General features: G+C 41.4%; 1 protein-coding gene across 1 annotated transcript; it reads right to left on the bottom strand.

Moving 5' to 3' along the window:
• Positions 1–40,930: 40,930 nt before the first annotated feature.
• Positions 40,931–71,536, bottom strand: PXDC1 (PX domain containing 1). Its single transcript, XM_058177091.1, has 5 exons — positions 70,560–71,536; positions 52,466–52,557; positions 50,042–50,159; positions 45,756–45,867; positions 40,931–41,787 (listed from the first exon to the last, which is right to left on the bottom strand). The coding sequence occupies exons 1-5, from the start codon at positions 70,813–70,815 to the stop codon at positions 41,670–41,672; spliced, it is 696 nt and encodes a 231-aa protein (XP_058033074.1). The 5' UTR covers positions 70,816–71,536; the 3' UTR covers positions 40,931–41,669.
• Between the last annotated feature and the right edge of the window lie 553 nt (positions 71,537–72,089).

The raw sequence follows: 72,089 nt of genomic DNA, 5'->3' as shown, positions 1-72,089 counted from the left end.
TTCCCAGCTCGTTTCTTTCACTTTTGAGAAGTAGGATCTGGACCTCTGTTGATGGTTACTTATTCTTAAAAAAACAAAACATATATTGTGGTCTTTGGGGATCAAAATGGGATGATCCCAGTACTGAGATGGAATACAGCTTTATTTTCTTCTTGTAATTAACCAAGGGGAACATACAGATTTCCCCTTGTCCAATCTCTGTTTCTTTGAGAAAATGTTATTTTATTTTGTTGTTCCTAATGGAATGAGTAAAATGGTATCCATGTCAAGGTATTAGTGGAAGCACGGCTATCTTTTTTTCCCTGGCCCAGAATGAATCAATGACTGGAAAGGCAAATATTGCTATACGTATACAAATGGAGTTGAATCAATTTCTCTGTATTTATAATAATGGCACGAGTCCTTTTATGCCTACGTGCTTTTACAAATCTACTTCCATAAGTCTATACCCAAGAGTAGAAAGTGTTCCAAACCTGAGATCTGGAAGGACATCAATTTCTGATTACCAGCAACAAACATAATGCTCTGGTTCAAGGGTCTCCAACCTTGGTCCCTTTAAGACTTGTGGACTTCAACTGGGAATTGAAGTCCACAAGTCTTAAAGGGACCAAGGTTGGAGACCCCTACTCTGGTTGATTAATGGTACTAAGACAGGAATTTGTTTTTTTAAAACCATGGTCATTTGAATAAACTGGCAGCTTTTTGGTGATTGTCAGCTGTTGTTAACATTTGTGGAGAAGGCAACAGCTTAATAGGGGAAGGTCCTAATACAAATAAGGGAGGTTGTGTAACACCAGGGCTCTCCAAACTTGGCAACTTTAAGACTGGTGGAATTCAACTCTCAGAATTCCCAAGCCAGCATGGAATTCCTGGCTGGCTGAGGAATTCTGGGAGTTGAAGTCCACAAGTCGTAAAGTTGGCAAGTTTGGAGATCTCTCTGTTACACATATGCAAGCTAGGGCTTTTGGGAAACTCGGAAATTGCTCTTCACAGGGGCTGAATCTGGGATTTTTTGTGTGTTTTCTCAAATCACGTGAAACCTTTTTTTAGGGATTATATTGCAATTTTTGCATGCTTTGCATTACGTTGTAACTTTTGCATGCCCTGCAAGGAATGGTTTTCACACCTTCACTGCTACATCAAAGTGGCTCTTTGCTGTTTAGCGTTACAGATCCAGGGCTACAAAACCTGGAAGATGCTTGGAAGTATTTGGTCTATAAAAATCAGGGTTTCCCTGGTTTATGTTAATTTCAAATTAGAGCATAGCAGCCATGTCAAGATTGTTGTCCCCAGTCAGATGGTAGAGGATGAGGTTAACCCAGTGGTGAAATCCAAATTTTTTTACTACCGGTTCTGTGGGTGTGGCTTGGTGGGTGTGGTGTGATGTGGATTGGTGGGCATGGCTTGGTGGGTGTGGCAGGGGAAGGATACTGCAAAAACTCCATTCCCACCCCACTCCAGGGGAAGGATACTGCAAAATCTCAATTCCCACCCCACTCTGGGGCCAGCCAGAGGTGATATTTGCTGGTTCTCCGAACTACTCAAAATTTCCGCTACCGGTTCTCCAGAACCTGTCAGAAACCTGCTGGATTTCACCCCTGGGTTAACCATTTCGGATACAGGATGATGATCTTCCAGTTCAGGCCTTCGTGCAGGACACTGGGCGACCTGTTTAAAGAGGGCTTTGCCCGGCTGTTTGCTTTGTTTTTTTCAGTTCTTCCTGGGTGTCATCCTCATGCTGAGTCCTGGCCCACAGCCCAGACTCCTGCTTCAGGCAACTTAAGCACTGCACTTCCTGTTTCTCTTCTAATTGCAGTGGGAAGCCAGAAAACTCTGCAGCTTGGAGTAACTGTTCTTTTATTAGTATTTTTTTTTTTAAAAAAATCAATACTCCTATACATGGGAGAGAAGAAGGGAGTAAGTCCTGTAATCAGTCTTCTGTGCTGTGCAGGAGGAATTGGGGGGAGAGTGAGAATAGGAACAGACTGACAAATATGGCTGGAACTGGTTGTTGTCTCATTCAGATAATAACGCTGGCTCTCTGTTGCACATAAAAGCTGAGCAGGATCTTACAAAAACACCAAATTCTCTGTCTCAAGGACTCTTCAGATAACCACTTTTTGGGAGGCTAGGAAAAGAGTTACATTCTCAAAAACAACAACAACAAAACCCCGCAGAAAACTACAGGTCTGTATTTATTTTACATTTCTTAAATGAAGCAATACAGGGATCCTAGTGAGCCAATGTCATATCTCACGCAAGGAAACAAAGGGAGTGGTTTTTCTTCCTACACGTAGAGCATCTGCTGTCTCTCCAGGCATGTCCTTGCCCCATCCTTCAGCTGTTTCCACCAGCTGTCTGAAAAGAAACAATCCTTGTTTCTCTGTGCCAATATGAAATCCTTTTAGTGTCACCGGCAAGATAGCCAGGATCAGTGAAAAATCTTCCAAAGTCTGGAAAGGGTCAAAATAACCAAATTGTAATCCTGACTGGGTTCTCATCCTCATTAAAACAGGGAAATTCGTTAAATTAGAACCTGGCTTTCAATGAGAAGTTTCTGCATTACTGATTGAATATGGCTGTCTGTGATGACCGCCTTCCCCCAATTGAAGCAAGACATTTAAAGTTGTTTTGGCCACATAGCGTTCTTCTTAGCTCTTTGCTGTGCTTACATTCTAGGTACCTTTGACACTGAATTAATAAAAGCAGGCATGGAATAGTGGTTAGCGTTATACTAAGCAATATATATGTATATATACATACATATATATACATACATACATACATACATACATATATATATATATTTATATATTTGTTTTCTGAGGTTTTCACGGGTGTTTGTATATAGGTCTTTGGTTGTTCGGGTTTTCTCCCGTGTAAAATTGGAAGTGTCTTGGCGACGTTTCGATGAAGTCTCATTCGTCATCTTCAGGCTTCAGCTTCGTGCTTCTGGGAGCAATGTGTGATCGCAGCTGTTTCTTCCTTTTAACTGCTAGTGGGGGTTTGAACTGATTGGGTGGGAGCTTGGCTGTGCTCTGATTGGATGGGGTTTTTTCTGTGCTCTGATTGGCTGGGGGTGTGTCCTGTGTTGGTGGGGGCTTGGTTGTGCTCAGTCTAGTTTGTGCTGCAGGGGGATTTGAGCTGGTGAGCTGCATAGCGTTGTTTGGCTTTGTGGTCGTGCTACATCTTCATAGTGGGTGTCAGTCTGCTGCATGAATGGATTGGAGGGGTTTGAAATGGCTAATGTTGCAGCTGCGGTCTGGCTTCTGGTCCTTGGTCGTGCTTCATGATCAGTGTGGGTTTGGGTCTGCTTTCTGGGTGGATGTGCGGTGGTGACATCCTGTGTGGACCTTGTGAGTGTGGGTCTGGTGTCATTCCTTGTGTTAGGGATGACACTGCTGTTATGCAGCTCACCAGCTCAAATCCCCCTGCAGCACAAACTAGACTGAGCACAACCAAGCCCCCACCAACACAGGACACACCCCCAGCCAATCAGAGCACAGAAAAAACCCCATCCAATCAGAGCACAGCCAAGCTCCCACCCAATCAGTTCAAACCCACTAGCAGTTAAAAGGAAGAAACAGCTGCGATCACACATTGCTCCCAGAAGCACGAAGCTGAAGCCTGAAGATGACGAATGAGACTTCGTCGAAACGTCGCCAAGACACTTCCAATTTTACACGGGAGAAAACCCGAACAACCAAAGACCTATATATATATATATATATATATATATATATGTTTTCTGAGGTTTTCACGGGTGTTTGTATATAGGTCTTTGGTTGTTCGGGTTTTCTCCCGTGTAAGATTGGAAGTGTCTTGGCGACGTTTCGACGAAGTTTCGACAAACACAACATCAAGACAGCATTCTGCACAAACAGAAAAATATCCACCATCCTAAGAAACCCCAAAGACAAAATTGAGTTAGAAAATCAAGGAGTATATGAAATCCCATGCACCGCCTGCCCCACCACATACATTGGACAAACCAACAGAAGAATAAGTGCACGCATTGAAGAACACAAGAACTCATTCAAAAAAGAGGAACCAACTTCTTCCCTGGTCCAACATTTTAAAGTCACAGGACATGATATTGAATTTAAAAAGACCAGAACTATCGCCAAAACTGAACACTTTAACAACAGAATAATCAGAGAAGCCATTGAGATAGAAAAACACCCACACAGCATGAACAAACGACACCTCCCGCCTACCAGCCATTTGGAAACCCGCCCTTATTGACAAACGAGTCCCTAACACGAGGAATGACACCAGACCCACACTCACAAGGTCCACACAGGATGTCACCACCGCACATCCACCCAGAAAGCAGACCCAAACCCACACTGATCATGAAGCACGACCAAGGACCAGAAGCCAGACCGCAGCTGCAACATTAGCCATTTCAAACCCCTCCAATCCATTCATGCAGCAGACTGACACCCACTATGAAGATGTAGCACGACCACAAAGCCAAACAACAGCTATGCAGCTCACCAGCTCAAATCCCCCTGCAGCACAGACTAGACTGAGCACAACCAAGCCCCCACCAACACAGGACACACCCCCAGCCAATCAGAGCACAGAAAACCCCATCCAATCAGAGCACAGCCAAGCTCCCACCCAATCAGTTCAAACCCCACTAGCAGTTAAAAGGAAGAAACAGCTGCGATCACACATTGCTCCCAGAAGCACGGCTGAAGCCTGAAGATGACGAATGAGACTTCGTGAAATGTCGCCAAGACACTTCCAATCTTACACGGAGAAAACCCGAACAACTAAAGACCTATATATATATATATATATATATATATATATATATATATATATATATATATATACATATATACATATATACATACATACATATATATACATACATACATATATACATATATATATATATATATACATACATACATATATACATATATATATATACATATATATATATATATATATATATGAGAGCATATGCACCAAGACAAATTCCTTGTGTGTCCAATCACACTTGGCCAATAAAATCCTATTCTATAAAATCCTATAAGGCCACACTTGGAATATTGGATTCAGTTTTGGTCACCACGATGTAAAAAAGATGTTGAGACTCTAGAAAGAGTGCAGAGAAGAGCAACAAAGATGATTAGGGGACTAATCTTCGTATGTTTTATGTTCTTCATAAAACATATGGAGAACGGTTGCAGGGTATGTCTAGTTTAATGAAAAGAAGGACTAGGGAGACATGATAGCAGTGTTCCAATATCTCAGGGGTTGCCACAAAGAAGACGGAGTCAAACTATTCTCCAAAGCACCTGAGGGTAGAACAAGAAGCAATGGGTGGAAACTAATCAAGGACAGAAGCAACTTAGAACTAAGGAGAAATTTCCTGACAGAACAATTAGTCACTTGCCTCCAGAAATTGTGAATGCTCCAACACTGGAAAATTTTTAAGATGTTGAATAACCATTTTTTTTTTAATTTTGTCATAACAGTATACACAAGCATCAACATAAAACAACAACACATCACACAAGCATGTATATGAGCAAAAGTATGCAACAACTATATCAATCTGATACAATGAAAGGAAACAATAGGACAGGAACGGTAGGCATGCTGGTGCTCTTATGCACGCCCCTTACAGACCTCTTAGGAATGGGGTGAGGTCAATAGTAGACAGTTTTTGGTTAAAGCTTTTGGGATTTTGAGAAGAAACCACAGAGTCAGGTAGTGTGTTCCAAGAGTTAACAACTCTGTTACAAAAGTCATATTTTCTGCAATCAAGATTGAAGTGGTTAACATTAAGTTTAAATCTATTGTTTGTTCTTGTATTATTGTGACTGAAGCTGAAGTAGTCTTTAACAGGAAGGATATTGCAATAGATGATTCTATGTGTTAAACACAGGTCTTGTCGGAGTTGGCTGAGTTCTAAGTTTTCTAATCCCAGGATTTCAAGTCTGGTGGTATAAGGTATTTTGTTTGAATTAATAAAAGCAGGCATGGAAAACAATTGCAGACATTGATCATCGAATGTAAAAAGTATCTGGATGTTACCATTATTTAACAGTCTCTTCATCAAAAAGGCTTGAAGCCGCTGTTCCTCAGTGCCACACACAGGCCACTCAGTTGCTAAACATTTTACATTTACATGGTATCTCCACATTAATACATTTAATACTTATTAGGAAAAAGGATCTTCAGTTGGGGGCCAAATGGCATTTGTTATTACCCAGTTGCTGGTCAAAACCGACATTTTTCATATTACCTCCAAGATCCCTTCCAACTTATTTATTCTTCTCTATTCTATTATTATTATTATTATTATTACTATTATATTTATATTTCATATTTCATATTTTTTCATATTTCATATTTCATATTTTTCATATTATTATTATTATTATCATCATCATCATCATTATCATTATTATTATTCTAAGACCTAGTAAAACTAGATTACAATCTCCATTTAGCTATAATAAAGCACTCTGAGTAGCTTTTGGTCAGTTATACTGTACTGAACCAAAGTTAACTGACCAAAAGCTTTAAAAGCCATGCATGGTTTGGAGAATATATTACATTTATATATCACTATGGCTAGCTTCATTTAGCACTCTAACCAAAATAAAGCATATCACACTATAACTTAATGAAGTAAGTAAGCCTATTCGGTTTACTTCATTGGATAGAACACTATGTGGATAGTCTTGAACTCAGAAGAATAGAAAAACAGTGTTGGAAGGGACCTTAGAGGTCTTTACTACTTCTGAATTTTAGTGATGTGAATGGTCAAGGTGAAAGTAAGGTTGCAGAAGCTAATATAGATGGCTGACCAAGATTGCATATGTTGCATATCCTTGGTCTGCAGCTGTGATGGCAAACCTATGGCATGCCCTCTCTGTAGGCATGCATGCCGTTGCCAGCTGCTCTTCTGGTTTCCGTTGCGTGCGCTTGCCAGCTGATCTTTGCTCGTGCCGGAACCCCGGAAACCTGAAGACCAGCTGGCATGCGCACTGGCCAGCTGATCTTTGGATTTCCGGGATTCCGGCACATGCGAAGACCAACTGGGTGGTGCACATGCACGCACTGGAAACCAGAAGAACAGCTGCTCTCTGTGGGCACCCGCGCTGTTGCCAGTTGGTCTTCTGGTTTCCAGCAGCTGCCTGTGCGCCTGCCAGCTGATCTTCATGTGTGCCGGAGTCCTGGAAACCCGAAGACCAGCTGGCATGTGTGCTGGCCAGCTGGTCTTTGAGTTTCCAGCGCTGCGGTACGCGCACACGGGCGCACGAATGTTTTGGTTTGGGCACTCGGTGCCGAATAGGTTCACCATCACTGGTCTACAGGGAGATTATCTTTCCATAGATGCCTAAGTTTGGGCTAGTCAAGAGAATTGACTCTTGGTGGTCATCAGAAGTGGTAGAATGCAGTCTGGATTCAAAGGACGGAGGGGCTGAATTCCAGAGGATAAGAGGCACTCCCCTGGAGTGGGGTGGAAATGGAGATTTTATAGTATCCTTCCCCTGCCACGCCCACCAAGCCATGCCCACCAAGCCATGCCACGTCCACCAAGCCACACCCACAGAACTGGTGGTAAAAAAATTTGAAACCTACCACTGCTCCATATACTGTAATTCATAATGTTTGCTGCACAGTTAATGGGTCACAATGTTTTGAAGTCTTATGAACTTTTGCTGTGTGTGGAGAAAGTCTTACTCTTCTGCACAAAACTAACATGTTATGCTATATTAAAAAAAATACAATTCACTGCCATTAAGATACATTTGGAACCAACCCTGGCTTGAATTATAGAGAAGACAAATACTTCAAAAACCTTAGTAAAAAAAAATATGTCTGCATTCCAGCCGGCAGTGAATGTTGAATAGCACGGCAATATTTCTTTTTTTACTAGTTTAAAATAAAGTCCTACAGAACTGGATTTCAATATTTAGTTTTAACTACAAAATTCTTTTCTGAAGAAAATCCGTACCTGTCAGATTCCATCTCATATTATGAATTTCTTCTTTGCATTATGTTTAGGTCTATTGAAAAAGGAATATATAAATAGCAAAAAAAAAAGAAAAAAGAAAAAAACCTGATGCAAAGTTTTTAAATGCTGGCACTAGGATTGCCAATACAATGTCAGCAGGAGCAGGCTTTTTCTGAGGCCTGTCATGCCACTGCCTCGCTTTATTTCTTTTATTTAAAACAATCTTTTTTATTTTAAACTAAATTAAAATTAAAAAGGGAATTGGTGAATGTGAGAGATTGGGAGCCAGAAAAGCATAACATAAATTATTTCTATTGAATAGATTTATGCCTTAATTCCTAGCATAACAAAAACAGAGGTTGCAATTGCCTTAACATAATCAAAATTTTAAAAAATATATGTTTTATTTCTATGGTTGCTTTTATTAAAAAGAATATTTTAACATTTGAATATATACTCAAAACTCGATCATGCCTGTAGATATTTTTAAAATATTCTTATTTTGAGCAGAATTATTTTAACCAAATTAAACTTACATAGAGAAATACAATACTAATTCTCTATATGATCTAATATGCTCCCAGGTTTTTTAAGTTTTATATTAATAATAAAAATTAGTCACTATTTTTTATCAAATCTTCTATTCATATGTACAAGATCATGCTGTTTTGCCTAATTTAAATAGCAAAAGGAACTAATGAAGATACAAACATTTCCCATTTCTATGTAAATTTCCAGTAGAGTTATGAGAGGAAAAAACCCTTAAGCACAAGAGAGAGAAAGATGAGAGATAATTTATATAAAGACCAATAAATTGTATCCTTTTTTAGCATTGAAATAAAGTTATGTGTAGAAATAAAAGGTGCTTTACATACATCACTGAAAGATGGCAAGGAAAGTAGGAAAAGGAGAAGAATTAAAATATAGAATCATAGGCCTGGAAGCAGGGGTGAAATCTGAACGGGTTTGCTACCTGTTCACTGGCCGTGCATGCGTGTTGCGTGCCAAGTCCACGCTATACGTGTGCATACACACCAAAGGTGCACTGCACGTTTAAAAAAAGCTAACCGGTAGTTTTAAAAAGTACTGCATGCGCAGTACACACCAGAAGGAGGCTTGGAATAGAATAGAATAGAATAGAATAGAATAGAATAGAATAGAATAGAATAGAATAGAATAGAATAGAATTTTATTGGCCAAGTGTGATTGGACACACAAGGAATTTGTCTTGGTGCATATGCTCTCAGTGTACATAAAAGAAAAGATACGTTCATCAAGGTACAACATTTATAACACAAATGATGGTCAATATATCAATATAAATCATAACGATTGCCAGCAACAAGTTATAGTCATACAGTCATAAGTGGAAAGAGATTGGTGATGGGAACTATGAGAAGATTAATAGTAGTGCAGATTCAGTAAATAGTCTGACAGTGTTGATGGAATTATTTGTTTAGCAGAGTGATGGCCTTCGGGAAAAAACTGTTCTTGTGTCTAGTTGTTCTAGTTGTTGGGAAGGTAAGTAAAACAGTGAGGGGGGATCAGCTGTAGCGGGCAGTTTAGCTTTGCTAGAAAGCCGGAAATCCTGCTTTCTAGCAAAGCTAAACCGCACGGCACAGGTGATCATCGAATCGTAGCTTTTTTTTTTACTACCGGTTCGCCTGAACCGGTAGTTTTTATCGCTACCAGTTCCCCCGAACCAGAGCGAACTGGTAGCATTTCACCCCTGCCTGGAAGGGATCTTGGAGGTCTTCTAGTCCAATCTCCTTGCTCAAGGCAGGAGCCTTATACCATCCCATTCAAACAGATGTCCTGTCTATTCTTGAAAACTCCAGTGATAGAACACTCACAATCCCAGGAAGCAAGCTATTCCATTGATTAATTGCTCTTGCTGTCAGAAAATCTCTTCTTTATTCTAGGTTGGTTTTCTCTTTAACAAGCTTCCACCCATTAGTTCTTATCCTGACCTCTAGAAATGAGAAAGTCTTACAGTTATTGGGGGAGGGGGGCACCAGAACATCAAAAGGTGTCATCAATGGTTAGAGTTTGAGTAGGGAAGCACAGGTTTTGGTCGCCACGATGTAAAAAAAGATGTTGAGACTCTGGAAAGAGTGCAGAGAAGAGCAACAAAGATACTGTAATTAGGGGACTGGAGGCTAAAACATAGGAAGAATGGTTGCAGGAACTCGGTATGTCTAGTTTAATGAAAAGAAGGACTAGGGGAGACATGATAGCAGTATTCCAATATCTCAGGGGTTGCCACAAAGAAGAGGGAGTCAAACTATTCTCCAAAGCACTTGAGGATAGAACAAGAAGCAATGGGTGGAAACTAATCCAGGAGAGAAGCAACTTAGAACTGAGGAGAAATTCCTGACAGTTAGAACAATCAATAAGTGGAACAACTTGCCTGTAGAAGTTGTGAATGCTCCAACACTGGAAATTTTAAAGAAAATGTTGGATAGCCATTTGTCTGAAATGGTATAGAGTTTCCTGCCTGGGCAGGGGGTTGGACTAGAAGACTTCCAAGGTCCCTTCCAACTCTGTTATTGTGTATGTATTAAGTCTCTAGTTCAGAAACACCACTCCTCACCACCATGACATGGAATGTTCCACTGAATATTTGGGTCGTTTCCCATCAATCAAAAAGGAATAACTTCTATGCACACTGGAGTTTTAGGAACTATAGCATCGTATGCAGAAGCAATTATAGTGTGGACACAATCACAGAAAAAATTGTAGTGCCAATTGAAACACACTACCAAATTTCTTAGAGAACATACATTCCTTCCTCACAATACCGCAACATGAGTTTACAGATCTGATACAATTTTGATCCTCCTTTCCATATCGAGAGGTGAGTGCTATCCCTTGTGCCAGAGGTCGGTTTCACTTATCTTTGCTACCGGTTCGCCTGAACCGGTAGTTTTTATCGCTACCAGTTCCCCCGAACCAGAGCGAACTGGTAGCATTTCACCCCTGCCTGGAAGGGATCTTGGAGGTCTTCTAGTCCAATCTCCTTGCTCAAGGCAGGAGCCTTATACCATCCCATTCAAACAGATGTCCTGTCTATTCTTGAAAACTCCAGTGATAGAACACTCACAATCCCAGGAAGCAAGCTATTCCATTGATTAATTGCTCTTGCTGTCAGAAAATCTCTTCTTTATTCTAGGTTGGTTTTCTCTTTAACAAGCTTCCACCCATTAGTTCTTATCCTGACCTCTAGAAATGAGAAAGTCTTACAGTTATTGGGGGAGGGGGGCACCAGAACATCAAAAGGTGTCATCAATGGTTAGAGTTTGAGTAGGGAAGCACAGGTTTTGGTCGCCACGATGTAAAAAAAGATGTTGAGACTCTGGAAAGAGTGCAGAAGAGCAACAAAGATACTGTAATTAGGGACTGGAGGCTAAAACATAGGAAGAATGGTTGCAGGAACTCGGTATGTCTAGTTTAATGAAAAGAAGGACTAGGGGAGACATGATAGCAGTATTCCAATATCTCAGGGGTTGCCACAAAGAAGAGAGTCAAACTATTCTCCAAAGCACTTGAGGATAGAACAAGAAGCAATGGGTGAAACTAATCCAGGAGAGAAGCAACTTAGAACTGAGGAGAAATTCCTGACAGTTAGAACAATCAATAAGTGGAACAACTTGCCTGTAGAAGTTGTGAATGCTCCAACACTGGAAATTTTAAAGAAAATGTTGGATAGCCATTTGTCTGAAATGGTATAGAGTTTCCTGCCTGGGCAGGGGGTTGGACTAGAAGACTTCCAAGGTCCCTTCCAACTCTGTTATTGTGTATGTATTAAGTCTCTAGTTCAGAAACACCACTCCTCACCACCATGACATGGAATGTTCCACTGAATATTTGGGTCGTTTCCCATCAATCAAAAAGGAATAACTTCTATGCACACTGGAGTTTTAGGAACTATAGCATCGTATGCAGAAGCAATTATAGTGTGGACACAATCACAGAAAAAATTGTAGTGCCAATTGAAACACACTACCAAATTTCTTAGAGAACATACATTCCTTCCTCACAATACCGCAACATGAGTTTACAGATCTGATACAATTTTGATCCTCCTTTCCATATCGAGAGGTGAGTGCTATCCCTTGTGCCAGAGGTCGGTTTCACTTATCTTTGCTACCGGTTCACCAGAACCGGGGTGAACCGGTAGCAACCCACCACTGCCTTGTGCAGTCAAAATGGTATTACAGAGAGGGATGATAAAAAATGGGGGAACGTCATGATGTGCACAAGCAGAAAAAGCTGTAGAAACAAAGTCAAAACATGATTCAATACTGCCCTCCCCACTCAATAGCCCACTGAAGCTGATGTTCAATTGTTATGGAATGTGCACATCACGCAGAAATAGAATAATTCATGAAGATTTCTGGCTGATTAGAACAAAAACTGGACATAGTTCACATCCCTATATTTTCTTGAAGATCTATTTGTTTTCCTATAATTGCTTTAGTCTGTGACCAAATAGCAATAGGAAGAGTTTTGTAACATATATTTATTCATAAATATTGATGATGAGTTTGGACAGTAAATGGAAATATATACATTATTTTTTCTTACATTTCCCTAATAGAAAATTGACCCTTCTGCACATTTTAAAAAGCTCATTTATCACACCATTTGCTGTAAAGTACCTGTAACTGGTTTACTTAAGATAGAAAATAACTATTTTATTATCTTAAGTACAGACTCAATCGGATTTGAGATCCTTTTGCTTGGGATACCAGATATGTGCTGCAAAAATCTGGATGACCACTAGATACCTCCAGCAGGCTTTCTGTATTTTCTTTTACTCTTCTAGATTTTTGCTGTCCTGGCCCAATAGCTTTACTTTGAACCAGTATATTTACAATGTATTTCTTGTTGCTTCCATCGCTCTTGGAGTGATTCACTCATTTTGGCATTGCAAAGGCTAATTTCCAAAAAATAAGTGGACCAAGACAAATTCCTTGTGTGTCCAATCACACTTGGCCAATAAAAAATTCTATTCTATTTTATTCTATGTGCAGAGCATATTTGATGATGTCTGGGCGGGTGGGCAGAGCCTACTGTCACTGCTGCTACCGGTTCACCAGAACCGGGGTGAACCGGTAGCAACCCACCACTGCCTTGTGCAGTCAAAATGGTATTACAGAGAGGGATGATAAAAAATGGGGGAACGTCATGATGTGCACAAGCAGAAAAAGCTGTAGAAACAAAGTCAAAACATGATTCAATACTGCCCTCCCCACTCAATAGCCCACTGAAGCTGATGTTCAATTGTTATGGAATGTGCACATCACGCAGAAATAGAATAATTCATGAAGATTTCTGGCTGATTAGAACAAAAACTGGACATAGTTCACATCCCTATATTTTCTTGAAGATCTATTTGTTTTCCTATAATTGCTTTAGTCTGTGACCAAATAGCAATAGGAAGAGTTTTGTAACATATATTTATTCATAAATATTGATGATGAGTTTGGACAGTAAATGGAAATATATACATTATTTTTTCTTACATTTCCCTAATAGAAAATTGACCCTTCTGCACATTTTAAAAAGCTCATTTATCACACCATTTGCTGTAAAGTACCTGTAACTGGTTTACTTAAGATAGAAAATAACTATTTTATTATCTTAAGTACAGACTCAATCGGATTTGAGATCCTTTTGCTTGGGATACCAGATATGTGCTGCAAAAATCTGGATGACCACTAGATACCTCCAGCAGGCTTTCTGTATTTTCTTTTACTCTTCTAGATTTTTGCTGTCCTGGCCCAATAGCTTTACTTTGAACCAGTATATTTACAATGTATTTCTTGTTGCTTCCATCGCTCTTGGAGTGATTCACTCATTTTGGCATTGCAAAGGCTAATTTCCAAAAAATAAGTGGACCAAGACAAAGTTATAGGGACCTTATAGCTAACAATTGTTGGAAGAAATGTCCCTCTGGGTTCAATTCCAAGTGGAAAGAAAGACACTGGAAACATGGAGACTGCTTGGAAGAATGATTTAATGGAGCAGAACCATTAAGCACATGGTCCTGATGCAGTTGAACACATGGCGTAGAGAGTGAGATATATTTATACTCTCTCTTGGGTCTTGCAAGTAATGCATCCTATTGGTTGTCAGACTCCCAGAGGACTATGCAAGGGTAACTTTGTAGGCTGTCTAGAGTCCCAGGCTTGGTTGAACCTTGCTGGGTGATGCAATCTCCCCAGGCACCATGTGGTGAGTTCTGTTGCTAAATGGGTAAAGGCAGTTATGGGATTCAAATAATTTAACAACCGGTTCTCTGCCCTAATGATTTCTTCCAACAACCAGTTTACCAAACTGCTCAGAAAGTTAACAACTGGTTCTCTCGAAGTGGTGCGAACTGGCTGAATCCCACCACAGGGTAAAGGGCTAATCCTATTATGTCCTGAAGGTGAAGGTCTTTTGTTTTGTAGATAAGCTGGCCCAGCCTTTTGTCTTTTGTCTTGTAGATAGGTTGGCACCAAAATATATGCTGGGGGCAGAGAGTTTCTGTTTCCTTTAAGATTTTTATTTGTATTTTAGGGGAAACATTCTGCCTTTTTAATATTTCCTAGAACATTTCATTCTTTTAGGAGAGGGGTGGGTGCTAACTTTCTACGCAATTAATTTTGATTTCATTTATGAATGGCACCAACATTAATATTTGATTTTCTCCTTATATTGCATTAATCTTTACATTTTGGCAGAGCTCTGAAAATTGTATCTATGGGCCTCCGTGTACCTCTGGCACCTCTTGTAATGTAGAATAGGCTTCCTGTACACACTGGACTTCTGACAGGTTTAAGTTGGTTACTTCTTGCATGCTAGTGAATACGGTAGGAAATGGTTAGAATTAGAACAGCTTTTACGTATATTTTGAAATCAAGGAAGCTCAGAGAATCTATTTGATGTTCTTTTTATTAGAGTTTACCAACTGGTTGCTCAGTTGATGCAGAGCCCAAGTACGCACTCAGTGCATAGATAGAAGGCAGAAAAACTGCCACTGGTTTATTTATTTACTCTCTAGGGACTCTTCATTATTAGAACAGCCATGTCCTGGTTCCTATGGCAACGGCTACACAGCGGCAGATTCCATCAAAATACAAGAGCAGGCTAAGAAAAGGGAAACAAAAGAATGTTAAGACTTTGAATAAATAAAAAAGAGGCTCTCTTTTTTTCTTTCATTCTCTTTCTTCCTCATTCCCCCTCTCCCACTTTCATTAAAAAAAAAAGATGGTTTTTTTTTACAAATTTTAAGAGGGAAATAATGCAGAACCCTGACAATAATTTAATTAGCCCAAAGTTCTGTTGGCTTCGAGCTCAAATAAGTAATTTTGCTCATCTTATTGGTTGATGCTGGTACTTTAGTCTTTCTGAGCCTGGCTCAGAGTGCAAATATACAATTTGGGGGAGTAATGTGGCCATGCTGATGATAAGACACGATCATTTGTGTATTTAGTGACTCTGAAATCATCGGATATTTTTCCTTGTTTCCTTGTTATGAGAACTACCATATCTCTCCAACTGGTAAGAAGTATGAGAAAAAGAATCAGAACCTTCTGATCTTAAGATGGATGGATGGAAGACAACTGTGTGTGTGTTTGTATGTGTGTTTAAGGTAGAGCACTTGCCAGAATTCTTAAGTGGTTCATTTACCTTCTACATCAGAAATCTTTCTTAACAAGGCTTTGAGAATCTGGTTCTTGAGATTAACAACATGCAAGTCCAGGTTTGTAATAGAGAAGTCTATTTTCCAAATAGACTTCTGGTTTCCAAATAGCCTTTCTTTTAATAGATCAGAGGTGGGTTTCAGCAGGTTTTGACCAGTTCTGGAGAACCGGTAGCAGAAATTTTGAGTAGTTCGGAGAACCGATAGTAGAAATTCTGACTGGCCCTGCCCCCATCTATTCTTTGCCTCCCAATTCCCACTGATTGGGAAGAAATGGGGATTTTTACAGTAACCTTCCCCTGGAGTGGGGTGGCAATGGAGTATCCTTCCCCTGCCACGCCCACCAAGCCACACCCACAGAACCGGTAGTAAAAAAATTTGAAACCCACCACTGTAATAGATGAGTGACATATGGAACTGAATGGACTTTTTTGTTATGATGGAAATGGAAAGAGACAGTTTGGTCTAATGGTTACAGTACCAACCTAGAAACATGGGTGACCATGAGTTAAAATCCCACCTTAGCCTAGAAAGCAAGCTGAGTTATCTTGGGCCAGTCACTTTCTCTTGACCCAACCCAGCTCACAGGATTTTTGTGAGGAAAATATAATCAAATAGGATCGAATTCTTTATTGGCCAAGTGTGATTGGAAACAGAAGGAATTTGTCTTTGGTGCATATGCTCTCAGTGTACATAAAAAGACAAGATACATTAATCAAGAATCATAAGGTAAAGCGCTTAATGATAGTCATAGAGTACAAATAAGCAATCAGGAAACAATATCAATATAAATTGTAAGGATACAAGCAACAAAGTTACAGTCATACAGTCATAAGTGGGAGGAGATGGGTGATTGGAATGGTGAGAAGACTAATAGTAATGCAGCCTTAGTGAATAGTTTGACAGTGTTGAGGGAATTATTTGTTTAGCAGAGTGGTGGCGTTTGGGAAGAAACTGTTCTTGTGTCTAGTTAAATAGGAGGAGGAAGAAAAGTATTATTACCTTGAGCTATTTGTAAAAATAATAAAAGTGGGATGTAAGTAAATACCGTATTTTTCAGAGTATAAGATGCACCTTCCCCCCCCCTTAAAGGGGGTGAAAATTTGGGTGCTTCTTATACACCGAATGTAGCCCCACCCACCCACTGCCCCCCACCCTTTGGCCTCTGCCTCCCAGCAATTTACCTCCTTGCAGCAAGCAGCAAGAAGAAACAGCCTATTTCAGCTTCAGCACAGCCTAATTAGCACAAGTTGATTGTTGGATCAGCCTCCCAACTCTCAGCTGTTTTGTGTGGGCCTCTGCTGCTTGCTGCAAGGAGGTAAATTGCTGGGAGCAGATTTTTTTTTCTTGTGCTAATCAAGCTATGCTGAAAACGAAAATGAAAGTAATGCAGGCTATTTGTTGTTTGCCCGCAACAAGGCAAAATTTCTGGGAGGCAAGATGCAGATTTCTTTTTCTTGTTTTCCTCTCCAAAAAAGGTAGGTGCGTCTTATAGTCCAGAGCATCTTATACGCTGAAAAATATGGTATATTTTATTTTGAACCCTGAAATAAGCGCTTGGCCTTATTGCCATGCGCTCAAAAGCCCAATTGGGTTTATTATCAGGGGATGTCTTATTTTTGGGGGAATAGGGTAACAGCACTTTGATCCCAGCATTGCAGCTGTCATCTTAATTTTTTTTTTAAGTAGCCCCCTTCTTATTAGTTTCTATCAAAAAGAGATCAAGGCAGACTTTTCTATCAAGAGAAACGAGGATAATTCTTCAGCTCTCCTTCGTGTTGCCCATATTTAACAGAAACTGTTTCTGTTTTCAGGCAATATATTACTTACATACTGTAATAAGTAGCAGCTTCTTAAGCATTCCCTGATGCACAATTAAAATCCAGCCAGAAGTCTTAGAAAGAGAGATGTGTATTTAAAAAACAAACAAAAAACCATTGCATCACACTGCTCTTCAAAATAATGGTGTTCTATTCATTTTCCTAGCCCTTCTCCAGCAAGCTTTACATTATGGTAAATAATTTTGAAGTTCAGAGAATTGGATGTTTAATATCTTTGAGACAAAATGTGTACAGCTTCCTTTTGTCCCCACCACTCAAAAGTTATGCATCAAAAGCGATGTTGTGCTTTCCTGATGCTCTGTGTAGAACTGCATAGGTCGACGTGACCTTGTGTGTTATCCAGAGTTGTCTCCCTCGATTGTCATGGACACAACATTACTTGGCTGGCTGAGCAATAGATTTTTTTTTCCAGCTTAGTTCACCAAAACAGAGCACAAGCAAATCTTCCTTGCTCAGTTTCAAGCAAGTGAATCCATCACATTCAGCAAGTTCTTTACATATTTCTGGAACATCTGCCATCAGCCTAGAGGTTGCTCTTTTTCCACAAACATTTTTTTAACAATAAGAATCAGCTGGCCTGCTGTGCCTTTAGTTGTATAACCAACTCCTTGAATTTTTGTAGTAAATACAACCCTTATTTCATAGATAGATTGGCAGATGACTACGATGGCAGGGATCAAACCCATTTTATTTTCTATGTAAAAGCAAGCTAGACAAAAGTCAGGATTGGGTAGATCAGTTCCATCCAACTTGAGGTGGTGGTGATATAAGTAAATCCATTTTCAGACTTTGTAAACTGGTAACTTAAGTTAATCTTTCAAATATTTGAGGACTGTGATGCAAGTTTTCCTTTATGGGAAAGCCACTCTACATAACATATTTTTCGGAGCATAAGACACACTTTCTCCCCCCCCCAAAAGAGGGTAAAAATTTGGGTGCGTCTTATACACTGAATGTAGCCACCCCCACCAGCCGCCGCCCCCACTCTTTGGCCTCTGCCTCCCAGCAATTTGCCTCCTTGCAGCAAACAGCCCATTTCAGTTTCAGCACAGCCTGATTAGCACAAGCAGCTGATTGTCGGTTGGATCAGCCTCCCGACCATCAGCTGTTTCAGGATGCAGGGATTGCCATTGCCTCTTGCCGCCTCTGCGTGCCCCATTTTCTGCCTCTACTGTTTGCTGCAAGGAGGCAAATTGCTGGGAGGCAGAGGCAGATTTTTTTTTTTCTTGTGCTAATCAGGCTGTACTGAAAATGAAAATGAAACAGGCTGTTTGCTGCTTGCTGCAAGGAGGCAAATTGCTGGGAGGCAGAGGCAGATTTTTTTTTTCTTGTGCTAATCAGGATATGCTGAAACTGAAACAAGCTGTCTGATGTTTGCTACAAGGAGGCAAATTGCTGGGAGGCAGAGGCAGGGTTTTTTTTTCTTCTTATTTTCCTCCCCCAAAAAGGTAGGTGCGTCTTATAGTCTGGAGCGTTTTATACTCCGAAAAATATGGTAAATCACATAAAGCGCCCAGAAACTACTTGTGTACATCAACATGAGTTCCAAGTTTTGTGACATCCCATTACTGAGTAGCTGTCCAACATCTGACCAGCATGCTGCAAGACCAGCTTTTTGCTAAGATGAAGGGGACAGTAGAAAGGCGAGCTTACAAGACCATGACATCATTGAGAGCGAATGGTTGAGTGTCCTAGCTGTGCAGTGTCTTTTGCTGTTGTCATGAAAAATCCATGCAAAATTCATCATTCTATTGTTTCCACTGGCTTCTCATTAGTTTCCGAAATCTTAATATACAACTGAAAAGGACATAAGTATCAACTAAAGCCAATTCATCTTCTGAAACAAAACTGATACATGAAACCCCAAAAGGAGTTATTATACCAATAGAGGAGAATATTTGCAGCTCAGAGTTGAAATGAGGGGCCCTTGGTGCTCCGAGCTTGCTTGTTTTCTTGAGACGTTTCGTTACCCCAATCTAGGTACCATCATCAGGACTAGTACTGATGATGTTACCTAGTTAGGGTAATGAAACTTCTGCAAGAAAACAAGCAAGCTTAGAGAGCACCAAGGAGCTATTATAGCACCTCATATGAAACATCTTGACATTATGTTTCCCATTACTGCCATGATCTCATTTTTGCATCATTGTCCAATAGATGTAAAACAACAAAAATAATAAGTAGCTGCAAAAGGCAGCTTTACTTGGAACAGCTTACATCTTGTGACAGTGCCTTTAACACTATCAAACAACAATATTTGCCTATTCCAGATCCTTGGAAAGGACTCAATAGATGGATGAAAGTGCCAAATCCAGGCGAAATGTCTGGCCAACCATCATAATTTGAAATCATCAAAATAGGATACAAGTATCCATTGTGAAACTGGGCATCCATTACTAGTTCTATGCTAGATACTCCAATTCCTTAGTTTATGCTTCCCAACATTTGGAATACATTTACTCTGGATTTTAAACTGTTGTGTTTTCCTTGGTCATTGTTGTGACCCAGGCCCAAGTAGTAGTAATAAACTTAGTCCGTGGAAAAACAAGCAAACTTTATTCGAACAGCTGAGAATTACTTCATTCCCAGCCTCGTTCAACTCAAAGTAAAACAAATGCCTCAGTTATCTTGCAAACCTTGGTCCAATTAGGCAAACTGCCACAGGCCCTTCCTGGCAAACATCCAGAAGCCACAAAGATGTAGACGAAGCAGAAGACGAAGCAGAAGACACAGCTACAGCGTTGTTTTTTTGGCAAAGCTCAAATGCTGGTGCTGGTCTGTTTAAAGCCTGATGGGAGGGGCCAATCATCTCTTGGCCCTACTCCCAAGTTGTCCTCTCTGCTTGAGCTGCTCTTGCCTTCTGGCAGCTCTTCTCAGGCGTGCATTAGGAACAGGCTCTTCCTGTTCCTCTGCCTCACTATTATTAGTCTCTGGAAGCTCTGGAGTCTGCACCTCACTTCCCGATGGCCCTGGCCTCACCTCAGCCTCATCGCTGTCTGACTCCGTTGCCCGCTCTGTAGGCTGCTGACGGACTCATCTAAGGATTCTTCTATGTCAGGGATGTCAAACTCAAGGCCCGGGGGCCGGATGCGGCCCACGGGGTGCTAAGATTTGGCCCACAGGGCTGCCTGGAAACAGCAAAGGACTGGTCCACAGTGCCTCTGCCAGCGAAAACAGAGCTTGGGAGCCCATTTTTGCTTGCAGAGCACTTGGGCCGCCACAGGCACCCCCAACATGAGTGACATTGAGCTAGCTATGCCTACCCTGGACACGCCCCCTGGCCCCCCCACAGTCAAGCACAACCCTGATGCAGTCCTCAATGAAATCAAGTTTGACACCCCTGTTCTATGTGATTCATTGTTTTCTTCCAAGGCCATGTGACAATTCAATATAGTACCCATTTCTTAAACCCAAACTGCAACAAGTGGTTTATCCCTACATTTCTTATCTTCTGAATAATTATATGAAAACCAAGTTTGAGCTTAACTTTCAAGCTTTTATTCAGACCTACTTAGTGGCTATAAGAGTGGCAAAACGTAATTGTTTTTCCGCTCTTATTGCATCGGCAGATAATCACCCAGCCGCCTTGTTTAGGGTGACCCGCTCCCTACTTGAACAGGGAGCTCAGGAGGACCCCTTGCAGGGTGGCGCTGAGGACTTTGGTCAGTATCTGTCCATTAAAATCGCTCGGATCCGGGATGGTCTGGATGCTGATTGGGTGGATCCGGGTGGGATGACAGAGGCTGTTCTTGAGAATGCTATCTGGGGAGAGTTTGATGCTGTGACTCCCGACGACATGGACAGGATACTAAGGAGGCTGAATGCGACCACATGTTTATTGGACCCGTGTCCCTCCTGGTTGGTACTGGCCACACAGGAGGTTACGCAAGGCTGGCTCCTGGGAATTATCAACACCTCCTTAATGGAGGGCGTCTTTCCTACTGCCTTGAAAGAGGCGGTGGTGAGGCCCCTCCTTAAGAAGCCCTCCCTGGACCTGGCTATTATGGCAAATTATCGTCCTGTCTCCAACCTTCGCTTTGTGGCGAAGGTTGTTGAGAGTGTGGTGGCATGTCAGCTTCCTCGGTACCTGGATGAAACCGTCTATCTGAACCCGTTCCAGTCTGGCTTCAGGCCTGGGTACGGCACGGAGATGACTTTGGTCACGTTGGTGGATGATCTCTGGAGGTCTCGGGACAGGGGTTGTTCCTCTGTCCTGGTCCTGTTAGATCTCTCAGCGGCTTTTGATACCATCAACCATGGTATCCTGCTGCGGCAGTTGGGGGGTTTGGGAGTGAGGGGCACCGTTTTTCGGTGGTTCTCCTCCTATCTCTCCGACCGATCACAGATGGTGTTGGCAGGGGGGCAGAGATCGACCTCTAGGCACCTCTAGAACCGACGTTCTCTCGCCTCTCCTGTTCAACATCTATATGAAGCTGCTGGGTGAGATTATCCGTGGTTTTGGGGTAGAATACCATCTGTACGCTGATGACACTCAGCTGTACATTTCCACCCCTAACCACCCCAATGAAGCCGTCGACATGATGTCCCAGTGTCTGGAAGCCGTGCGGGTCTGGATGGGGAAGAACAACCTTCAGCTCAACCCATCCAAGACAGAGTGGCTGTGGATGCCGGCATCCCGGTACAGCCAGCTTACACCATTGCTGACTGTTGGGGGCGAATCATTGGCCCCCTGGGGGAGGGTTTGTAACTTAGGCGTTCTCCTGGACGATCGGCTGTCCTTAGAAGAACATTTGACGGCCGTCGCCAGGGGAGCTTTTTATCAGGTCCGCCTGATTCACCAGCTGCATCCCTTTCTCGACCGGGATTCCTTTAGCACGGTCACTCATGCCCTTGTCACTTCCCGCCTGGACTACTGCAATGCTCTCTACATGGGGCTCCCCTTGAAGAGCACCAGGAGGCTCCAACTGGTCCAGAATGCGGCTGCACGGGTAATAGAAGGGGCACCGTGATGCTCCCATATAACACGCTCCTGCACAGCCTGCACTGGTTACCGGTGGTCTTCCGGGTGCAATTCAAACTACTGGTTATCACCTTTAAAGCGCTCCATGGCATAGGACCGGGTTACCTTCGGGACCGCCTACTGCCACCTATAGCCTCCCATCGTCCTGTGCACTCCCATAGGGAGGGCCTCCTCAGGGTGCCGTCAGTCAAACAATGTCGCCTGGCGGCCCCCAGGGGGAGGACCTTTTCTGTGGGGACTCCAGCCCTATGGAATGAGTTGCCTCCGGGGCTGCGTCAACTCCCCGACCTCCAGTCTTTTAAACGTGAGCGTTTCTATTCCACCGTGCGGGGCTAGCTTGAGGGAATTTTAAGATGGGTTTTAGGACTGTTTATTTTAGTGCTAATTTTAAATTTGGCCTGTTTATAATTAGTTTTTAATATGTTTTTAAGCTTATTTATGTACTAGTTGTTTTTATTTGGCTGTTTACCGCCCTGAGTCCTTCGGGAGAAGGGCGGTATAAAAATCTAATTAAATAAATAAATAAATAAATAAAATAAATATGCAAAAATTGAGGACATGGTGCAGTTCAACATTGGTACCATCTAGGATATTTCACACTGGAAATGCTGGTAAGGCGGGGTGAAATGCTCCCAGTTCAGACTGATTCGGACAACCGGTAGCGATAGTGGCGGGTAGTTCGGAGAACCAGTAACGATGGCGGTGCAAGGCTCCGCCCACTTGGTCATCATTACTTACTGGTTTTAACCAGGAAGTAACCTGTTTTTTTACCCTCTGCCCATGCGTAGAAGGGTTTGCACATGCGCAGAGGGTCCAAGCGTGCACGTGATGAAGCCTGGCACCCCAAAAGCAATTCCATCAACAAACACATTGATGTACAACCAGCCTACAAAGCCCTCAGAATCCAAATCAACCACATAGCCAACCAGAGACAGTACCAACCTGTCGTGTCCCACTCCTCCGCTGACGGCCGGGTCAGGGACATCCGAATCAGGCGTGCCTCTGCAGCTCTGCCAAAGTCCTAGCAAAGTCCTCAGGGCAGGCAGGAGACCAGAAAGTGACTTCAGCAAGATTGTCGTGTCCCACTCCTCCGCTGACGGCCGGGTCAGGGAAATCCGAATCAGGCTTGCCTCTGCAGCTCTGCCCAAAGTCCTAGCAAAGTCCTCAGAGAAGGCAGGAGACCAGTAAGTGACTTCAGCAAGATAAGTTCGACTTTTGCCTGACTCAGAGACTGCCAGAAAGTAGATCCTTTATATAGGCCATGGGGTGTGGCTCCATGACTCAGCACTCATTAAGGCCTGCCCCTCCCTTCCCTCTGTTGCCTCCGCCTATCCAATCTTCTGATGCGAGGATTACTCCAATCAGCTGTTGGGAATAAACCCTCCTCAGGCTCACATGCTGTGGAGGAGGGGGAGGGGTCTAGCTGCTCCGTTTGCCTGGGCATGGAGTCAGGGCTGGGGCCGGGAGATTCTCCTTCTTCTGCAGTTTGTGTGGGCATGGAGCCAGGACTTGGGCCGGGAGGCATACATTCCTCAGTGTTCGGGAGCAGGTAAGAAGGCCCCGGCTGCTCTGAGGGCGGGCAAGACACAACAAAGATATGTTTAGACTTTGCCTGACTCAGAGAATGCCAGAAAGCAGGTCCTTTATATAGGCCATGGGGTGTGGCTCTATGACTCAGCACTTATCCACGCCTGCCCCTCCCTTCCTTCTGTTGCCTCCGTCTATCAAGTCTTCTGACGCGAGGGTCACTCCAGTCTGCAGCTGTTGGCAATTGACCTCCCTCAGGCTCACATGCTGTGAAGGAGGGGGAGGGGTCTAGTTGCTCCGTTTGCCTGTGCATGGAGCCAGAGCTGGGGGCTGGAGATACTTCCTCCTCTTCAGCCTGTCTGGGCATGGAGCCAGGGCTGGGGCCGGGAGGCATACTAGGACATTCCTCCGTGTTCGGAAGCAGATAAGAAGGCCCCGGCTGTGGTGAGATCGGACGAGACACAACACAACCTTCAACCAATCTATGCACACATCACCAGCTTTCATCTCCCAATGACCATGTAATCATGTAATCGCCTTATAACGAGACCCATCACAAGACACACTGATGACTCACACCTGAGCCATCACAAGAACCTCACTTGACACGCCCACACCTGAAGGCCTTATAAACAGAAGAACACTGACACTGGCATCCCTTAAACTCTGCCGAAGATATTACCTAGCCTGGTAACGAAAATGTTCCGAAATCAGCCAACAAGCTTGGAGAACAAACCTTCACCCTCATGCATCATTTTTCCTTGTTATCCCATTTCTTCCCTTGCTCAATTCTCCAGCCTTCTGCTATGACCTGCTGTCCTCCTAGCAAATGTTAATCAAGTTTAGAATGGAAGCTCATAAACAGAAGCACATAAGAAACTTTATCTTCTCTTCATGAAGACGTATCATTTTGCCCCAGAGAATACAAGTTCTAATCACTCTCAATTATTCTTCTTTCCTTGACTTGTGTTACATTAAAGATTCAGAAGATGATAAAATGCCGACTAAGGAACCATTTCTTAATCTTTGAGCCTCAGTAGATGAGAGAGAGAGAGAGAGAGAGAGAAGAGAGATCCAAAATCTGATTCCCCACCCCCGAAAATAATTTCTTTCAGCTGCAACAAAAAGTGAGAACCAAAGATATTTCACAAGAAGAGTCACCCACTTCTCTGCTCGCAATGAAATATCTTATGCCATCAGACTCCAAATTTTGGGCTTAGACAACTTAGAACTACGCAGACTTCAATCTGACCTAAGTATAGTACATAAATTATCTACCACAATGTCCTACCTGTCAATGACTACTTCAGCTTCAACCGCAACAATACACAAGCAAATAATAGATACAAACTCAAGGTAAACTGCTCCAAACTCGATTGCAGAAAATATGACTTCAGTAACAGAGTGGTCAAAGCCTGGAATGCACTACCTGACTCTGTGGTTTCTTCCCCAAGTCCCCAAAACTTTAAGCTTAAACTGTCTACTGTTGTTGACCTCATCCCATTCCTAAGAGGTCTATAAGGGGCGTGCATAAGTGTACCCGCATGCCTACAGTCCCTGTCCTAATATTCCTTTTTTACTTACTCTTTTCATGTATCCAAATTATGTTTACACTTTTACCTGTTATCTTATATATGACTGACAAATAAATGTTTAATACCACCTATTAACCTCCCATTTCCAAAGCTAACACCTGCCATATGTATAGGACTACAATACTTGTACATGTAGGTTATGGAAACCTTATCCTGGCCATGGAGGATGGCAGGATAGGAAACATCAGCTTAGAATGAAATGTTTACTCCCAAATAGGAAACATTGGAAGATCTGGTTTGTCTCCTCTCCTCATCTCTGCTTTGAATGAATGAATGAATTTGTTTGAACCTCCTGAAATTGAAACAATGTTATTTTATTATTATTATTATTATTATTATTATTTATTATATTTGTATACCGCCCATCTCCCGAAGGACTCAGGGCGGTTCACAGCCAATAAAACAACAGAAAAACATATAATACATATAAAACAGCAAAAAAAGAATAGAAAATTAAATTCAATTGATGCCCTAAAACTTTTAAATACAAATTTAAAACCCCATTTAAAACCCCTGATTTAAAAACCCCAATTTAAAACTACGTTTAAGCTAGTCCTGCTCTTCGAAACAGCAACATTTTCAGCTCGCGGCGGAAGGACCTGAGATCGGGGAGTTGACGAAGCCCCAGAGGGAGCTCGTTCCAGAGGGTAGGGGCCCCCACAGAGAAGGCCATCCCCCTGGAGGTCGCCAGCCGACATTGTTTAGCTGACAGTATCCGGAGGAGGCCCTCTCTGTGAGAGCACACTGGTCGGTGAGAGGCTAATGGTGGCAGTAGGCGGTCCCGTAAATATCCCGGCCCTAAGCCATGGAGCGTTTTAAAGGTGATAACAAGTACCTTGAAGTGAACCCGGAAGACCACCGGGAGCCAGTGCAGATTACGCAGGAGGGGTGTTACACGGGAGCCACAAGGTGCTCCCTCTATCACCCATTTGGTAGTACCAGTGGCCAAGAATAGCTTGATTCTAACCTGTTATATTTTCAAACTGATACAGGCAGTCTTTGACTTACAACCGTTTTTAATGAACATTCAAAATGACAATGGTAGTGGAAAAAGTGCCTCATGACCATCAAAATTCAGATGCTTGGCAGCTGGCTTATATGATCATGTATATAACCTTTTATGACCTTTTGATGAGAAAAGTCAATGGGGAAGCCAGATCCACTTAACAACTGTGCTACTAATTAAACGACTGCAATGATGGCAGTTAACAGCTGTGGCAAGAAAGGTTGTAAAATGGGGCAAAACCAGGGGTGAAATGCTACTGGTTCGGGCCGGTTCACCCGAACCGGTAGTAAAAAATACTACTGGTTCACTGAACCGGTAGTAAAAAAAATGTAAAAAAAAGTTCCAACAATCTGCTGAGCGACATGCGATCATCAGATTTTTTTTTTTTAATTCAAAAAGTTTTACAGAAAATTTTTTTCCCCCTTTCCCCACCTCCCTCCCCTCCTTCACAACCCCTCCCCCGACTTCCCGGAACGGGCACAAGGTATAGTTAAAAATAAAACAAACATATGCTAAAAAAATTTCATCCCAACTTAATTATACCCCTACAATCATCAATTCCTAACTTCCCCCGAAAACAATCAAAAATAATACATCATAATCATTCAAAAACAGTCTGATAACTCTTAGTCTGATATCTACTTTGAATATAGTCAATCCATTTTTCCCATTCCTTTAAGTATCTTTCTTGCGTATTGTCTTTCAAAAAGGCTGATATCTTCGCCATCTCAGCCAAATTGGCAACTTTCAATATCCATTCTTCTATTGTAGGTACTTCTTTTTTCTTCCAGTATTGTCCTATTAGTAATCTTGCTGCTGTTATTAGATTTAAAATCAATTTAGTCTCAATTACTGTACAGTCCGTAATAATATCAGATATTTTTTTTTTACTTTTTAAGCATTTTTTTTACTACTGGTTCTCTGGAACCGGTAGTTAAAAATGCTTTAAAAGGTAAAAAAAAAAAAGTTCCAACAATTGCGCGTCGTTCAGCTGATTGTTGGAACTTTTTTTTTTTAACCTTTTTCAAGCATTTTTAAACTACCTGTTCGGATACTGGTAGTCAAAAATGCTTTTAAAAGGTTTAAAAAAAAGTTTCCCAAGATCACAGCTGTGCTGCGCGATCGTCAGAACCTTTTTTTTTTTTTACTTTTTTAAAGCATTGTTTTTTGCTTGTGCGGCCAGCAAACTGGTAGCAAACCAATTCAGATTTCACTACTGGGCAAAACAAGACAATTTTAGGCTCAATTGTGGTTGCAGTTGCAGACTACCCATACCTGAACATAAAAAAGAAGGTTGCACTTGACTTCATAATTTGTACTTAGTACAGATTAGATGAAACCTGGCTCAATAGTAGTAATTGCGAGAGGGATCTTGGAGTCCTAGTGGACAAGTCACTTAAATATAAGTCAGCAGTGTGCTGCAGCTGCCAAAAAAGCCAATGCAACCCTAGGTTGCATTAACAGAGGGATAGAATCAAAATCATATGAAGTGTTAGTACCACTTTATAACGCCTTGGTAAGACCACATTTGAATACTGCATCTATTTTTGGTTACCATACAGTGACGGGATTCAAAAAAAATTACTACCAATTCTGTGGGCATGGCTTGGTGGGCGTGGCAGGGAAAGGATACTGTAAAATCTCCATTCCCTCCCCACTCCAGGGGAAGGCCTCTGGTGGCTCAGCAGACTAAGTCTGTCTATTATTAACACAGCTGCTTGCAATTACTGCAAATTCAAGTCCCACCAGGCCCAAGGTTGACTCAGCCTTCCATCCTTTATAAAGGTAGGTAAAATGAGGACCCAGATTGTTGGGGGCAATAAAAGTTGACTTTGTATATAATATACAAATGGATGAAGACTATTGCTTAACACAGTGTAAGCCGCCCTGAGTCTTCGGAGAAGGGCGGGATATAAATTTTTTTAAAAAAAAAGGTTACTACAAAATCCCATTTTTCCTCCTCATCACCTGGGACTCAGGAGGCAGAGAATAGATGGGGGCGGGGCCAGTCAAAGATGGTATTTGCTGGTTCTCTGAACTGCTCAAAATTTCCACAACCAGTTCTCCAGAACTGGTCAAAACCTGCTGAATACCACCATATTATAATAAAGATGTAGAGACTCTGGAAAGCATGCAGAAATTAGGGGGCTGGAGGCTAAAACATATAAAAAACAGTTGCAGGAGTTGAGTTGCCAACTTCTGGTGGGACCAGAAGTGCTGTTTTTCGCCCTCCAGAGCCTTTCTAGGAGGCTGGTGAAGGCAAAAATGATCTTCCTCACCCTGCCCCAGGAGGCCCTCCAGAGGTTGTAAAAGGCCCATTTGCTGACTTCCGGGCAAATGGGCCTTTTCCGGCCCCCTGAGGGTCTTTGGGGGGTGGGGAAGGCCGTTTTTGGCCTCACCAACCTCCTAGAAAGGCTCTGAAGCCTGGAGAGAGCGAAAAATGGGCCTACTGGGTCCAATCTGCCATCGCGTGCCAAAAGTGGGGGGAGCGGGGGGGGGGGTCACGTGTGCATGCGTGGGTCTCATAGAGTTACAGGCGTGGGACCTCCCCCACTTTTGGCACGCGATGGCAAAAGGGTTAGCTATCACTGGTATAGGGTCTCCTGCTTGAGCAGTTGGTTGGATTAGAAGACTTCCACAGCCCCTTCCGCTAGGGTTCTGTTATACTTTTCTGCACTGAATAAAACATAAAGGAATAATGTGTGTATTGGGTGTAGCTGTGCATTTCTTCAGTTTCAAAATGAAAATGGTGCTTTGGATTCCATGCGGGTATTGATGTAGCTGTCAGAAACTCTTTAGAGCAGCTGGGATCATACAGCTGTCCTCTGCAGCTGCCGTACATTTTCCAATCCAGGAAAAAAGACAGAATTGAAGGATGGCCTTACATGCCCATCCCCATGTGTTTCAATGCAACTGTTTGCCTTGGAACCCAAAATACTGCACAGCGCTAATGCATAGCTAAAAGGCACAGTTTGTGTATCCATGATCAGGGCAGGGTCTCCTTACTGCAGAAATTTCAAATATATTGGAAGACAATGTGTCTCTCTTTAAGCATAGAATTATAGATCTCCCTTTACACAACTTCTACAGAATGAAGGGAAATGGAGTCGCCATTTTAGCTGCTATGCCATTTCATCTGTGAAATATTCTGTTTGCCTGTTGCTTTTAATGAATGAAAACCTCAGAGAATTCTCCACTTAACTAGGCAATAAGGACTGGCTTCAATAAGAAAGGACAGTACAAGCAAATTAATTGGGACTGGAATTTCAGTTGTGAGTGCAGCAGTTGTTAAGCGAGGCACCTACATGACTGCTTTGCTCAATGATCGAAATCCCAGCTCTCCTAGTTGTAGGTCATTAAGCATTTGCGTGGATCATGAACACCAGAAGCTGAGGGAAGTCCTGGGAGGTGTGTATCTTCATCTACTCCTCCTCTGGATCCTTCCAGGGGTGCTATTCAGCAGGTTCTGACAGGTTCTGGAGAACTAGTGGTGGAAATTTTGAGTAGTTCGGAAAACCGGCAAATACCACCTCTGGCTGGCCGCAGAGTGGGGTTGGAATGGAGATTTTGCAATATCCTTCCCCCAGGAGTGGGGAGGGAATGGGGATTTTGTAATATTCTTCCCCCAGGAGTGGGGAGGGAATGGGGATTTTGCAATATCCTTCCCCCAGGAGTGGGGAGGGAATGGGGATTTTACAGTATCCTTCCCCTGCCACTCCCACCAAGCCATACCACACCACGCCCACCAAGCCACGCCCACAGAACTGGTAGTAAAAAAAATTGAATTCCACCACTGGATCCTTCCCTTTTACTCCAACAGCAATGTCAGATCATATTTATTTTCCCAACTCCTTCTCCCTTTTATTATGTATTTATTTATTGCCACCCATCTCAGTAATAAAGCAATTCTGGGCAGCTTACAATATAATGAAAGTTAAAATGGAACAAAAAGTTAAAAATTAAAATTAAAAACCAAGATGATGGGTAGCCTGGGGGTAAGAATCTTCTCTGTCCTGTCAGCCAACCCTAATGTCGGAGGTCTCTGTGTGGGCCCTAGGCCGAGGGGCAGAGACAAATTTTTGGACTCTTCTGGAAGGAGAGGAGTGTGCAGGTGGATTTCACCTCTGGTGGGAGAATATTCCAGAAGGTGGAGGCCACAGCAGAAAAGATTCATCTCGTAGATCCCACCCGCCTAAATTCTTTGGCCAATGGGATTTGTAGAATGTCCCTTTCTGCTGGAAGGGGTGAGGCGGGTTAGTCTCATTAATGTAAGGCAGTTTCTTAAAAACCTTCCTTTTATTTAAGGAGTAAGCGTATTACAAAACTAAAGAGCAGATATGTTGATGTTGTATTGATGTTGTATACATGTTGTATACAGCCAAAAGAAATATTCTAACATTTGGCAAAAATACAATTTCCACTTGAGACGTGAACATGCATCACCCAAAAAGAGAACAATGCATCACCCAAAAAGTGGGGTGGGGGGGGAGAACCTATAGTTGCAGCTAACAATAGGAAGCAATAGTTCCTTGAAGAATAAAAAAAATGTATGAGATATATAGATAGATAGAGACAGACAGACAGACAGAGAGAGATAGAGACATAGAGATAGAGATAGGTGATATAGATAGATAGATGATAGAGATGGTAGATAGAGATGATAGATGATAGATAGATTATATATACACACACAAAGAGAGAGATAGAGATAGAGACATAGAGATAGGTGATAGATGATAGATAGATAGATAGATAGATAGATAGATAGATAGATAGATAGATAGATAGATAGATAGATAGATAGATAGAGCACCAAAGTGCCTACCGTTCCTGTCCTATTGTTCCCTTCATTATATCAAATTAATATAGCTGATGCATATTCTTTACTTATATATATATATATTTTCTTCATGATATGTTTTTTTTATGACAATGTTTGTGTATACTGTTGTGACAAAATGAAATAAAAAAAAGATATAGACAGATAGATATAGACAGATAGACAGAGATAGAGACATAGAGATAGAGATAGGTGATAGATTATAGACAGATGATCGAGATGATAGATGAGATAGAGATAGAGATAGATAGATAGATAGATAGATAGATAGATAGATAGATAGATAGATAGATAGATAGATAGATGGAAAGATTGATAGATAGATAGATAGACAGACAGACAGACAGACGGATAGATGTAAATATAGAAATGTAATTGCCAATTGAGAACTGCCCTCTGTAAAGCAGAAGACATGGTTACCCAATGTTTTCTAACTACTCAGAACCATTAATCTCCATTTGTTCCTTTGCTGGTCGGACGGAATTCCGTAACCGAGTATAAAGGAAAAGCAGGAAAAGGAAGTCGACATCCTCCTGGTGTTTTTCTTTACGGACAGGAACATGCAAGTGTGCACATTGTAGGAATTATTTGGCAACCCTAGATGGAAAATACGTTCATTACAGGCAGCTGTGCGTGTAACTCAGTTCCTGTAGGGAGCCAATGATTCATACTCCAGAAAGGGCTTTTGCTGATACAGTTTTGTTTTCAGAGGAAACATACGCTGTGAGATGGTGAAGATGGCAATGTCTCTGCTTCCATACTAGGGCCATTTCAATGAAGCAAAAGCAGATTGTTTGTATCCAGGAAACTATGGCTTCACACTGTCATCCAGTACCAAATTAACTGAATAACAGAACAGAATAGCAGAACTGAAAGGAACCTTGAAGGTCTTCTAGTCCAGCCCCCTGCTCAAGCAGGAAACCCTGTAATGACAAATGGTAATCCAATCTTTTCTTTAAAACTCCAGTGTTGGAGAACCCACAACTTCTGGAGGCAAGTAGTTCCGCTGATTAATTGTTCTGTCAGGAAATTTCTCCTTAGTTCTAGGTTGCTTCTCTCCTTGATTTGTTTCCATCCATTGCTTCTTGTCCTGCCTTCAGGGGATTTTGGAGAATAGCTTGACCTCCCTCTTCTTTATGGAAGTCCCTTAGATATTGGAAGACTGCTATCATATCACCCCACGTCCTTCTTTTCATACAATTAGACATTCCCAATTCCTGCCACCGTTCTTCGTAGGTTTTAACCTCCAGTCCCCTAGTCATCTTTGTTGTTCTTCTCTGCAGTATCTCTAGAATCTCAGTCAAATGCAATCATATTGTGCACTGTAGCTTGCTTCATCTTTTAAGAAGTTTCTTGGAAACAGAAGGCAAAGGCATCAATTTAAAAATATGACGTCAAGGAGTTATGTGCATCCACCTGCAAGTTATGTCAAGCTGCCAAGTGCAAGGAAGTCTTATATTGATTTATGTACACTGTAAAGGAAATGCATTCGGCTTTTCAGAATGGAAAATGACCAGGGAGGTGGGGATAGCGGTGGTCCTCAAAGGTCTTTCATGAAATGACAACATAGGAGAGATTAAAAAAATATAGAATTTTAAGATGAGCAAGAAAAGAGTTTTTGTGATAATACATATTAGAAACTCAAGTATAGTGGCCAATTTTATAGGGTGATTTGAGTATTACTTTGCTGGCTTCGTCTACAGAAAACCTTTTAAAATAAGCTCGGCAGTCAATGTACTTGGCTGATCTTGAGCACAAAGGTAGGGTAGAGAAAGATTATTATTTTTTGCTGAAACAAAAAAAAGACACACATATGCCAAATGTTGTATTTCTAATAGAAGATCAGCCACAAAGGAAATTGAAAGGATTACCCCTCCCCCAATTTTTTATTACCAAGATTAATACTCTAGGATCTGAAAAGTTATTTAATAACGCAATAGACTCAGTTCGGAGTTTTGAATTGAAGGTGATTCAATTGAATCTCGGAATTGAATGTCTAAATCAGATTGTCGGTTCACATCAAATTATTCAATTGTTTCCAAATCAGTCTGTCAATTTGATGGCCTTTTTCCTATGTACCATAATAAGTCTTTCTTTTAAACTGGAGTTACTTTCTGATCGAGTTCCAGTCAAATGGCAATCTGAATCAAATTAATATGGAGATCCAAACTTAATTAGCAATATGAATCGGATCACTCTGCCAATTCAAATCAATCCATACAATCCTATTCTTTAGATGATAAATAGATGTTAAATATCCTTCTAACTTCAATTTTAGTTTCAAAAGGCTATTAAGTCTTATTAAGCTTTCCATTTCTTGTTTATTTGCTGTGTGAAGAACATTTCCTTTCATTTCAAAAATATTATTCGGATATTCTAAAGGAATATACCATTTTAATAAATATGAGAAGAAAATTCATTCTCCACCAAGTCTTCCCCAACTGCATTTTGATTAATTATATCCAAATTGCTGTCCAAAAGAAATAAGCAAAGTAAATCTGGAATTCTGTATAAAATTAATAAATTAAATGATTTACTTAAAGGGATATCACTTAAATTTATCATTAAGTGATAAAATGACTGAAGTAGATTAACGAGACATTTTTCTTCTAAAAATGGCAAATCTTGGGAACTTTTGGTACCTAATTCCAGAATCCAGTAAATCACAAAATATTCAGCTAGCACGTATAGCTAAAACATAGCTGAAAGAAATATGCTAGTTATCCATATATTTAAGCTTTAATGGCAGAAGACTGGAATACTGGAAAAAGCAAGAGGCACTGAATGCAGGGATGCGCAAAAAGAGAACCATTTTTTAAAAGAAATAAAAATAAGATATTGGTATCAAATTTATTTCTGTCATTTGCATTCAGAAATAGCTTTCATGTAGTCCTCGACTTACAACAGTTCATTTAGTGACCATTTGAAGTTACAACAGCACTGAAAAAAGTGGTTTATGACCAGTTTTCACACTTATGCCTGTTGCAGCATCCCCATGGTCATGTTGTGTCTCGTCCGATCTCACCACAGCCGGGGCCTTCTTATCTGCTTCCGAACACGGAGGAATCTCCTAGTATGCCTCCCGGCCCCAGCCCTGGCTCCATGCCCAGACAGGCTGAAGAGGAGGAAGTATCTCCAGCCCCCAGCTCTGGCTCCATGCCCAGGCAAACGGAGCAACTAGACCCCTCCCCCTCCTCCACAGCATGTGAGCCTGAGGGAGGTCAATTGCCAACAGCTGCAGACTGGAGTGAGCCTCGCGTCAGAAGACTTGATAGACGGAGGCAACAGAAGGAAGGGAGGGGCAGGCCTGGATAAGTGCTGAGTCATGGAGCCACACCCCATGGCCTATATAAAGGACCTGCTTTCTGGCATTCTCTGAGTCAGGCAAAGTCTAACCATATCTTGCTGAAGTCACTTTCTGGTCTCCTGCCTGCCCTGAGGACTTTGCTAGGACTTTGACAGAGTTGCAGATTCGGATTTCCCTGACCCGGCCGTCAGCGGAGGAGTGGGACACGACAGGTCACATGATTTACATTCGGATGCTTGACAGCTGGTTCATATTTATGACAGTTGCAGTGTCCCATGGTCATGTGACCTTGCTACTAATTTAACAACTGCAGTGGTTCGCTTCACTAATGTGGCAAGAAAAGTCGTAAAATGGGGCAAAACGCACTTAACAAATTTCTCACTTAGCAACATAAATTCTGGGCTTGAGGACTACTTGTACTTTTTCAGAGGCAGTTGTTATTTATTTGTCTTATTTATTAATCAACTGTATACAGCTGCCCATCTCACCAAAAGCGACTCCTAGCAATGCACGACGAGATAAAATAACTATTTGCTACTATTCTCATGAAAAGCACACTTTAGCATTCTTCTTTGCTGAAATTCATTGAACCATTTGCCTGTTTGATCGTTTGCTCAAGAAGAACTGAGCTACAAAATGCGTTGGGGCAGCAATAAATTGTAATGTATATAAATGACTGGTTAACAGAAGGTTCTTATCAGCTATTTCTCTGTAGAAAGAGATTTCTTTAATCTAACAAGAACTCTGCAATTCCCAAGCTGTTTCACTGAATGTAGAATTATTCAGCATTAGGACCAGGCATTACTATTTTCTTCTGGGAATTAATTTACTTTTACTGTACCATTGACTAAGCAAATTAAGTGGGACTAGTGGTGGGTTTCAAAGTTTTTTACTACTGGTTCTGTGGGCATGGCTTGGTGGGCGAGGCTTGGTGGACGTGGCAGGGGGAGGGCAATTAAAATCTTCATTCCCTCCTAAATCCAGGGGAAGGTTACTGCAAAATCCCCATTTCCTCCCCATCAGCTGGAACTCGAGAGGCAGAGAATAGATGGGGGCGGGCAGTGGTGGGATTCAAGTAATTTAACAACCGGTTGTCTGCCCTAATAATTTCTTCCCACAACCAGTTTGCCAAACTGATCAGAAAGTTAACAACCGGTTCTCCCGAAGTGGTGCGAAATGGCTGAATCCCACCACTGGGGGCGGGGCCAGTCAGAATTTTTACTACCGATTCTCCGAACGACTCAAAATTTCTGCTACCAGTTCTCCAGAACTGGTTAGAACCTGCTGAAACCCACCTCTGAGTGGACCATGGGGTGGAGGGAAGCACACATGCAAGACAACTGTAGTATGTACTGAGTATTATAGTACTCAGGCAAGGTGTCTTTGTGGATCTCAGCACAAGAAGCACTTTATAAAGAAGAATCAACCAAGAGAAACGGTTGACTTATTGGAAGTTGTCCAAGCAAGAACATGGAGAATATAAGACGGAAGTCTAAATATCAATTGATTGCAGAGGGATTTAGTTTCCAATGGTTTTCCTATATACAGCTAAGAAAAAGATTTTAACTAGGCAAAAGAACTGAACAAGACAAGATGAAATTTGAAATGGAATTATGTACAAATGGTGAACACATAACTGTTTAAATACATAAACTTTTACTGAAATTTGATACAGAAGAACCATTAAAAGAGTGCATGACAAAATGGGCTAAGAACTTTGGTTACAATATACAGATGGATCAATAGGAAAATAGAGCAATAGCACTTAGATTAATATACCATTTCATAGTGCTTTACAGAACTCTCTAAGCGGTTTAGAGAGTCAGCATAGTGACCCCAACAATCTGGGTCCTCACTTTACTGACCTCAGAAAGATGTAAGGCTGAGTCAACCTTGAGCCGGTGAGAATCGAACTGCTGGCAGTTGGCAGAATTAGCCTGCAATACTGCATTCTAACCACTGCGCCATCATGGCTCCTATGGGGCTAAAAGGACTGAAATTTACATTATGTTATAATTTTAAAGAGAATTTTTATAAAATGATATACCTTTGCTGTATATGATACCAGAAAAACTTCGTAGAATCTATAAAGGTATTTCAAATTTATTTTGGAAATGTGGATAACATAAAGGGTCATTTTATCATGCTTGTTAAAAACAGTGAAAATTTTTAGATTCAAATACACACAGTGATGAAAATAATTTTATAGATTAATGTCTATGGAGATTCTCAGTCATCCAGGTCATGGTTATCCCAAAAGTGCTTTTTCAAGAGGCAACTGGACTTTCTGGTTTTTCTTTGAAGATGTTTCACTTCTCATCCAAGGAGCTTCTTCTCCTAAAGAAGCTTCTTGGATGATAAGCAAAATGTCTTCAAAGAAAAACCAGAAAGTCCAGTTGCCTCTTTAAAGATTAATGCTCAACTGAAACCAAAACTTTTCTTGCTGGGATTAATGGACAGCAACTAGGAAAGACTTAAGGACAATTGGTCTTTTTACATGGTAAGTGGGGTGAAATTATTATATGCACAAAAGTGGAAAATTCTATAATACCCATAGTGTAAAAATGATTAGAAAGTATAGACCAATTTTCTTTCTTCATCTTCTCTGGTTCTTTCTTTATATTGTTCTCTCTCTTTTCTTTCATTCCTGTTATTACTTTTCTTTTTTGTTTGCTCTTTACATTTGTGTTGTTTTTACTTGCAAATAGCTTCTTTAATCTAAATTAATTTAAAATAAAAAGAAAAGTGTTGGATTCTGAAGAATAATATTTTACACTTTTTCTCCCAAATCACATTTTAAAAAAAAGTCTCCTTCCAGTCAATCCCATCTTCAGGACATTCTTATCAGTGGTGGGTTTCTACCGGTTTGCCCCGGTTCAGACAAACTGGTTGCGGCAGTGGCGGGAGGCTTCGTCCACTCACCAGAGGTCATCATGGATGCTCTGCGCATGCGCAAAAGGTCCTGCACACATGCACACTCCCAATTCTGAACCAGTAGCAAAGCTAAGTGGAACACACTACTGATCCTTATGCTGTTTTCTTGATAGTAAAACAGAGGTGACTGGTCATTAAATTATTCTAATTTAGAGCACAAATATTCCCTGGAGGCATTCTGTTAAAGTAGTAACCAGGGCTAGGCTCTTCTTAGCTTCTGGACAAGGCCTCTTATGCAAGTTCCATCATAGGTAGAGTAGAAAGAAATAGGCAATTGTTCTTAATCAACTAAAAGGGTTTATGACATGATTTTAAGTTCTTAGCTGCATATGTATGAGATGCATTCATCCTGACTTTTGAAAGGAAGGCTAATATAAATATGCCCTGAATTCATTTTAGGATTCATAACGCAGTTCCATTTTCTGCATTTCTACTGAAATGCATAAGTTGAAAGGGCTGAGAAAAATACACCATCCTGTGACAATCACAATAGAAGAATGCTAGAATACCTGTGTTGACTTTGTGCTCCCAGGTGGAATTGGATTACAATCCCAACAATCGCAGACCTCTAGAGATGATGAGATTTACAGACAATAGTCTCCGAAACTGAAACTGTATAAAAAAAAGGGCCAACCGGCGAGCTCCTTTTGTGCAATTTAAAAAAAAAATGATATTCAATTGCAAATGTGACATTGAAGATGAGTAATACTTTTATTTCATTAAAATATAATGGAACCATATTTTGTAAAAGAGTTAGGGTTTTCAATAACTTATTAATATTTACAATTGCAAATGTTGCTTTACAGTTATTATACAAAAGATTCGGAAAAGCTTTAGCGATGGGGAAGATGTACCATATCCTTCCCAGCCAAGAGGGGGAAAACAGAATTAATTCATAAAATGTACTGATTTCCATTACATTATGGACATTAATCTACATTACAAGCATGTGTTGGTTTAATACTGCCTTCACTGTCATTTCCCAATCCTTGTAAACTACAGTTTGGCATCAATAATTCACTCTGCCGTAACTCTAAAATACAGAACAACGGTTCCAGAACATCTTGACAAAGGAAGCAACGACTGAAACACCTGCAGATGGGCCTCTTGTAAATAATTCAATCAGTACGTGGTTGACTGCTACCCCGTGAGCTCTATCTCAAATCAATGTTAAGGCAACAATACTCAGCAGTTGAAGCCCTGTTTTGGCTGTTGTGTTTTCATGGGTGAATCAAGTCTCTTCCTCCACCCATGTCTCATTCGTGGCCTTAGCTCTGTGCCATTTACTCTTTCACGGAAAGCAAGAATATATTGTGTATTTTTGTCTTCTGGCTTATGGCCATCTGAAAGGAAGGTCGAAGAACTACAAGGATCACTCTTTGGGGGAATGATTGTAGTCTTAACAAATGAGTACAGAAGTTAATAAAGGCTGCATGTCAATGTGTTGGTACTCTAGGCCCTCAATCTCCTTTGCTATTATTACAGGAAAAGGTGTTTCGGTTCAGTTATCACACAAGATGCTGTTACTTTCCCACTGAAGTGATACCTATTTATCTACTCACATTTGCATGCTTTCGAACTGCTAGGCTGGCAAGAACTGGGGGAGGAACAGGAGCTCACCCCGTCATACACCGCTTGGGTCTTTTTCAGTCGACAAGCCCAGTGTCTTGACTGCTCAGAGATACATGATGTCATGCTGGCCACATGACCACCGATACATCTTTGGACAGTGCTGACTCAATGGCCTCGAAACAGAGATGAGCACCACTCCCTATAGTCGGCAACAACTAGCAAAGTAAACAGGGGCTCCTTTACTTTTACCGTATCACACAAGATAAGCTGGGAAGGAAGGTTGGTGCTTAAACAGAGCAGTGAGGTAACTTTCAAATAATGATAGCTGTAATAAGCTTATTGCTGAATGAGTGGTATGGTAACAGGTAACAGTAACAGAGTTGGAAGGGACCTTGGAGGTCATTTAATCCAACCCCCTGCTCATGCTGGAGACCTATACTAGGGATTTGAACGCCCGAACTGCCAACCTTTCTGATTGACAAGCTCAGTGTCTTAGCCACTGAGTCACCTAGCCAGGCCAGTGGTGGGTTTCAAATTGTTTTTATTACCAGTTCTGTGGGCATGGGTTGGTGCGTGTGGCATGGGTTGGTGAGCATGGCTTGGTGGGCGTGGCAGGGGAAGGATACTGCAAAATCCCCATTTCCTCCTAATCAGCTGGGACTCGGGAGGCAGAAAATAGATGGGGGTGGGACCAGTCAGAATTTTTACTACCGGTTCTCTGAACTACTCAAAATTTCTGCTACCAATTCTCCAGAACTGGTCAGAACCTGCTGAAACCCATCTCTGAGGCAGGCGTATGAACTATAATTTGCATTCCTATTATTAATTGAAGAAGATATTCTCTCCTTTCACAAATATTCAAGTTTTGCCACTGTAAAATCACCTAATGCAAGATCAGATTTTTCTCGGGGCTGAAGCTCATATAGCACATGCTAGTGATGTGCCATAGAAAGCAGGGGTTTTTTTTGTGGCACATAATTCATAACATTAAAACGATTTGATAACATGAATCCGCCCCACCAAACTTCACTCCATATTCCTTTGTTGTCATTTATATTAAAGGGAGCAGTGCTGAAGATTACTCACCACGGAAATCATACTTTTGGCAAGTTATTTGTACTAGTCCATGGAAAGTTAAGTGACAGGAAGAAATGTACCCCACCTGTGTAAACATTAATACTGAGAATTGCAAAGTGTTCCTATTGTGGAAGAAAAAAATCATGGAGAATTCCTGGAAAAAACCCCAAAAGTTTAGGATGGACCATTTAAAATTCATCATCATTTCCCTTTCTCTTAGAGCTACCACTTGCTTATTTACTCTTTCATTTCACTATTATTATTTATTTCAGGAGAAAATTATAGTTGCTCAAAAGATTAAAATCCTTAGTTTCAAATTACCGTATATACTCGAGTATAAGCCGAGTTTTTCAGCACGTTTTTTGTGCTGAAAAACGTCCCCTCGGCTTATACTCGAGTATATACGGCTTATACTCGAGTTTTTTTTTTTTTCGTTTTTTTCACATTATACCGGCCGGCGCGAACTTGGCGGGCTTTTGCTTTAGCGCGGGGAAGCCCTGCCGGTGCAGTGAGAGGCGGGCGGGGAGCCGCCAGCCTTCTCGGCCGAGGAGGAGGGTTTCACGACCGGTAGGTGCCTCATTTCCCACCCTCGGCTTATACTCGAGTCCCCAGTTTACCCCAGTTTTTGGGGTAAAATTGGGGACCTCGGCTTATACTCGGATCGGCTTATATTCGAGTATATACGGTAAGTTAAACTAAGCAGTCAATTCATGAGCTTATTTCTTGTAGGCACACATTACATAAGGCATCACTTACTCTGGAATACTTCCCTGTAAACGAACTACTGGACATTTCTTGCAAGCCGTCATGAGAAATAATAATCATCATAATAAAAATCCTCTAGTGTCTGATCATAATGAATCTTTCAATTAAAAAGAGGTTCAAAATGTTGGGTGTGATTAGAGACCACTTGAAAGAGAAGGAATGTAAAAGTTTATTTTCAAATGTCACTGTAGCTATTGGTACCACTGATGCCTTTTTTCTCATTTTGGTAACATCAAAGTTTCATCACTACATCGCTTATTCTTTGAATCAACGTAGCTTTTGATGTCCTTGTTTCCTTCTTTTTGGCCATATAAAAACTTCTTTGTCCATTAGAGGAGAAAAACATCCTTGCAAGTTGACCCAGGCTCAGTGAAGAATCAAACAATGATATCAGCTTCAAGGTCTACCTTTGGTAGGAATCCTTTTTCTGTCTTGCATCAAATACTTGTAGCAGGCTTGATCAGTGCAAAGCTAGGGTGGCACTGAATGCCCCAAGAAAAGACGATTGCCTGATGTCAGCCGTAAAGTCTGTTTGACAGTCTTAGTCCAAAATATCCGTTTCAAATGGAACCAGATGATAGTATGACAAGTTGGTGACATAAGCTGTTGGGTCATCAGTGTCCTGCAACTCAGAGGTAAATTCACTAACATTTTCAAACCTAAAAATGGACAAAGCAAAGAACTGTCATTAATACTAGGACATATAATAAAGGAGATTCTGACACAAAAGGAGATACTAGTTTATGTTTTCTATGTTGTAATACCACCAAGATAATACCGTGTTTCCCTGAAAATAAGACCGGGTCTTATATTAATTTTTCCTCCAAAAGACGCATTAGGGCTCATTTTCTGGTTAGGTCTTATTTTGGGGGAAATACGGTACTAAATGCATCCATATGGCTGACAATCTTAACTGGGGCTTATTTTGGAGGAAATATGATACTAAATGCATCAATTGGGCTGACAATCTTAACTGAGGCTTATTTTGGGGTGGGTGGGTGTAGGGCTTATATTACAAGGATCCTGAAAAATCATGCTAGGACTTATTTTTTACTACCGGTTTTGTGGGCGTGGCTGGGTGGGCATGGCATGGCTTGGTGGGCATGGCAGGGAAAGGATATTGCAAAATCTCCATTCCCACCCCACTCTGGGGCCAGCCAGAGGTGATATTTGCTGGTTCTACGAACTACTCAAAATTTCTACTACCGGTTCTTCAGAACCTGTCAGAACCTGCTGGATTTCACCCCTGATTTGGCACCTGTAATTACCATGCCAGAAAAAAACATAAAACCCTGATTCCCCTTCCCATGACACAAACACCAAAGCCCTATGTCAACTGGCAAAATCCTAGAATAAATAATTGAAAAGCAATAAGCGTGATAACGTTTGAAACCAAAAGTTTTCATCTTTAAAACTCCATTCTTCAAGGAAGAGATGCAACCCAATAAAGGGCTCTCATCAAAGGCTTTGGTCTACTCTTACCATTCATCAGAGCTAGTTGGTCATTTGCAGCCACCATCCTCTGAAAACTGAGTTTACCTATCAACTGCCTTGGAATGTTGCTCAAGTTTTTTCATAATGGTAACGCATTATTTTTAAGCCGCTCACAAATGGGCGGGCAGAAGCCATAATTTTGCAATCTGCAAGAGCTTCTTCAAATGATGCAATTGACGAATCACAAAGATTCATCTTCTACCCTGAGTACATGCATTTTCATTTACAGATCATTATGACAAAGGTTTTATCTTTGGGGCTCCCATAAAATTTTATTTTATTATGAACTTGAGTGAAGAATGAAGGAGAGAAGTTAGCTAGAAAGCACTTGAGCAATGAGTGATATATCTGAAGCCCAGATGTTCCCATTTCACTCTAAAAAGCTTTTGACAGCTGCTTTGAAGGCCTTTATGCTTGGCAGAACGCAATGAAATTTGTAATTTTTTTCCCCTCTGAAAATAAAGATGGCATTTCTTTGATCATTGACATTTTCAGCACTGAAATAGAAATACTGCACTAGCGATGAGATTTTTTTCCAGGGTAAATTTATCCAAATACAGACCTTCTTGACAACGGTACATCAGCCATACTAATATCTTGGTTAACTTGTTCTGAATGGATCAAGCCTTGCAAATGGCCAGGGTGATATTACAAACTGGTTACAAAATAGCCTGTGGCAGAAGCCCTCCACAACCAGTTTCTCAGGAAACCTGGATATTTTTGAACGTGGGTTGTTGTATTTTTATAGAATGGTATTTTAAATATTTTCCAAATAAAAACATGTCGGAGAGAACATGCAGGACAGTAAACTGGTCTCCATTTCTGTCATGGACGACTGAGGTTTAGACCGTAGATCAAAAGGATATAAATTTGTGTACTCTGCCCCAAATCTCCTTTTTTAACGCTTTCCGTAAGATTCCTGATTCATATATTTTAGAGTAGGTTGTTTACTGGATAATGGTTCGTCTCCCCATTTTCTGACTCACGATGTTTACTATGGGCTGATCGTAACCTGAATTTTTATGTACAAGTGGATCATTTCACACGGTCATAACCGCAGCAACAATACGCTGTACAGATAAAGGCACAAAGGGGAGAGACTGCCACCTGCTGAATTAAAAATATCTCTTTTTGAAGGACTCATATTAGTTTATCTGCTTCCTCTTCAATCAAAAGCCAAATCACTATCCTTTCATTAGATTTGGCAGTTCATCACAGTGGAGAAATATAGTCAATATGTTATTCAATCCTGTCTTTAGATTAAATGCACAGAAGTAGAAACAGCACTATTATAGTTTGGGATATGTAAAATGATTGAACAAATTGACACAGGATTTGTTAAAATAACAACATACATACACATTCTAGGGTAGTCTAGATCAGGGATCTCCAACCTTGGTCCCTTTAAGACTTGTGGACTTCAACTCCCAGAGTCCCTCAGCCAGCAAAGCAAAGCTGGCTGAGGAACTCTGGGAGTTGAAGTCCACAAGTCTTAAAGGGACCAAAGTTGGAGACCCCTGGTCTAGATTGGGGATGGGGAGATAGAGGATTGTCCCAAAGGTGCTTTTTCAGGAGGCAACTGGTCTTTCTTGTTTTTTCTTTTGAAGATGTTTCACTTCTCATCCAAGAAGCTTTTTCAGCTCTGACAGGATGGTGGGGAATGGAAGGATTTATATTCCTTTGCATCCTTTTAGAGGGTCATTATGTCACTTGGAGGTTTATCTGTGTCCTCAGGGTCATCTGAGTAGTAGTAGGAATGGATTTCCAGAGGAAAAATGGCAGACTACAGGAACCAGGAGCACAACTCAGGTGACCCTGAGGACACGGATAAACCTCCAAGTGCTTCAACGACCCCCTAAAACGATGCAGATGACCAGCTGTTTGCAAGGAATATAAATCCTTCCATTCCCCACCATAATGTCAGAGCTGAAGAAGCTTCTTGGATGAGAAGCAAAACAGCTTCAAAAGAAAAAATAAGAAAGTCCAGTGGTCTCCTGAAAAAAGCACCTTTGGTACACTCCAAATAGTTAAACTCTTGTAAAATTCTGGCAGGGATGCATTCATCACCTGCCACAACAGAATTACCCAGGACTTCTTCTGTGAAACAGCTCAGACTGTCATCATGTTATCCACAAAGATTGGATCTAGCTGATCTAGCTACTAACCTCTAAAACCAGCTCTAGGCATGATAAAGACAATCTAGAAACAGAAAAAGAAAATAACTGCAGGCAACTGCAGCTCCAATTCTGCATTGGTAGCACGGTCCCTAATTCCCCTGCACAGGAGTCTGGTGGTGGGCGGGGAAGGAACAGCCAATTCATCTTTGCTTTTAAAACAAGCAAAACTAGTGCAACATTTAATGCAGAGCAACCAAAGAAAAATGCGTAACTTAGAAATATTTTTTGGAGAAAAAGGAAACGAGTCTTGAAATGGAGGCCCTGTAAGGGTGGAAGGAGGACTCACTGATACAGGTAGTCCTCGACTTACGACCACAATGGAGCCCAACATTTATGTTGTTAAGCAAGGCACTTCTGTTTGTTAAGTGAGTTTTGCCCCATTTTATGGCTTTTCTTGCCACAGTTGCGAAGTGAATCGCTGCAGTTGTTCAGTTAGTGACACGGTTGTTAAGTGAATCTGGCTTCTCCATTAACTGTCAGAAAGTCGCAAAAGGTGGATCCCAGGGCTGTCATAAATTCGAATCAATGGCCAAGCCTCTGCATTTTGATCATGAGATACTGCAATGGGCGTAAATGAGAATAACGGCCATAAGTCTCCTTTTCCAATGCCGCCGTAACTTTGAGTAGTCGCTAAGGGAACTGTTGTAAGCCGAGGACTACCTGTATTCACCAGGTTTATAAAGACTACTATGAGCTGCAATGGATGAGCCCCATGACCCCCATGAATGGAAAAGGACAAGGGACTTAGAATGTATCTGAGCCGCAAGGAATGCATTGGCCTCTGTTTGATCCTATTTGGACTACAATACAAGGAAGTGGCAATACGCTACTTTCCTCCTCCCCAACAGGAGTTCAATGTTTTCTTTCTCAATTACACTCAACGTGGGGGAGAAAAAAGAGGAGGTGGTTTTATACCTACAGGTGAGGGTGCATATCCAGGGATCAGGATTACTTACAAGTGTTCTGCTGAATCGGTGTCCAAGTGTCTTTCTTTGCCGTTCGGTATACTGTGATCGATCACTATTGTTTCAGTATTAGCTAAACAAAATCCATTCGAACGCATGATTTCTGAAGAAAAAAAAAGAAAAGAGAAAGATTACAAACCTGAACTGTATTTCTAAAAGGTACATGCTTAAAGGTAAGTAGTCTGCAAAAGTCTGCAAATTAAGCTCTTTTAAGACTTGTGGACTTCAACTCTGTAAGTTGAAGTCCACAAGTCTTAAAAGAGCCAAGTTTGCAGACCCCTAGTCTAGGGAATTTACAGGATTGCTATTAAAACGATCACGAAATCCCAATTTCCTGAGGCTTACTCAGAAGTTAAGTTCCACTGATATAGAGCTGCAGCTCAACTTCCAAGGAAGACAACAATAATGTGGGGTTTTTTTTTACAATTAAATAATTAAAAAAACATAACACACATAATCCTTGAAAATACAATCATAATACAGATGTTCTTTAATGGAGGAAGAGAGAGAGAGAGGAAGAGGAGGAGGAAGAGGAGGAGGAGAAGGAGGAGGACAAGGAGGAGGAGGAGGAGGAGGAGGAAGAAGAGGAGGAGGAAGAGGAGAAGGTGGTGGTGGTGGTGGAAGAGGAGGAGGAGGAAAAAGAAGAGGAGGAGGAGGAGGAGAATGGAGGAGGAGGAGGAAGAAGGAGGAGGAGGAGGAGGAGGAGGAAGAGGGGAAGAAGAAGAAGAAGAAGAAGAAGAAGAAGAAGAAGAAGAAGAAACTATTGTACTTCTAAACCCTGTTTATACAGTTTGATGGCAAGCAGCAATGGAGCTGGCAGTGTTCCTGAAGCCTGGAAGATACTCAGTAGTATGTCCCCTGGGGTTGGCAATTGCTACGAAAAAAATAGGCAGGGGCTTTTCTTCTTATTTGCAAGAAGATATTAAATTGATCTGTTCTGGCAGCGGTGAGATTTGGCAACGATGGAAAACAATAGCAGGGCTGTATAAGGCTGCTTGGAAGGCCCATGTAGCCTACAAAACGAATATTGTACAGATCTGTTCTGAAGTTACTTCTGCCACTCTTTGGGAGTGACATCATGTCTGAAACACCGAGTGGAGTTCACCAGAGTTTCTTTTTATAGGAGCTGGATTATCAAGGTTGAGAGCAAAACAATATTTGTACCTCCAAGAGTCAAGGGATCACCCTCTGCAATTTCAATATGTGATTGAATTATTCATTAAATAAATTTTAAAATGACACTTTATTTTATTAGAGGTTGGGGCATACGCAGAACAAGCGGGTTATTTTCCCATGATCAATCTGAAACTTTATAGAGCAGGGGTCCCCAACCTTGGCAACTTTAAGACTTGTGGACTTTATGCTTTGCTGGCTGTGGAATTTTGGAAGTTGAAGTCCACAAGTCTTAAAGTTGCCAAGGTTGGAGACCCTGTTATAGAGTGTTAATCTCCATCTTGAATTCATTTTTCCAAGTTCCAAAATAATTTTCTGAAAGTATGATACATGTTAGTCCAGAATACATGTATTCCGTAACAATTTCCAAATCCCATTATACACACAACACAATTCACATGCGTGCGTGCGCACATACACACATACGAACACACACTCATGGTCTTTTTTGAGAGGAACTGAGGCCAGGTGCCCCACCAAACCTTTTCCATTCTATAACCTTTTTGGTGGTTCTCTAGGATCTCTTATGCCTTTTTAATTTTAATGGTTTCGTCCTGGACAGCAAAAAACAGGACATGAACAGTTTGCAGCCTTCAACTGGTGTGAGAAATGCAAAAAGTTCGCCATCACGGCCTTAAATAATACACAAAGCGTGCTGTGAATAGTTATAATGAATATATTTATATTTTATCCTTTCGGTTCTGCCATAACCAAGGACACATTATTTTTTTTTATGCACAGACCTAAAAACACCATTCTATATTATATTTTGGCTCACAAAGTGCTTCAGATTAAGCCAACCTACTTCCCAACCTAGTAGCCCTTCAAATGGGCAGAATTTATTTCTCAGAAGTCTCGACAATGGTCACCAACTGCTAAGAATTCTAGATGTTGAACTCAACATACAACTGGAGGCTGCCCAAGTCAGGAATGTTGCATTAGGCTGGCTGTGTGACCCTTGCAGTGATGGTAATCAATTATTCAGTCACTTCCAACTCTTCATAACCCAAAAGACATCACTTTCAAAAGATTGTCAGGAACTGCTTGTGTTTTCTTACTTTTTATTTATTTTATAGGTTCTTGAAAGAAAGTGTAACAAAGAAAAAAAAAGAGCCAAGAAGAATAAAAGATCAGAAAAGTAATAGAAAAGAGATTTGCAAGCTGTATAAGCTGAGTAAGAGTTAACATTAGACTGGTACTGCATATAAAGGTGACTTTTAAAATCAATTTAGCACTTAAAACCATTCTGAAAATCAAATCAATATTCAGTAGTAAAATAAGGCAATCAATAGGATAAACATCATTGCCCGAATAAATAATTAATGGGAATTTATGTGTAATCTGAGAAAGCCTGCCTGTATTATAATGAATAAAGCTTTATGTTAAGAAAAATCTAGCCTTAGGATGTGGTAGAAGTGTATATGCACAATTATATCAAGTAACTGTGTTCTCTTTGCTGACGATGTCAAACTGTTTAACACCACTGACAATACATCTACCATTCAAAAAGACCTTGATCATCTAACCGCTTGGTCTAAAATTTGGCAACTACAAATCTCAACCAGCAAATGCTCAGTCTTACATATTGGAAAAAAGAACCCAATCACTAAGTACATGCTTGATGGACATTACCTTACAGATGACCCCTACCCTGTCAAAGACCTTGGAGTTTTCATATCTAATGATCTAAGTGCCAAAGCCCACTGCAACTATATAGCAAAAAAGGCTCTAAGAGTTGTTAACCTAATCTTATGTAGCTTCTTTTCCAAAAACACCACACTACTGACCAGAGCATATAAAACATTTGCTAGGCCAATTCTTGATTACAGCTCGCCTGTCTGGAACCCATACCACATTTCTGACATCAATACAGTTGAGCGTGTCCAGAGGTATTTTACGAGAAGAGTTCTCCACTCCTCTGTAACCAACAAAATACCTTATCCCACCAGACTTGAAATCCTTGGTTTAGAAAACTTGGAACTCCGTCGGCTTCAACAGGACCTGGGTTTAGCTCATAGAATCATCCATTGTAATGTACTTCCTGTTAATGACTACTTCAGTTTCAACTGCAATAATACAAGAGCTACCAATAGATTTAAACTTAATGTCAACCGCTCCAATTTGGATTGCAGAAAATACGATTTCTGTAACAGAATTGTCTGTGCTTGGAATGCATTACCTGACTCCGTGGTCTCTTCTCATAACCCCAAAAGCTTTAACCAAAATCTATCCACTGTTGACCTCACCCCATTCCTAAGAGGACTTTAAGGGGCGTGCATAAGAGCACAAACATGCCTACCGTTCCTGTCCTATTGTTTCTTTCCCTATATATATATATATGCTTATACTTCCTTGTTTCTCATCATATATATGTTTATATATTATATAATCTTTTTGTGTGATGCTTGTGTATATTGTTATGACAAAATTAAATAAATAAAATAAATAAATAAATAAAATTATAATCTATAAATAGTTTCCAGGTTAAATTAAATTCAGTACTGGATTATTAACTCTTTTTATGAGTTCTTGCAAGCTCATGCTTGTGTCATTAGTGATAACATCTAGCCATCTTATCTTCTATCAGCCATTTCTTCATTTGTCTTTGATTTTCCAAACATTGATGTCTTGCAAGATTTTATATTGTTTGGCTGGCAATGAAATTGACACCCTTGCTGTAGTGATAAAAGAATGTTCAGAGAAGAAACACGTCTAAGGTGAGTAATTGTAGCTGGTTCTCCTAATGAATAATCCAGTTTATTCTGGGCATTCTCATCCTTCTTTCTTATGCAGATCACTACCTTGCCATCAAAACCTTTTGCAGACAAAAATGTAATCCAGCAGTTACCATTGCAATACCTGGTGCTCAAATAATATCCCACTAATAATGTCCATAGGACCCCAAAATGAAATACAAATTGATTTTATGGGGGGAGCAATGTAAGGATGAAAACAGTTTAATTTTCTGAGATCATAAAATCTCATGAGATTGAATATAAAAAACACCATGAATACTCCACCAGTTCATACTGAGTTTGTATTGAGATGAATAACAATTTCTAATATTATCTAACACAACTTAAAGCAAACAACTTAAACCTTACCAGATATTTTAACTGGACTCTGGAAACTTGGTTGGATTTTATGGATGTTGTCATTTTTTAACACTTGATCTAAAGGAGACCTTTCGAAAAAGGTGAGAACAACTTCAGATCTGGAATACTGAAATAAAATTAACAAAGACAATTATAATCATTGGAGGAGATAAAATAACATTTGAGGCATATTTTATGGGCCAAACTAGAAGCCCCTTTGTTCAATCCTTGTAGATAGGACCAAGAAAGATTTCTGCCTGAAACTTCAGGTTGCAGACAACTTTCTGAAGATGCCCTTCACGAGTAAATCCCAGGGAAACACTTGTTTTCTAATTTAGACAACAACTCTGTGCCTGCCATTATTTTAAAATGGAATGAATCAGTGGTGAAATTCAAATTTTTTTACTACCGGTTCTGTGGGCATGGCTTGGTGGCCGTGGCAGGGGAAGGATAGTGCAAAATCTCCATTCCCACCCCACTCGCGGGCCAGCCAGAGGTGGCATTTGCCGGTTCTCTGAACTACTCAAAATTTCCGCTACTGGTTCTCCAGAACCAGTCAGAACCTGCTGGATTTCACCCCTGGAATGAATGGGATTTTCTCTGTAATTATCCTTGTTTAGGGGGAAATTCTGGTTCCTTCCAAAAATTACCCATAGAATTCAAAGAATAAGTAAGTGAAAAGAGAACTGGGATGTGCAGCTTAGCCCTTACTTCAACATAGATGTTTTGTACAACACAAACTAGGATCTCCTGTGTACCTTCAACTCAAAGGGATGGAATGAAGTGATATTGCTCATGAAAAATAAAGCGCCTTATTTCAATACCCGCAGCTGAGGCATTTTGCTTTACCTCAACCACTTCAATTTGATAGAAATGTTGTAAATGTTGTACCTTGATGAAGGTATCTTTTCTTTTATGTACACTGAGAGCATATGCACCAAGACAAATTCCTTGTGTGTCCAATCACACTTGGCCAATAAAATTCTATTCTATTCTATTCTATTCTATTCTATTCTATTCTATTCTATTCTATTCTATTCTATTCTATTTTATGCTATTCTATGAAAGCGTAAAACAAAGCTGCTGGAAGGTAGCTGTTCTCCTATTACACGGGTGTCAAACTCGATCACGTCACGTGATGTATCATGACGTATCACAATGTTTTTTGCCGTTGCGGAGCTGGGTTGAGCATGGCCTACATGTGACGCATCTGGCCCATGGGCCGCCAATTTTGACATAGGACTCCTATTACATCTAGAAATGGGATAACTATCTGCTTTGCAGGGCTTTATCAACAGCCGTTTGCCTCTCATGTGGAAAGGAATTAGAGCTGAATCCTCTAGCCACACAACTTGACACTATAGGCCATGAAGTAGTGCTAGAGAAATCATTTCACTTTCCTTTGCAGTATTTTCATCCCTGGAAAGGCACAACAGAGGGAAGATGGCAAGTGAAGCTCCTTTAGGAAGACAGAGAGGAAGATCAAGATGTAATAATCTTCTGAGAGAAAAGGTTTGAGATCTCCATCCTTGTACTACACGGTCTCAGCAGGTTTCCTATAACCCATGAGGCCCACTTTAAGGTTTACACTATAGTTTTAGTGTTAGCCTGTAATCTAGGCAGGTGAGTGGGCCCATCTGATCATCGGAGCTAATGGTACACCTGAACTGGTCAGAACTGGCTGAATACCACCCCTGGAACAACTGAAAAATCAGCATTGCTTAAACTTTCACTGAAGTTTATTTATTTATTTATTTATTTATTTTATTTATTTATTATATTTGTATACCGCCCTTCTCCCGAAGGACTCAGGGCGGTTCACAGCCAATAAAAAACACAATACATAGAATACAAATTAAAAACTATATAAAAAACTGATTCAATAACGGCCTAAAAATTTAGATACAATTTAAAACCCCATTTAAAACCCCCAATTAAAACCCATAAATTTAAAAAACTAACCCAGTCCTGCGCAGATGAATAAATGCGTTTTAAGCTCGCGACGAAAGGTTCGGAGGTCCGGAAGTTGACGGAGTCCTGGGGGGAGTTCGTTCCAGAGGGCGGGAGCCCCCACAGAGAAGGCCCTTCCCCTGGGCGTCGCCAGACGACACTGTCGCGCCGACGGCACCCTGAGGAGTCCCTCTCTGTGAGAGCGCACGGGTCGGTGGGAGGTATTCGGTAGCAGTAGGCGGTCCTGTAAATAGCCCGGCCCTATGCCATGGAGCGCTTTGAAGACTTTCACCAGAACCTTGAAGCGCACCCGGAAGGCCACAGGTAGCCAGTGCAGTCTGCGCAGGATAGGTGTCACGCGGGAGCCACGAGGGGCTCCCTCTATCACCCGCGCAGCTGCGTTCTGGACTAACTGAAGCCTCCGGATGCCCCTCAAGGGGAGCCCCATGTAGAGAGCATTGCAGTATCATTCCTCTTACTTACCTTCCAAGGCATATTTATAATATTCTTTAGGAGCTTCTCTACCTCGTTCAGCCTGGCTTCTATGTCATGAGACTCTTTAATTGTAATTAAGCCTAGAAAAAAGAAGAAGAAAATCTTTAAGGAAGTATTCTGAGGGAAAGCTACATTTTTTATTCTTGATTATACACATTTCAACCTGTATTTTATGTTCTCAATATATGAGAATATAACTTCAGTATGTAAGAACAAGTAAGACAAAATAATCCCCACTTACACATATAAAAGATGTATGAATAACAAAACTTATCCATATGCTTCAACCCTTTGCCAAATCCACCATTGCTCCTAACAATAACAGCTTAAAGAGAAAACAGAAAACAGGTTTTTGATGCCCTCTTATATCATACCTTGTAATGTGAATATAAGCCACATCATTGGCCAGAATATTCATGTGTTTTAAAAAGCAGCAAGAAGGTGAATTTAAAACTATCTGAGCTTTATAGACTATAATACCACAAATAATACACAATTGATCCTGAAGGTTAACCTTTTCCAAATGTTCATCTGGATCTCCATGGGTGACACCTTCACCTTAAATGAAAAGACCTCCTTCTGTAAATCCCCAGTGCTGATCTACCAGAAGAAAAGAATAATTTAACGCTTTCCATCAGCATGGATCCCCAAAATATGCATGCCTGTATTTCATGCTTTTATTAATGAATGATCGTATGGAAAGCACATTGCCTCCCCCTTGTTAATGAGGAAGCAAACGAAACAGATTCCTTGTCCCTTACTGCAACTGACTACAAAACTGTTATATCCTCACAAGCTCAATCTTAACAACTAATATATATATTTGGTTCTTAATTTGCTAATTTCCTTGTGTCTGACATCTCAGCAGAAGGCGGCACTGGGTTGACCTTGAATTATCTCAGAGGGTTAGTTGGTTGTGCCTGGTTGGTACTTGGACAGAAGCCTACCAAGAAATACCAGAATTGTAGGCCAGAATGAGAAGTTGAAAAAAAAGAGAGTGGCATGTCCATTTCCATATTCTCCCCCGAAAAGCAACACAAATGTGTTGTGGTCAAGGAGTCAAGACCAGGGGTGAAAAGCTACCTGTTTGGACCGGTTCAGCCATCCGGGTAGGGAAAATTTTGACTGGCCCCACTCACCTGCCCTCCCCCTCTTATCACCTCTCCTATATTCTGTTGTTTATTAGCTCAGCTGATTCACACGGCAGAGCAATTGCTGCCTCAGCTGAGCTAAGAAACAGCAAATGAGTCTTAGTCTCATTTGCCCTCAGCTAGAATAATAAAGGGAAACTTTCTGCCACTTTTTTCCTCCTTCCCCCAAGCAGGGAAAAGAATACTAGCTTTAATGAGATGTCTGGGCATTCAGCCAATGGCAATTATCACCTCCTTAAAATGCTGCTAACCTGTAAACCACCTTGCCTGAATTGAGAAACTGCCTCAAAAGAAACTGCCTTTTGCTTCCTCTGGAGCAAAAGCAGAGAGCCTCTTCCAGGGAAGATTTTTCTGTCTTCTATTTTTCTTCCACAGCAGAACAAAAAAGCCTCTTCCTGTGAAGGCTTTTCCAGCTCTTTATTCTGATTTTCTTCTGGAGCAAAAGAAAGCCCTTTCTTGTGAAGCAGTTCCACTGATTAATTGTTCTCACTGTCAGGAAATTTCTTCTTAGTTTTAGGTTGCTTCTCTCTTTGTTCAGTTTCCATTCATTGCTTCTTGCTTTGCCTTCTGGTGCTTTGGAAAATACATTGCCCCCCCCACTTCTTTCTGGCAGCCCCTTAAAAGCCTGTTGTCTATCACACTCTAAATAAAGTTGAAAAAAGGTGAATAATATTTTTACATTCTAATATTCTAAAGTTCTAATATTTTTAATAATATTTATACGTTGAAATTGGGTGTGACAAGAAATGGCTGGGAGGGGAGGGACCAGGCTAGGCCCCCCTTGACGTGATTGACATTGAGTTGGCCATGACCACCTGATCACATGACCACAAAGCCACACCCACAAAGCCACACCCACAGAACCGGTAGGGAAAGTTTTTAGATTTCACCACTAGTCAAGACTGACTTTATGAAAACTTTGCAGTTATATTTGTCAGTTCAAATCATTTATGTTCCTTCCCCAGAAGTAAGAGGAGTGGTTGTGCAGCAAGTAATTAGTTTTGATTTTCTGGTTCTACAGGATCTAACAGGGTGCACAATCATGGTAACGTCAGTCTTCTCCATTCTAGTTCTATCTCCGCCTTTGGTATCTCCCCACATATTTCTTGCTTTTACATCATTTTATCTTGGGAATGCCAAAATGGGGTATGAGAGAGGTCAAACAAGCTAGTCTAGAAAAACCTCAGGTAACGTTTGGAATTCAGATCACCTAGATCCCTGCTGCACTGTCGTTATTCATGGATGTTTTCCCTATTGGCAGGTAATGTGTTGAAGAATGAAGATAGCAAAGCCAAAACAACAATCACCTTACTTTTTACAAGTGGCACCCTCACAAATCAGGACATCATTATTAGTGGTGATTTTGAACAGATGCAATAAAAGTGGAGTAGGAATTGGAAAACGAGTAGCAAGTTTTATACCAATATCGATTGGACTGATTCAGTGATAATGCTATAGTGGGAAAAGCCCGTATTCTCATTGCAACAGAATGATGATGATGATGATGATGAATTAAACTTATTGGCCACCTATCTCGCCATGGGGCTACTCGAGGACGCTTACAGCAATTCAAAATGAAGAAATAAAAAGGGAGTTTACGCAAAGTGAAAGTAAACAATAGAACAATAAAACAAAGAAAAAGAAAACAAAGAAAATACATTAATATGACTAGTAAAATAGATGAGAGAGTAGGGAGCAGAGAGCAGAGGGAAAGGTGGAATCTGCTGTCAGTCTAGCAGCCACCTCCAGAGTAGAATTCCCCCAGAGATAAATGCTTTGAATTTATCTCTGAAATCCTAAGGGCACTAACGTACCAACGTACCCACAGGGACACCCATGTCAACCAACAGTTCCTTGTTATAGAACCAAAGGCGTGGAAGGGCCCTTGGAGGAGGTCTTCTAGGACAGGAACTCTCTTACCATGCAATTGCTTAAAACACTTAGTGCAACCCAATTAATAAGTACAGACAGCAAACCTGGGTTACTCTATTCCAAGAAATCTGTACATTTGGGTTGCCCTATTGAAGTCTAAGTACAATAATACAACAGCATTCCCATGGCTTACTAATCTTATCCCTGTCAATCAAATCAGTAAGATTTGTTTTGCACCTTTTGTTTTTAACCCAGGTTGATTTCTAATACTCATCTTGCAAACTGACAGCCTTTCCAAAAAAGTGATGTCCATCTGTTTGGTCTGTAGTTTCTTAGCCCTACATTTAAAAAAAAAAAAAAAGACCGAAATAACTTTGGCTTTTCTCTAATCTTCTGACATTTTTCTCCTGAACTCCCAAGAGTTCTCAAAAAGTATAATCAGTGGTTCTGATAATACCGTGATGGCGAACCTATGGCATGTGTGCCACAGGTGGCACGCGGAACCATATCTGTGGGCATGCAAGTGTTGCCCTAGCTCAATTCCAGCATGCATGCGCGCCAGCTGATTTTCGAGCCTTACGGACCCATCAGAAGTTGGTAAATGGCCTCTGGCGGAGGGTGGGGAAGGCTGTTTTCACTGTCCCCATGTTCCTAGAAAGCGTCTGGAGCCTGAGGAGGGTGAAAAAGGAGCCTACTGGGCCCACCGTGCCATTGTGTGCCAAAAGCAGGGGGAGCGTGGGGGGTCAAGCGCACATGCACAAGGGGTGGGGTGCATTGAATTATAGGTGTGGGCACATGCATGCGGGACCCCCCCGGACTTCCCCCGCTATTGGTACGAGACCACAAAAAGGTTAGCCATCACTGTGATAACATGCCTTATGTGTTAATGTGTTAGGAACCAGCCCAGTGGCAGAACGGAATCAGTGCCACAGAGTAACCTCATTATTTTATCTTCTGACAAATAAATATTTTATGATTGATTATAGCCTCCTTAGTTCTTTTTGCTCATCATAGTTCTGTCCCCTCCTCTCATTGTGTTCTCTAGAAAGGTTGCAAGCCCCCAACCTTTGGGGGCGCCAGGGACCGGTTCCGCAGAAAGGTATTTCCGTGGATTGGAGGGAGCATGGTTTCATGCACTGCCTGCATCCCGCAAATGGTGCTTTGCTTGTTTGCATGGCCCAATTTCTGGTCTGCGACAGACCGGTGCTGGTCCATGGACCGGAGGTTGGAAACCCTATTGTATAAATTTCTAACTTTAGAAAATCTCTGAACATGAGGTCTTTCCACTGCAATTTGGTCAGTATCCAATAGAGGGAGCCATACTTCCACACATTGCTACTTCTAAAATCTATGTTAAATTCAGCTATTTTGTCCAATTGCATGTCCTCACACGCCTGGATAAATTACCCAGATGGAAAGACCTACATTAGTAGAGCATCTCTTAGTTGACTGCCTCTCCATTTAACTGAAGTGCATTTAGCAGAGAAGCAACCATCTAGCAATGCAAGATACATTTTGAAGACTGACCTTTCAATAAAAATTATCAAGGAAAAAGGGAGACATGAGGCGGCGATGATCCTGCACAGAGAAACCTAATTGTTCAGCAAATATTAGGTAGCATTTTATCTCTTTTTCACAGTGCAACAAAAATGTAGGGGACTTTATGCTGTGGCAACGCATAATCCCAAAGCACTTTCTTACAGTTTGAAACAGCTCAGCCAAGACACAGTCTTAAGGATTGTAGGAATTTAGCACCCACCCCCCTCCTAGAAGAATGAAATATTTTAGAAAATATTTAAAAAGGCAGAATATATTTCCCTGGATGAGAAATGGAGAAACATGTTTTAAAGACAAAGCAGCTCCCTGCAACCCCCCACCTTTGTCAATGGGCCATTAAAGCCTCAACCAAGCTCACTCATTTCCCCCCACCTTTGTCAATGGGCCATCATCTGCATCATAATAGGACCCATCTAGCAACAGAAACTCACCACATGACACCACATGACACCTGGGAAGATTACATCAGCCAGCAAGGCTAGCTAAGACCCCTAGACCACCTGGGTCAGGATACTCTTCCTGTGCCCCAGAAAGTTCAAAGCTCAGAAAAAGCATAAAGCCAGGGAGCACACAGGATCTCAGCCCTTTTCTGTTCAGGAACTCAAGCCATGTGATCCTGACCACCATTAAACCATCTTTCCAAGCAGTCTCCATGTTTCCAGTGTCTTTGTCCCCACTTGGAACTGAACCCAGATGGATATTTCTTCCAACAGGATCTAGATATCAGAGATAAATCCAACATAAATCTTCCACTTAGCCAGATTGCCCAATTCATTTGGGTAACTTTGGCTTGAGCCACATGTAGATACTTGAGATAGTGGTGGAAACATGAAGGATTTCTCTTTAAGCCATCCGTCCCGCTTACTATCATCTCCAGCTATTTATTAGGGTTATCGATACGAAAGGTATCCATTGACAAGAATTCATTTTTAGGGAGCATAAAGTAGTCAACCATTAGAAGAGGTGAACTCAGACACTGAGCCTGGAAGAAACCATTTCCTTTTGAAATTTATCCATAGATGTATACAATCCTGGATATAAATTTCATGACTTCTCATACATGTTTGCTGCACGAAAATAGGCAAAATAATTTGCTTTGTTTTCTGGAGACCTGGGGCTAAAAAAATAAAATAAAATAGTGGTGGGGAATTTTGATAGTTAGGGGCTGCACTTAATATTGAGGGGAGAGAAGAAATGCCTTGATGACACTCTCTGTATTAACCACTCTCTCTCTACTAACCTAAATCATTCTTTCCCTGCTCTTTCTTTTCTATAAAAGAAAATAAGCTTTGAGCTTGTTGGTTTGACGCTTGGCTGAAGTTTTTCTGTCCCTTTAGCTCAGGGGTGTCAAAGTCGCGTGGTCACGGCATCCTCATGTGATGTATCGTGACTTTTTCACCCTTCGCTAAACTGGGCGTGGGTGTGGCCAGCGCGTGACACATCCCACCCGTGAGCTTCAACTTTGACAGCCTTGCTTTTGCATGTATGCAGGTAGTGTATACAGGTAGTCCTCGACTTACAACCTCAACTGAGCCTCAAGTTGCAAAGGGAAACATTTGTTAAGTGAATTTTGCCCCATTTTATGACTTTTCATGCCATAGTTATTAAGTGAATCACGACAGTTCTGAAATTAATAACATGATTGTTAAATGAATATGGCTTCCCCATTGACCTTGCTTGTAATAAGGTCACAAAAAGTGATCATATGAGCCCAAAACACTGCAACCATCATAAATATGAACCAGTTACCAAGCATCCAAATTTTGATCACGTGGCCATGGGGATGCTACAGTGATTGTTAAGTGTGAAAAACAGTGGTAAGTCACTTTTTTCAGTCCGGTTGTAACTTGGTCATTAAACGAACTATTGTAAGTTGAGGACTATCTGTAATTAAGTACTATGTCGCTGAGCAAGTGCATACGTATGATTTAGAATTATTCTTTTTTTCTGAATATTACTGAGGCTGTAAATGTAATTTGTATTTGCATGTGCTTATTTAGTTCCTTCCTAATCATTCAACAAGGAAAGAAAAGCTAGAGTTCCTGTTTTTGTTTTGTTTTTTGACATCCAGCCAGGAAAAGACCAAATTTGCAGATGAATTTTTAAATAATGGGATGGATGCAGATAGTTTAATATTCCTGCCTGCAAGACAGGCTTTAGGCATGAACAGCACAGACTTAACAGATGTTTTTTTTTTAAAGAAATAACTCCTTAATGACTTGTCTGGAATTAATGTAATGATTTCAGCCAGAATGCTCTCCTGCCCTGGAGGAGGTAATTTGGGCAAAAGAATTCTACACTGTGGGAAAAATTGAAAACGCAGAGCCTGTTTCATTTTTCCTACATTCTGCTTAATTAAAATGTCTCTACTTTCAAGCAAATTGCTGTTCAATGTCCAAGAAAGACTAGGGCTGGGTGCAAAAATCTAACCTAAAATGTGGCTTTTAGGTTAGGTGCAACAAAAAAGTGAGAACAATATTTTTCATACAGTAAAATGGGCATATTAACCTCTCATTTCCCAAGCTGGCACATTTATAGGACTACAATACCTCCTGTAGATGGAAGTTATGGAAAACTTATCCCTTTCTCCCTCCCACCCCCCCTCCTCTCTCTCCCTCCCCCATCTTCCTGTCATATAGCATGTTTGTATGCTCTCATCTTTCCTTTTTTGGCAATGGCCTGGCCCTTCCCTGGTATTAACTGGCAGCCAGGGGAATCCATGGAAAGTCAAAAAAGTCAAGCTAATACCAGTATCCTTGCAATTAGAGCTCTGATCACATAGTCAACTGCTTCCAAACTGACTTTTTCAATCACTTCCTGTCCCCATCTGTGCATCAGGATAGCATCGCTTTAAAAAAAATAAAAATCCAGAAATCCTCCCAAATGGCTTCATTGAAATTTGGCAGCAAAACCCCAAAAATAGGCATCATGATTGCTGATGAATTTTCCCTATTTTATATTAAAACCTCACCCTCCAATTGCCTCCAAATTCCCTTTTTTTTCCCTTGGAAAAAAATAGAACCAAGCAACTAGGGGCACAGACTGTGAAAAAACTATTAATTTTTCAAGATGCTATTGGATTTAATGTTTCCTAAAATTGGGTTTTATTTTTATCTTTAGAAATATTTAACTTTGGAACTTCATTCCCTAAAGCTCACAAGCATACCCACACACAAAAACCTCATTGGGATTTATGCCACGACCTTTAGACCAAACAACTATGGAGTGTATTCTAAAACTAACCACAAGTTATTCTGAAATATATTAGTATGATCGTTGACACACAATATGGAAATGAGGGCTATTTCCTCTCTCTTTAAACACCATCTGAAAAATCAGTGCATCCTGCCACTTACTCATAGTTTGACAAACATCTGTTCCTCTACACACTGAGTATGCGTATACTTAAAAGTGCTTTCAACAAAATTCCTTTTATCTCCCTGCTATGAAAAAACAGATGAATTTTCTGGAATTGTGATGATTGCATCTGTGTTCAGTGTTTTGAGCAGAATTTTATGTAGCGTTGTCCTGTGTGGCTGACTTAGGAAACAGCAAACTAGCAAGAGCTCGGAAGGTTGGAAGGCTGAATCAACCTTGAGGCGGGTAGAATCGAACTGCTGAACTGCTGGCAGCTGACAGTCAGCAGAATTTGGTGGCAATACCATATTCTAACCACTACACCACCATGGCTCATATGAAGCCACTGTAAAAAATATGCGGCATTAATTGTAATAATGAAATTACTCATATATATGCACAATGTGTAGGACTGACTTCATGGGCTGTGGAAAACACCACTCTTGCTTTATATTACAATTACTATGGTAACCAGAAACATTTTTGGATACTTTGCCCAGTGATTGAAATAGGCTGTATTCCCAAAATTAATTTTAACTATTGGAAACATTTTTCTGTGCAGATACAACAAAGATGGTTTTATTGATTTCTTCAAGGGATGCCGCCCCATATCATTTTAGAGTGGTAACTGTACATTGTATCCATACTACTGTGCTATCTCATACAAGCTCACCTTACTGGAGCAAGGAAAATGATTGTATCTAATGTGAAGAGCACCAAAAGAGTCCTCCGTTGAATTTGATTATAGGTAGCCCTTGACCTATGACCATTTGCTCAGCAACTATTTGCAGCACTGAATAAATGATGGTTAGGACCGGTCCTTGGATTTCTGGCTGACCTAACACCTCCGCAGTGATGTGATTGCAATCTGAGCACTTGGCAACAGGTTTGCACTTATGGCCAGTTACAATGCTGTGTGATCACATGATAATCATTTGTAACCTTCTCTGCCAGCTTCCCCAGAAAATCACTGGGGAAGACAGCAGGGAAGATTGTCGGTCTCTTGGGTATGTCTCCACCCATCCATGCACACACACACACACACACACACCCCAGATTTGTGTTTGCACCATGCCAGCCACTGGTACGTGCACACTCCCCAACCCATGCTACACCTCCCACAAATTCCCTTGCACATCCTCACTGATACTCACACCCTCCCCATCCATCCTCACACCTCTAAGCACCCCCACACTTCCTCTCCTACCTTGCAGGTTCCACTTAGCTGCCTACCACTCTGGAGCTTGTGATTTCCTGCCAGCTTCCCCACTGACTTTGGTCCCCAGTGGTGAAATCCAATTTTTTTCACTACCGGTTCTGTGGGTGTGGCTTGGTGGGTGTGATGGGTGTGGCAGGGGAAGGACACTGCAAAATCTCCATTCCCACCCCACTCTGGGGACAGCCAGAGGTGGTATTTGCTGGTTCTAGGAATTACTCAAAATTTCCGCTACCGGTTCTTCGAACTGCTCAAAATTTCTGCTACCGGTTCTCCAGAACCTGTCAGAACTGCTGGATTTTACCCCTGTTATTCCCTTAACAACTGTGGGATTTGGTTAACAGCAATCGGGATAGCAGGGATTTCCATTACTAAGCAATATGATTTATGATTGCATCACTTAGCAGTAGCAATTTCAGTCCCAATTGCCATTGTAAATCAAGGACTACGTACTGATAAAGAGCTGTCTAGTGTAGCTTTTGCTACTATCTAGTGGTCATCTGGATGTTTGCATGCTATGTATGGTAACACTATCTTAAGATTCACTTTTGAGTCAAATGCCTCTAAGTCTAAGGAATTGCATAACTGGGCAACAAACAGTCTTTCGTTGTTTGGGGAATAACGATATAATATAAGGTCTATGTATTTACTTGATATAACATTAACCATGCAAAAGAATTTTTTACAAAAGCCTTTCCTCTCCATTCAGACAACATCTGGTTATACAACATATAATCAATTGAATCCAGTCTTAGTAATACATGTGTGAATTAATTGAAACCTACGGGGGCTTAAATTGGTTCTGATTGCCTTAAGTACCACTAATGGCCATGGATTTATTCTAGATACTCCTATGTTTGCAGAGGTAAGTACAGTAAAGTTATTTACTGATGGAGAGCAGTATTTGCACTGATATTTTATGATGTAGAAGTAAATTAGCTATTTCCACACACAGTAGCTGCTGTTGCTATGCTGCAGCGATAAAGATTAGTTTCACAACAGATAAATTGCATCAACTGTGACACATTTTATTGTGCCAATGTCAAGAGTCCATTAAAAAAAAGCCCTGCCTGGTAAACAAGGGATCGGACTCTTTAATTATCTGACTGAAAGTAAGTTTTTAGCTGTATTGTTCTCCTGTAATTGCTGTTGTTTTTAATGGTGGGGGTGTGTGTTGAATATCGTGAGGCGCAGTACACAGAATCAAAAGCTTGTTTGCATTTTTGGTAAGGATCAACAACTTTCATGCATTTTGATGAAGCAATCTTGCTGATATGCTGCAAATATTTTAGCCATTCCTAGGATCATTTTTAAGGAATACAGGTAGCCATGATTTAGTAACTACAATTGGGACTAGCAATTCGGTCATTAAGCAAAGTGGTCACTTATCTTAAAAAACTTATAAGATTATGGCAGTCTTCTCTTTTAGAACTCACGAAAACATCCTACAAAATAAATAAAATTTGACAAGTCTAGAAGGATCGTTGGCTGTCGTCCCTATTTCATACGAATTTGTAATCATCTGAACTTTGGCTTAGCGTCCTATAGTCTTTTGCAACTGTTGATTTCATCAATAATATTTAACTGAAGGGTACAATACAGAGGAAAATATATATTTTATAAGGCTATTATAAAGGGCTCTGCAAAATGGACAAAAGATTTATGCTTGTAAAACAAATCTTTGCGATTCAAATTCCTACAGATTCCTACATATACAAACAGTCGTGGTGATGCAGTGGTTAGAATGCAGTATTGCAGGCTAATTCTGCCGACTGCCAGGAGTTCGATTCTGACCGGCTCAAGGTTGACTCAGTCTTCCATCCTTTCAAAGTCAGTAAAATGAGGACCCAGACTGTTGGAGGCAATATGCTGACTTTGTAAACCTTAGAGAGGGCTGTAAAGCACTGTCAATTAGAATATAAGTCTGAGTGCTATTGCTATTGCTATTGCTGTATTGTCTTTTCAAAGGAACTAAATTATCTTCTCACCTATTCTGCAACTTCCATTTCATTTCCTGCAAACTAACACACAAGATTCACTAGGTGCCTGGCACAAGCAACTTTGTCAAAATCTTTCCATTAAGCTATCTTTAAATCTACCATAAAGTATTAATATTGAGTGTCTATGGAGATTCTCAGTCATTCAAGTCATGGTTGTCCCAAAGGTGCTTTTTCAAGAGGCAACTTGCCTCTTGAAAAAACACCTTTGGAATATTTTAATATTGAGATTAAAGAATTGCATTTTTGTTGGTTGGTAGGTTTCCACAGCAGTATCGCAGATTTGACTGCAGATGGCAGCTTAGGACAGTGAGTCTCTCCAAAATTCTTTCAGCTTCTTGCTTCCAGCTGAGGAGAAACAAATGTGGGAATAACTTCACATTCCCAAGATCAGAAAAATGAAATAAGAGCCCAAACAATATAATGAAGATTACGTGGCAGAAGCAGAGGAAAGTGAAATTAAGTGAATCCCCGAGAAACAAACTGCAATACTGCAGATTAGCAGAAACACTTGAAATTTAATTGAAGATAACAGGTCTAACACTGCTAAAACAGGTAACTCTTTCTCTGTCTAACAAATATTAGAACCCCAAGGGAACTAATCCTCTGGCTGAGAACTTTCTCAGTAAACTAATTTTCTCTCTGTCATCAAGTAGACCAGGAGTCTAAAGTTAGCAACTTTAAGCCTGGCGGACTTCAACTCCCAGAATTCCCCAGCCAGCTTTGCTGACTGGGGAATTCTGGGAGTTGAAGTCCTCCAGGCTTAAAGTTGCCAAGGATGGAGATCCCTGAGGTAGACCTATGTAAATTCAGACATGCTAGTTGCCCAACTCATACACTGATGTCTGCAAGAAGACAGGCAGTCTTCAATTTTCAAAGTTACAACGGCACTGAAAAAAAATGACTTATGACCATTTTTCACACTTACGACCATTGTAGCATCCCCAGAGTCACGTGATCTACATTTGGATGCTTGGCAACTGACTCACACTTATGACAGTTGCAGTGTCCCTGGATCATATCAACCCCTTTTGCAATCTTCTGACAAGCAAAGTCAATGGGGGAAACCAGATTCACTTAACAGCCAGGTCACTAATTTAACAGCTGCCGTGATTCACTGAACAATCATGGCAAGGAAAAAGTTGTAAAGTGGAGCAAAACTTGCTTTAAACTTTCCCACCTAACAACATATATTTGGGGCTCGACTGTGGTCATAAGTCGAGGACTACATGTACTACAAGAAGTTCACGATGTAGAATTTGTTTTTTCTTCCTAGTGCTTTCCTCCAAGTGTAAGGTCTTTTTTGTGGGGGGGGAGGAGATCAACTGAGCATTGATCGATCACTTGTGTCAGGAATTGACTGACCAGGTTGTCACCTATGCCTGATATCATGGGCCGAGAGGCACCCAGATAGCTTTCATCCCTAAGGCGGAACTAGAACTCACAGGTTTCCTGCCTTAACCACTAGACCTGTGATGGCAAACCTATGGCACGTGTGCCACAGGTGGCACGCAGAGCCATATCTGTGGGCACACGAGTATTGCCTTAGCTCAGCTCCAGCACGCATGCAGGTGCTGGCCAGCTAATTTTCGGGCCTTGCGGGCCCACCAGAAGTCAGGAAAAGGCAGTTTCTGGACTTCGGCGGGCCTCTGGCGGGATGGGGAAGGCCATTTTCACCCTTCCCAGGCTCTAGGAAAGCCTCTGGAGCCTGGGGAGAGAAGTCGGGAAATGGGCTGTTTCTGACCTCTGGAGGATCCTCGGGAGGTTGCCACCTCCCAGGCTCCAAGAAAGGCTCTAGAGCCTGGGGAGGGCAAAAAAACGGGCCTACCGGGCCCACCAGTAACCTTTTTGCAGTCGCGTGCCAAAAGCAGGGGGCAATGAATTATGGGTGTGGGCACGCGTGCAAGCCCCCCCCCCCACACTCCCCACACTTTTGGCACGCGACAGCAAAAAGGTTAGCCATCACTGCACTAGACAAAAGCGGTTCGCAAAAAAAATGAAATAAAAAGCTAAATCTTGCAAAATTTGCCCTGTTAGTTTGAAATCTTATGCTCTTTCTCAATCCTATGTGTCACTGCCACCTCAGATTCTGACACGGAAATCGACAAAAAGGAGCCAGTTCCTGAACTGTTGGACAAAACCGTGGGGGGGCAGAGGCGATTGTGCCACAGTGGCCTCAGGAACCAAGAGATCCAGCTGCCCTCAGTCTCTAAAAGATGAGTTGAAGCTGCCACTCCCTCCCAGCGCAAGGGATCATTCTGAGGTGAGCAGAGCAAAAGTGATCTCCAAGGCTCTTTGCTAGAAAGGAACCTCACCCTTCCACATGACAAACATGGGGTGGGTTCTATTTAAGAAGAGCAAGGAGCTCAAGCCTTTCCAATGGTGATAACCATTTCTTGACCTACAACTTGAACATTCAAGTTTATGACTCTGGACCTGGACCAGCTGATGACTGATCTGGTTCTTGTGCCTGCTGTTTTTGATTTGGACCCTTTCTCAAGGCAAGCTTCCTGGACTTTGGGGGACTTGATTTTTCTCATCTGTGCATGCATGCTTGCACACACATTTCCTTGGCGGCTTGTTTATTTGCTTAAAAACTTTCTAGTAAGATTTTTAAACCTCTCTGGGGGTTGCATGTGTGTGGCCTGAGACAGGATACTTGTCTCTTTCGGGGTGGGAGAATGTTAGATAAGCTTAAAAATGAAATTAATGCGTTTTGGGGATACAGTCCTGAAAGAGTCATGATGCCAGGAAGTGTCACATAATTAATGCTGATTTATGCACTGGTCTTTAAAAGCCTTTGATGATGCTGTAAGGGCATGCACAAAGAAGAATGATGGGAAATGCTATTGCACACCCGACTGATTTCTGATAAATAGAAGACTTAGTGCATAAGGCTAGCTCATTCTCCTGGTGGCCTCATCAGAAAATCAAATGTTCTTGGAAATCTTCTGATGAGGCCACCAAAAACATGATCTTCTAGCCTTATGTACTTAACCTTCTATTGAGGAGAACTGTAGTTCAGAGCAGTGCAACTGAGAACCTCAATCTGATAATGATGACATAAATAAGTATCCCAATGATATTAATTAGTTCCTTACCTATACAATATCTCCCTTTCCCCTCCCTTCATCCAGTATCCCAAAAGTCAGGTAAAGACATCACAGGAGCTTATGCATAGTATGCTAAGCATAGTATGCATAATATGCTAAGCTTTATTAGCTTTAACCCTGGTTTATTTATGATAATAACATTATGAAGTTCACCCATTTGCTTAGTAATCTATGGTAGCTCAGACTGTAAGAAGCCTGTTATTAGAACACAGCAGCCTGCAATTACTGCAGGTTCAAGCCCGGCCCGAGGTTGACTCAGCCTTCCATCCTTTATAAGGTAGGTAAAATGAGGACCCAGATTGTTGGGGGGGCAATAAGTTGACTTTGTAAATATACAAATAGAATGAGACTATTGCCTTATACACTGTAAGCCGCCCTGAGTCTTCGGAGAAGGGCGGGATATAAATGTAAATAAATAAATAAAAAATTCTATAGATTGCATGATTAAAGGAATTCTGAAGGAAGATCAGTTTCTAAATTGTTACCAGACATAATAAACTTGACAGTGACACCATTCAAATATATTGTGGTCAACTGGTTTCTAATTCCACTGACCAAAGGAAGTTCCGTCTAAGTACAGTGTATGAACTCTGCCTTTAGCTCATTTAATCATTTAATAAACTGTGATCATCAACCAACTAGAGAAGATGTGGTATTCTTCTACGTTATATCTTCTGACCGTCATATAGTTGCCAGCTCAAAAGGCTTTGCAACATTCAGCAAGCTATTATTTGGGCTGCTATCCAGACTTCCAAATCTGAGACCACTTCTCCAACCAGAAAAAGAAAAACATATCAACCCAGTCACATCACAAGTGCTTTACTTAGTGGCCTGAGAAATATTATTTGAACTATCTGTATCAGTATAAAATCAGTGTTGTCAAGATGCTTTATTCCTTATGAGGATTACGAGGCATTTACAACCTGACCACAAATGCTCAAATTTCTCTAAGGATGGTAGCCCAGAGCAGAGAACTAGCTATGAGGCTCTCTGCTGTGATTTTATGCTGCCTAGCCAGGAGATCAATCCACAGAGTTGCTGAAACAGAGGACTCCATCCATTTTTCTCCCTCTGTATCCCTATCTATTCAGCAGTTTCAGCAGCACTATGTACTGCCTATGTACATAGAGCCTGAGTACCCCATTCAGTTTCCCAGCAATCAGAGCCAAAGTACAACCACAGAATTAACAACAAAACTGCCTGCCAAGGATTTCAACGTGACTTGACTGCACTGCTTGTTCTTACGGCCATCCACTTGCTATCTTATATATGACCCCATGCAAAGCCACACAAGGAACAAGCAAGGCCTTCTACAACCTAGCATTTCATTCTTCTTCTTAAAGTGTAACTGAGGCTACAATTTGGGAGGAACAATGAAATGGAGAGAAAACACTGCAGAAAGGGGCCTATATTTAAGTTTAATTTTACATCAACAATGGATATTTTACAGATGTTTTCTCTACTTTTTGTCAGTTAGCCTTTTTTCTTCTTTTTGTCACATTTAGATAAATTTAATGACCATAATAAATCTAGGATTTTTTTTCTTTCCTGTATACCACTATCATTTTTTCTTTTCTTTTCTTGAGTTTCTTTGTATTTCATTATTAAAAGCAAACTACATCTTTTAGAAAGATCCTTAATCCTTTTTTCTTTAATTATGTTTCTTTTATTTTAGTTAAAATCAACTCTAAAATGAATAAAAAAAGGTTTTTTAAAAAAATATACCTTGGGCTAGAAATATCATCCAATCAAGAGAGAAGTGTTCTGATAACAGGAATAAAAAACGTATAATATAGGATGCTTACATTTTCAAGGTGTTTTAAATCCATATAAATATTTGACTCCTACAAATGTTACCAAATAGCTGGGAGTCAAAAAGCCGTTGTTAGAACATATTTTACACATCAAATTAAATCTGCCTGTGAGAAACACACACATTACTTGAATAGATGCATATATGATGGGGAAATGGATGAACCATATAAATATCAAATATAAAACTTGCCAACATGGTGATTACATCTGTATTACAGAGTGAGAAATACAAAACTGTAGCCCTTAATTGCCCTTTGTGACAAGTGTTTTTCTGGGATTATCTTCAGTAATTACCTAGATGATTATTCGATTTTGAACAGTGAATCAATTTATCACAAGGATAAATTGGTTCTGAGGAGCTGCTCTGTCATTCCACCTGAGTCATTTTTGTTTCAACTTTTGTTTCTTATAATGAATGAAGGATATTTCTGAGAGCTGCACTATCATTATAGGATTCCCTTTGCAGACCCAGGTAAATTCAGTCCCTGCAACACTTATAATCTTGAAACGGCATGGAAAAGCTGGTTGGTGACAGCACATTTCTTACAAACTGTACTATTTTAAAGCATCTATTTTAATGAAAGTTTCAAGGTATCTAATAAGTGATTTGAATCAATGTAGTAATTTAGAAATCTGAAGGAGCAGAATAAGGCTGGAAGGGATAAAAAGTTCATTTTATATCTTTATTTATTAAATTTATATGCCGCCCAGCTCATTGTTCAAGCAACCTGGCTGACACAGGGCAACTCTGGGAGGCTCAGAAGGATCATCTGTCCTTTCACTTTGCTATCATGGATTCCTGGATTAATGTCACTTAATTTGTGTATCATACTTTGCTTCACTTATCCTGCTACAATAACTGTTTATCTACTTGTGTAGGTAAACATTTGACGAATTAGGATGTCCAGCACTCATACCAGTACACACAGAGGTGATTACTGAGAGTCCAAAGAACAAACACGACTCACTTGTATCAACAACCAGTAATTGGTATCCATAAAACAAAATGTGTTATGAGGCTATTTTTTTTGCTGTTTTCCTGTTATCAGCATCCCTACCAGTTATGAGGTTGAAATTTAAGGCGCATTGATAAAGTTGTGAACCCCATGCCAAAAGTCAGAAAATCCGAATAAATGCACATTACATCACAACTCCCCATACAACAGCAACCACAACTATAGTAAAGTTTCATTTTAGGAATGTACTTGTACACTCCTCAGAATTAAAGGGCAGTGCAACAGGCCAACCATTTTCAACACCCACAGAAGCCTACGCTCAGAAAGACCCACACAGGACTTCTCTGTCTCAAGAGCTGAACTCAAGGAAGTCTAGGGTGGGGTGGAGCTGACCAGCCACGTGGCTCTCTGCCCCCTCTATTCCTATAGCCCTCCTTTATGGCTAAGGAAAAAATATGTATTATGGCCCTATTCATTCACATCCTCTCTCTCAGTTCCCATCCTCCCTCTTCTCGTTCTTGGTCATTAGCAGAAAAAGATTTTAGCCTAAGTATTTCAATTTCCCATTTTTGTGGCGAAGCCTTGGGGGGAGGCGCTTTTAGTATACCCAGAGCCATTCTATTGATTATGAATGACAGGGACTGACTGAGACCAGGACCAGTTCTGAGTGTATGTTTGAAATGTGTATGTATAGAATAGGATTTCCTGCCTGAGCAAGGGGTTGGTCTAGATGACCTCCAAGGTCCTTTCGAAACGTTCTGTTCTGTTCTGTTAGAAACAGGCTTATAGACACTCTGCCCTATCCTGGTTGCCTTCCTCTACTACAAGGAAGGATTCAGAGAAAACGTAGGGTCTATTTACGCTTCGGCAGCCAACAGGTTTAATAGGAGGCGAAAAGTTTCCCCCACCACCCCACCCCGATCCTTCAACTGCGGCGGGAAGGAAGCGCTGCTCCTTTCCAGGGAACTTCCTCTCGCCTTAGTGGGCAGAGGATGGAGCGGGACAAGGGGCGGGGGGAGAAAGTCAGAAAACGAGGCGGTCGGCAAACCTTGGAGGAAGGGGGACTGTGACAGCTCGGGACGATCCTCCGGGAAAGAGTCCAGCAGGCGCTTGAAGAGGCGGCCCAAGTCCGAGTAGCTGCGGTGCAAGTAAAGGACGTTCCGGTCCGACCACTCGGTTCGGATCTCAAAGAACTCCTCCTCGTCCCCGCGTCGGTTGACGATCAGCCTCCGGATGCCGTTCACCCAGCAGCCCCGCACGTACATGTTCACCAGCGAGGTGCCCTCAAACACAGCCGAGGCCATCCCGCCGCTGCCCGCGCATACCAGCCCGCTGCGAGGGGGACGGCGGAAAACCCCTCCGTCCTTGGCTAAGAAGCCGCTCCGGCGTCAAGAAAAGGGAGCCACCATGGTCGAGCTGGGCGTCGACGGCACAAGGCGCTGCCTTCAAGCTCCGCGCAGGGCGGCCACAGGCGCCTCCGGCATTCTTCGCCCAGGCAAAAGACGAGGAGGGGAGGGCTCAGCCGTCCTCCTCCTACTCCTCCTCCGCCGCCGCCGCCGCCTCCTCTCCCTGACTACGGCCGCTTTTTTTTGCCGCCACCGCTTGCTAGTCACAAGCACGGGCTGAGGCGGAGGAGCTGTCGGGCAAATCAGACGGGCTTCTGCTTTTCAGGCCGAAGGGGACAGGCTTTTTGCTCGCAGGGTGGCGTGGCGTTGCATCTTGTGGCTTTGACGCTTCTTCCTCCCCGCACCCCCACCCCTCTCTTTTTTTCTTTTGCAATCTTCCTGAACGTTTGGGAGGCAGAGCGAAGAATTGAGGCTGAATTGAAAAAAAAAAAAAAAAAAGGCAAAACCACCCGCGATCTCAAGCGCAAAGTCGGGGGTTTGGACTCCGGGCTTCTTCTTTTTTTTCCCCCCACCCACTTATCCGAGGTTTTCAACACGTGGAAGAAACAAGAAAAGTGGGGTCGGGTGGGGGAGAGAAGCGAACGCGTCCCGCTCCCTGGACTCGGTAGTCCGTCCGATTCTCGTGGCAGGGGAGGTGCTAGACGGGGAGTTTTCTCGATCAGATGTTGGCAGGGTATCGATTTTGGCAGAGGCAGGCTTTTTAAAAAAGGCCGTGACGCAACCGGCCGAAGAAAATAATAATAATAGATTCGTTTGCTTGCTTTACTGGAGAAGGAGGGTGTGGGCGGAAAAGACCGCCGGGATGCTGGCTTTCTCCCCCCCCCCCCCTGTCGTAGGTTTCCCGCGCAGCTGTGGGAGCTTCAAGTTAACTTCTCCCTGTTTCCTTGCAAGAAAACTCCTTCAAAGTGATTTTCCGGAGGAAACCAGGCGATCTTTCCCGCTTCGGGAGACACCAATACCGTCTCGTAGTCGAGCAACTGGCGCGTCTCCCAATTTGCTCGCCTTTCTGCTTTCTGCCGAGCGCGGGTTAAAGCGAAGCGTCAAAAGAAGCAGAGCGTGGCGTGGATACACGCGCGACTCCCACTCCCGGCGAAGCGAGGGTTCTTATTCGGAAATGGGAGTCTCGAGCTCTGCGTGCAACAGCTGGAAAGGGCGGATCGGATCTGCTTCCT

Source organism: Ahaetulla prasina, chromosome 3 (assembly GCF_028640845.1).
Source record: "Ahaetulla prasina isolate Xishuangbanna chromosome 3, ASM2864084v1, whole genome shotgun sequence".
Lineage (NCBI taxonomy): Eukaryota > Metazoa > Chordata > Lepidosauria > Squamata > Colubridae > Ahaetulla > Ahaetulla prasina.
Note: the sequence above shows the minus strand (reverse complement) of the source record. Positions and strands in the feature narration are given on the sequence as shown.

Excerpts from the sequence above, each read along its gene's own strand:
- PXDC1 (XM_058177091.1), bottom strand. The coding sequence starts at position 70,815 with ATGGCCTCGGCTGTGTTTGAGGGCACCTCGCTGGTGAACATGTACGTG. Across the intron at positions 50,160-52,465 it reads TTATAAATATGCCTTGGAAG|TATTCCAGATCTGAAGTTGT; the intron begins GTAAGTAAGAGG and ends ATTTTATTTCAG. Across the intron at positions 41,788-45,755 it reads ACCGATTCAGCAGAACACTT|GTTTGAAAATGTTAGTGAAT; the intron begins GTAAGTAATCCT and ends GTCCATTTTTAG.